The sequence below is a fragment of the Chionomys nivalis genome, chromosome 11 (assembly GCF_950005125.1).
Source record: "Chionomys nivalis chromosome 11, mChiNiv1.1, whole genome shotgun sequence".
NCBI classification, from domain to species: Eukaryota; Metazoa; Chordata; class Mammalia; order Rodentia; family Cricetidae; genus Chionomys; species Chionomys nivalis.
The window spans coordinates 35,072,657-35,133,604 of record NC_080096.1 but is presented as its reverse complement, the minus strand read 5'-3'; the positions used below and the strand labels follow the sequence as shown (position 1 = coordinate 35,133,604).

The following is a 60,948-nucleotide window of genomic DNA, read 5'->3' as shown; positions in this document are numbered from 1 at the left end:
TTGTTTCTACAGGAAGCTCTTGGGGTCATTGCATTTGAAGGCTAAATTTTCTTTATCTCTTTGAATATCATTGCTAAGATACGGATTTTATTAAACCTGAGATGGTAGGTCTTCTGTCTGATCAAGGTGTTTTTTTTTTTTTTTTTTTTTTTTTTTTGCCTCCCCAAGCCATCCCTTCTTTCACTATGCTCCCATGTTTAATAGTGCCTTTGCTGGTAGCAGAGCTGCTTCTTATGATTTCTCCATAGTCAAAATGTCCAGAAATGCAAACGCATGGTAGATGCTTGGTGAGAGAAGGCTGGTTCCAAGGAAGACTTCTTATGATTGGACAGGTCTGTCCAATCCTTGGTCAAGTCCAAATCTTGGTCAGTTTCTCAAATCTTGGATTCTGTCTCTTCATTCACACTTCCAGCCTACCTAAAAGTTCTCTTTACTCTCCCAAATGCCATCAAATTCACACGCACATTCATTCCCCCAAGGCTCACTGCCACCACCCTTGGCAAGCACCATCTTTTTTGTTGTTGTTGTTGTTGTTGTTGTTGTTGTTGTTGTTGGGGAGAGCATGAGTGCAGTCCCTCACTACAATAAATTACGAAGGCTATGTTTTCCCTCATTTGGGATATCTCAGAAGTCAGCACATCTGAAGCACAATGGCTGAGCCTTGCCCTGGGAAAACAACCTTCATGATTATAGTGTCTCTTCCACCAGGTAAGTATGCAGCATCTACTTTAGTCCATGTCTGAGCTTTCTAATTGTGTCCTTTCTTCTGGCTTCTACTTTTACCCTCTCTAATATCACTAATATGTTCATTATCCATGCAACAGATGCAAAACTACCCCCACCTCTTTCTCTCTTGTAGCTCAGGCTGGTCTTGAACGCATGGCTCTCTTGCTGGAGTTTTAAGAATGCATCATTGTGTCCAGAAAAAGCTTCCCTAAAATGCAGCTCACCTTAGGTCCACCTCTGGTTGAAAGCCTTTCAAAGGACCTTAAAACACATCCAAATCTCTGATTAGGTTCAAACAAGTGATGAACTTAGAAATTTTTAAGTAGTCCACATTCAGGCTTCATAAGAGTAGTTAGCTCCAGAAACATACTTAAACTACTTTTGTAATATTCTAAGTTTATATTTTTTTATTCAAGATTCAAAACCAAAAAATCATAAAGAAAAGTGCATATACATTTTATTTATTTATTTATTTGGTTTGTCGAGACAGAGTTTCTCTATGTAACAGCCCTAGCTGTCCTGGAACTTGCTTTGTGGACCAGGCTGGCCTTGGACTCACAGAGATCCACCTGCCTCTGCCTCCCAAGTGCTGGGATTAAAGGTGTGTGCCAACACTGCCTGGTGCCCTTCTCTTCCTTAGGAGCTACTAAAAAAACTATGTGTGTGCATGTTCATTAAATCTTATATCCATCCTATGAAGTTTTACAAGTGGGGAAACTGAGGCACAGACAGCATGCCTCCATCCAGAGACTGGGCCAAAGTGAGACATACAGCTTAAGTGGAGGAACCAGGGTCTGAAGCTAGATGACCTGGCTCTGGAGACTACTGATGTCTGAGAACACACGCAGACATTATATATGGAATATGCAGAAAAGAGTCAGGAAAAATGCACACTAAATTACTCTGCCTTAAGCAAAAGCAGTAGACTTTGTCAGGTCAGGGGGTGCAGCCTAGGTGAGGGGGCATTTTATCTATACTTCCCAGTGCCAAAAAAATTTTGCATTCAGCACACATCCATTCTCCTGTTATTTGTATAATTCTAAAAACTATTAAAAAACAGAAAATATATAGAAGTCACCCAGTGATAGACTTAGTAATAATCATTAGAAAATAATTTGAAAATCTCTCTAAGTCATACATATGCAGGGTCACCTGTGTTTCCTGAAAATGTTTTTGGGTAATGTGCAGCTGTAGAGAGGCCCAAACCCACAGCCCTCTAACTCTCCCATCAGACTTAGATTCTTCTCCATTTGCCTGAGCCATTGGCTATAAATTTAACTTAAAAACAGAAGGAAATTTAGTCATTGTCCCCTTGTGTCTAACAGTCAGGGAGTTTCTTCAGCTGCAAATAGATTCCATGCTTGGGTCTGAGGACAGTGTGGCTAGAAAAGGCAGGAGGCCTGGTGAGGTCTGGAAATACTTGGAAACGGAGCAGAATCAAGGCAATGGCCACCTTTAATTCCAGCATGGCAAACTGCTGCCCGATGCAGTTCCTGCGGGGGGGAGAGAAAGGGGTTAGTTTCTAGAACAGTAAGTCTGGAGTCTACGACAGCTCAGAGGTTTCCTCTGATTGAAACATTTTCTCCATGAGGGAGGGAAAGGACTCAAGAAACTCCAGAGGTGGACAGACTTCACATCTGGACAATCTGTGACTTGGAAATTCATGAGGGCCCCTCTCCAGAGTTACAGAAGCAGTAAACAACTCCTGGGGAGGAGACGGAGCAGCTGTGCTGTCCAGAGACCTCTCAGACCAGTCTGGGAGTCTGCAAGTTGTGCAGAGAGTGCCAGGGTTGCAGCTTTTGTCATGGTCACTTGTACTGGCTTGGACTTTTTGGCGAAGCAGCTTGTGGTGGTTTGAGTAAGAATGTCGCCCCCTCCCAGTAGGCTCACATATGAAGATGATGTCTGCTCCACAGTTGATAGGATGGTGTGGGAAGGACTGGGAGGTGTGTCTTGTTGAAGGATGTGTGTCTCTAGGGGTGGGCTTTGAGGTTTCCAAAGCCCAACCAGCTGGGAGATGGTGGCTCACGCCTTTAATCCCAGCACTCAGGAGGCAGAGGCAGGTGGATATCTGTGAGTTCGAGGACAGCCCAGTCTACAAGAACTCGTTCCAGGACAGGCTCCAAAGCTACAGAGAAACCCAGTCTTGAAAAACAACAAACAAACAAACAACAACAACAACAACACCCCAAAAATCCAGCCATTCCCAGTTAGCTTTCTCTCTCTGCTTGGTGCTTGTGGACCAGATGCAAATTCTCAGCTACTGCTCCTGTGCCATGCCCAGCTGCCTGCCGCCACGCTCCCTCTCATGACAATCATGGATTCACGCTCAAACTCTGTAACCCAGGTAAACTCTTTCTTCTACAAGTTGTCTTGGTCACGGTATCTCTTCACAGCAAGAGAAAAGTAACTGAGACACAGCATCTTTAGAGCCAGCGTGTTCCCATAAACAACCTTTCACTCTTGTTAGTAACCCCAGCAAAGAGCCAGTGATTCACTAAATTAGGCGCTAATACATCACGATCTGTTGGGGAGTCATCTTTCTGGGGTGAGTAGATGTGTTTGTGTTACTTTTTTCCAGAAAAGTTCTCTTACACAACCAGACTAAAGCCGAGTTTTCACACCAAATATCATTGAGACTTTTGGTTTGTTCTTAGGTTGCTCCTTGCAAGAATGTGGAGTTGGAGGGTTCAGTGTGATGCCCTCCCTGAAGAAGGCAGCATCTGGAGTCACCTACAAATTGTTTCTCCTACTAACATTGAGTCTGTGAACGATACTTACAGTGCAGTGTTGTTTCAGATGTATGACTAAGGGGATGTGACTTTAAGTGGTACTGTCCTTTGTGAAGAGATGGGTTCTGGGAGGAATTAATGGAGCAGAGGGGCTAATAGGTATAAATAAGCTTTCTGTGTATACTTTCAACAGCTTAAGTTGGCTTCACCTTGGGCCACTGGAGAATGGTAGGAAGGCACAGGGATGTCTCTGATCAGAATTCTCCTTGGTGAATCTCAAGGGGTCAAAGACCTGAAATGAGAAAATAATGCCATCACTAGCTTGACAAATACACATCTTTTAAGGTGATACTTAGTGCTGATAGAGAAACATATGTCAAAGAAGATATTTAAAATGTTCTACAGGCCATATGTTAAGAAGATAGCATTAATAGATTTTATTAAACAAAATAGTCTATCATGTACTTTTTACAAATAATTAAGGAAATATTTCACTTTTGAGGGGGGTGCTGTATCTTCAAACTCCATGTTGCAATTCCAATTAGCCAAGTTGCTTAGTGGCCACATGGACAGCACCTCTATAGACCTGGGGGCGGGTTAGCTGTCCTTATCCAGACCTGTCTGCTAGCCAGTCTAAGAGTGCACCCACTTAGCACAGATGAGATGTAATGGCCCAGCTTCCTATTCTACAGAGTAGATTTGAAAGCCCTAGTGGTTTACATAGAAGAAAACACTAGTGCTTATGTTTTGGATTTCAAGCATATCAAATCAGCTCAGGCTTTCTACACATCTCCTTGCCTGTCCAGGTCCTCCTTTCTCTCTTTCTGAGGTTATTCTGGGCTCTAGAGAGTTGACCCACATGGTTTGGAACAATACAAGGCATTGATGGGGATCTGAAGGGTGACAACCGAGAGTCTGGGGTGCTGACTATTCATTGGCTGGCTCCTCCCTGCTGGTTGTCCTAGACTGGCAATATCTCTTCCACATGGGCCCGTTTGATGTTTCCTGTCTAGCTCCTACAGGCTGTGTAACTCTCTGCTCTGGGGTCCATCAGGTCTAGAAAAGATTAATGTTTCTAAAAGATACCCACTTTCATTTGCTTCCTCTAAACTTTGCCCGTATCTTCACAAACAGTTCCTTTATGGAACATTTGAACTGAGCAACACAAATGTGCCATTAATATCACCAGGATCCTGATTGCTTCATACAATAAAAGAGACATTGAGCTGCCCACTTTGCTCTATTGACGAGCTGTGGACTTGCAGAAATCTACTAGGTGTTCAGAAGAGCTTGACAGGCGAGTGACTGAAACAGGCAGTGGCAGTTGGGACTAAGGTCTTTAGATGGCAATAAAGATAAAGGATAAGAGGCAAGGACAAGGTCGTTAGCGCGTGAGTCTTACACATTTACTTTCACAGTGCAGCCATTTTCAGGCTTAACTGTCAACATAGCAATCACTCAGCACCACTCTCTAGAGCAGTCCACAGAAGAGAATCTTACCTTCGGGTCTTTCCAGACAGCAGGGTTGTGGTGGAGACCCCAAACACTGAGAACCACAGTCATTCCTGGGACAGGAGGGGAACAGAGAAAACTGCTGGAGTGTGCAGGAAGACGTCCTCCCGCTGAGCTGCGTGCCAACGCTCCACCAGGGAAGGACGCGGGAAGAACGGGCTTGGGTTTAAACTGTAGTTTTCAAACCAATTATTTACCAAATTTTATACTAAGGCACTGTTGGTATCTGGCCAAAGAGCTAAACTGTTCTTGAGGTTTGTGCCTCGCTTAGAATTACTGTTAACATCTAGGCAGCACTCCACAGACACTGTTCTGTTCTGCCTTGAAGATCCAGTGACTAATTTCTCTTGGCACTGTTCATCTGTGAAAGGTGAAACATTTGGGCAAATATTCATATGGTTGGTGGTTAAAACAATAAAAGGCAAAGAAGAGGGAATTTGAGCATCATTTTCTTATCCAAAATAATTCTGGTTTTGTCCACAAAATCAGAGCCACAGGTTGCAGGCTTTGCCCTCAGCTCTCCTGTTGACCTGAGGACACTAAAGCAGACAAGGGAAATGATATCTCATGTGATCCTGCTGCCACCTATGTGCCCTGCGCAGAGACATCTGACTTCACACACAGGGTCACTAGAGGTTCTAACTTTGCTTCACGTCTGTGAACCTTATATACATATTAGGGTTTTCCCAATGGGTTTTTGGAGATATCAAAACTATTCAAAAGTGTTTTGTAAACTATAAAGTACTGAACACATGTCTGTTAAGATCACATTCCAAGGGGGACATGAGACAATGTATTGAAGGTTTTATACAGGCTAAGTATTGTCCGCTTCTGAGTTGATATGGGGATAAGGACTCCTCTTCCTGTCTCCTACACTAACACAATGGTGCTCCTCTCCTGTCCAGACCCACTTGGGTCTCACAAAGATTATCTTAGAGACAATGTCACAAAAGATGAAACCCTTGGCTAGGTTTCTCAAAATGAGGCTGGAACCTCACAGCTCTAACTGGCTATGTGGCTTAGGAAGGTCACTGAAGCTCACAAAGGATGAAGGAATTATCCTCCGAGCTTTTAGTAGCTGCCCAAGCTACTAGATATCCCAAGAAGCCCCAAATCCCACTAGTCGTCATCACTGTCACCTTCAGGATCTCAGGGTTAGGAAAGAATGTGAAGACCTGCTGGCAGTGAGTGTCCATCTGGGAGGGGAAGGGGCTTGCTGAGTTCTCTGGAGATGGATGGGATGGGAGGAATCAGGCGGAGTGTCTCCTGGATGCACATTGTGGTGTACGACATCTCATCCAGCTGGTCCCTGTGAGGACAAAGGAGAGAAGTGACTGAGACACCAGATCCATGTTGTATTGACTGCTTTCTATTTGATTTCTTTTCCTAGCATGTGTCACTGTTGGGGTAAAGTGATTTTGTCTGGGTTTATACAGCATATTGTTAAAATGTGATCTTTTCTGTCACCATGTCAACGGAAGTCCCAAAGGTGGCAGACACACCGATGCCACGTGCCTAACAACAGGATTTCTGACAAGCAGTGCTGCAAACCTTAGCTTTTCATGTAACGGAAGAATGTATAAGGCACAGCTAAAGACTGAATAAGAGGCTAAAGAAGTTGGAGAAAAAAATTATCTAAAGAGAATTGTTGAAATATTGAAGTACCTTGGAAAACAGAGTCGGGTGCTACTCATCCTAAACGGGGAGAATGACTTCAGGCTACATAGAGGGTTTGGTATGTGCTCCCTGGATTTTGGGAAGCACAGAACCAATCACAAGTGACTCAGAGCAGACAGACTGGCAGGGAGAACAGCTGAACGAGGTAAGGATCTGGGTGTATCTGGGGAGTCAGTGAGCTGAGCAGGAGGAGGGAGAGCCCCAGATCAGCTAGAGAAACACTGTTTCCAGAGTTCCCCTGCCCCATGAACCAGCACTAGAGAGTTCCAGAAAGAGTCTCCAAGATACCAACAAATGGAATGACCGAGAGACGAGAAAAGCACAAAGTGTTTGCCAAACCCTGGAAACCATGACAGTTTCCTTTCACATGGGAATCATCTCTGACACACTCAGAGTCTTAGGTTGGGGAGAAGTTGGTCAATGAGACAAACCAACAACAAACTCCTCTTCCTCTACTGGCTTCCAAGTCAAAGGGTCAAGGAGGGGTAGAGGGAGAGGTTCCAGGTGGGTGAGCACGTGAGTGGTGATTCGCAGCTGCCCTGGGCTAGACAGGCGAGCTACTGGCTTGAGAGTGGCTTGTGATTTCAGTAGATGGGACTCCAGGATACTCCTTAAGATTTTTGCCTCTGAGATGAAAAGAACTCTTCCCCCAGAGCAAGTCTGAAGTGAGAACAGGAAAAGGATGAAATGGTTTATCTGTATAACTAGCTGTGAGATCAGGAAAATGACTGCGTGTATTTACTCATTTCTGTCTGATCACATTTCTGTTTCTTTTTCTGATGAATTACTTTAATGAGGGTGTTGGCCATTGAAAAACGTAAAATTTTTAATTCTGTATTCTTTCCCCATCAAGGCCAAGAAAGAAATGGGCAATTGTGTCTACTCTGGCACTTACATAATTAAGAGATACAACTTTACCCATATCAATGTGAACAAAAAGAAAAATTTTGGTTTGTTGTTGTTTTGAGACAGAGTCTCACTATGGAGCCTTCTGTCGTGGAATAATCTCTTTGTATGCTGTGAAGATATGTTGCTCTCACTGATTTAATAAAGAGCTAAAGGGCCAATAACTAGGCAGGAAGCGGTTAGGCGGAACTTGTGAATAGGGAGAGAACTCTGGGATGAGGAAGGGCGGACTCACAGGAGACGTGGAGAGAAGCAAAATGAGCATGCCATGCTGAGGAAAGGTACACAGTCACGTGGTAGAATGTAGTTAAGAAATATGGGTAAATTTATGCCGTAAGAGCTAGTTAGTAATAAGCCTAAACTATCAGCTGAGCATTTATAATTAATAATAAGTCTCTGTGTAGTTATTTGGGAACTCGCTGGTGGGGCAGAAAATTCCAACAACATAGCTTTCAATGGCCTGAGCTCTCTGAATAGACCAGTCTGGCCTTGAACTTATATAAATCTTCCTGAGCAAAGATCATCATCGCATCATTACTGGTTTTTCAAGGCAGGGTTTCTCCCTGGCTGTCCTGGAACTCTCTTTGTAGACCAGGTTGGCCTTGAACTCACAGAGCTCCACCTGGCTCTGCTTCCCCAATGCTGGGATTAAAGGTGTGCACCACCACTGCCTGCAAGCAAAAGATTTTAAACTAACATAGAAATGGACTAACAAGAAGTCAAAGAGAGAAATTGCTTAAAATATTCTGAATGTCACATGTAAATTTCATTAATGAAAATAATAGGTATGTTATAGAGTTTTTTTTTTTTTATGGTTCTGGGGCTGGAGATTGCTCATCAGTTGAGAGTGCTTGTTGCTCTTGCGAAGGATCCGAGTTCAGGTCTCAGCATCCGTGTTGGTGGCTCACAACCACTCCAGCTTCAGAGGATTTGACGCCTTCTTCTGGACTTGCGGCACCTGCACTCGTGTGCCTATACCCCCACAAGACACTCCCATTCACATTCTTAAAAAAATAATCTTTGTGCTGGGTGGTGGTGGTTTATCCCAGCACTCAGGAGGCAGAGGTAGGTGAGTTTGAGGTCAGCCTTGTCTACAGAGTGAGTTTCAAGGCTGTTACACAGAAAAACCCTGTCTCAAAAACAAAACAAAACAAAAAAACAAAATCTTTAAAAATGTGCTCTTTGTAGTATTGTTTTTTCTTTCTTCCATTAAAAGAGAGAATAGTTAACAGATCTTTTGGACTTTAGGCTTTTCACATGGCCGGGACTCAATTACTGTTTTCAAATTTAGATCAATTAAGAATGAGAAAAGCCAACACATGCATTTCCTTCTCTTCTCTTCTCCTCTCCTCTCCTCTTCTCTTTTTCTCTTCTTCCTCCTCCCCCTCCTCCTCCCTTCTTTTCTCCTCCTCCCTCTCTTCTTTTTTTTCTCCTCCTCCTCCTTTTGTTTTGTTTGAGACATGTCTCACTATGTAGCTCTGGCTGTCCTGGAACTCTCTATGTAAACCATGGGGATCTCACACTCACAAAGATCTACCTGCCCTGTGGGATTAAGGGCATGTACCACTGTGCCTAGCCTTATTTTTTTTTTAAGTATCTACAACAGACAAAATGGAGCATTGAATTCATCTTGGAAATAGACATCATAATCTCCCAAGTTTAGTTAATAAAAAGAAATGGGATAGTCAGCAAGGTGATAGGATAGGAGGTTCTCCATTTGGGTCCTCCCAGCAGCAGTGATTACACAGACAAACATATCTTTGTGTGAGACAATGCTTGACCTGGCCATCTACTGTGACTCTGTAGAACAAAAAGCAAAACAAATGCAACATTGTGTTGAAAAAAATAGTGTTGGGCGATTTTTGGATAGTGAACTTCCTTTGCAGAGGATAAGGCTAACGTGGGGCTCTTTTCAGAAAGAAGAGACAAGTGGCCTGCTTACTTGGCTTTGGCATACACATACCTTGGGATCCTGTGGTCATTAAGGCACCAGGGTAAGAAATAAGCACAGCCTCAAAAAGAGTGCTAGGACGACATACTGAGGGCTGCAGATCTTACCAGGTGACGGAAGACCCGTCTCCCAGGATGCTTCTGATCTCTGTCCGACATCTGTCTTGATGCTCAGGGTTCAGAGCCAGGCAGTAGAGAAGCCAGGAGATGCTGGCTGCAGAGGCGTCGTGCCCTGCCCACATGAAGGTGTTCACCTCAGATCGCAGGTCAGTATCTGAGAAGGCTTTCTCATCTTCAGCCTACAACAGGCAGCAGAGATAGCTGAATGAAATGTCATGATTTCCAAACTTCACAGATGTTTGGAGACACCATCCAAATGATAGTTTCATAGAAACACTAGAGTTCCAAATAAAGGTTTCAATTTTTAGTTCAGTTTATCAAACACATATTACAAGTCCTATTCTGCTCAGAGCCAAAAGGAAAGCAGGCTTTGCATAAACACTTGGAAAATTTCTTCACCCTTTCAAATGTATCGAATTTTTCAACATTTTCTTTTGGAAGGGTTTGCTCATCCATGCTTCCATTTTTCCCCATAAGTCTCTAAATCCCTGGTATCTGTATAGCTTCCAAATCATAGCAAACAGATATCCAGTCTTCGCTGATTCCTGGTGAGTTACAGGTTCAGTCTTTCTTCCAGACTGCACCAAGAGCCACGGCTCACAATACTCTATAGTTTGCATTTAGCAGAGAAGGTGTGTTCCTGTCTTTCCATTTCGATTTCATTTGCCTATCCACCCTCCACCCTCCCACATGGCTGGCAAGCTGTGTGAGCAGACCTAGACTTTTGGTGCATTTACCTGGGCAGAAAGGACAATATCCAGAAAATCTTGAGGCTTTTGAGTATCGTCCTTCTTTACTCCATCCTTGAGGAGTTTCTTTCTATCCTGGATTATCTTTTCTGCATAGAATTAAAGGTATTCATCACCGAAGGGACAGCTAAGTCAATTACAACCAAATACGTTCTAAAGCAAGGCAGAGCCTACACAAAGTGTAACGTCTTATCTGCTCTCAGAGGCCAGAGGGGCATATTACATATTATATCTAAATACATTAAACTTGCACGAGTGGTTTGTTTTTCACCAACAGACACTTTTAGCAGAAGTTTCACACAGAAGAGATGAAACTTCGTTTCTATCAGTAGGCAAGCAATGTACTCAAGATAATCACTAAGTGAGATACAAAGGACCATCACCGTTTCCCTCTTCAGTTTCAAATCTTGTTTCCATGGAAAATATCCAATGAAATAGCCATCAGAGAAAACACCCCACATATGTAGCTAAAGGGTCCAAAAGCAAGCAATCAGGCAGAAACAGAACATGGGGCAGATAGAGTATGGACATGAACCTTCTACAGAAATTTGTTTTCTGTCTTAATTGGAATCAATTTTGTATTTGAATTTACCATTTCTTATAAATTTTAATGAATTTTGGATGGAAGTAAGCAGAGTAGTATGTTTTGATTTTTAAAAACATTTTCTGTGCATCAAGAATTTAGCTCCTGGGCTGGAGAGACGGCTCAGAGGTTAAGAGCATTGCCTGCTCTTCCACAGGTCCTGAGTTCAATTCCCAGCAACCACATGGTGGCTCACAACCATCTGTAATGGGGTCTGGTGCCCTCTTCTGGCCTGCAGGCATACACACAGAATATTGTATACTAAATAAATAAATATTAAAAAAAAAGAATTCTTTCCTCATGTCTCATTAAAAAAAAAAGAATTTAGTTCCTCACCCATGCTCATGGAAACAAAACTAATTAAATTCAGCAAGTTGCAAAAAATAAGTCATGGAAGTAGGAGTGAGAGTAGCTGGAAAGAGGGGCTTCAGCAGGAGAGGGAGGCCAGGAGACGGAAATGTGGGGGTGAACATGGTCAAAACTGTGGACATCAGTGAAACTGCCAACAAAGGCACTGTTGGGGCCGGACTAATAGCTCAGTGGTTAAGAGCACTGGCTTCTCTTCCAGAGGACCCAGGCTCGATTCCCAATACTCACATGACAAAATTCCAGGCTGTCCTGGAACTCGTCATGTCGATCAGGCTGGCCTCAGACTCACAGAGGTCACTTGTCTCACTCACCCTCTTGAATGTTGGAATTAAAGGTACACACTACCATGCAAAGCTTTTGGTGTCTTGAATACATACCCACATCTCCCTTTTCCTCTATGCCTGTTCTGTGCCAGCATTTTAGCTTGTGATTATTACTTAATTTACTGCTAAGGAAGTCACATGCCATGTGCATTTTAAAATCTTAAATTTTCCCTTGTTATATATGTACTTGTAATAATTGCATATAACAAAATTGCATAATACATAATGGTGAGGTGCAAACTTACCTTAAAGGTGATTAAAGTTGTAATTCTTTGAGCAGAGTCCATATTAAAGCTCCATTAAGAGCAAGAATTCACTTCCTACTTACTGTGAGATTTATCCTTCTACATATAAGACAGGCATGATGGTGGATGGATTTGGGTGACCCACGCATAAGACTGGTCCATGTTTTTACCTGTGCATTGATGGATCACTTTGCCTAACTCCTGGAAGCAGTGGCCCTTAGGGCTGAATTTGAAAATTATGTCATGATGATGCCAGAAGTTGTACAAGCGAGAAGATATGATTTCGCCAAGTTCAAATGTTGCCTTCATGTAAGGCTCATAGGTGCTAGAAGAAAAAGTTGGAACAATGGGTTAATAATTGACTTAGATCACAGAGAACTCATTTACTGCCCCATCACTGACCCGTTTATCTGGCAGTTGGTCTCCTGGCCAAAAGCACATTTCATGATTGTGTCCAAAGCCATCAAGTTGATGTGTTCAAAAACCTCCACGGTTGTTTCCTGAGTGCTCCAGATCTTCTCCCATTTATCCTGGCAGAGGAGGCCAAGATCAATATCATCACCATCATCAAATGGTCTTTATTTGCCTGCTTTTCCCTAACCCCGCTCTTATCATCTCGAGGACAAAACCCTGACCCTACAGGAACCAAAGACCAGGAGTAAATAACCCATGTGTTTATTTTGGGCACGAGGAAGGGAAAACACACACTAAGTGAGTGAGAAAGAGCGTGATGCACACTTCACATCTGGCAAATGGTCTCTCATGGCTCTGCACCAAACAGCACAGAGTTCCACACACCACCTAATTAAGACTGCAATGCATGGGGTTCCCCCAAGGCTGGCTCCACCTCCAACCCCCAGCTTGTTAGGTACCCCATCACTGCTCCCAACCACCACACCCACACTTTAATAAACTCAGAACATTTTTCCAAAAACACCTTATATACAGTAATCGACAATACCAACAAGCATGCTAACGTGGAAGGGGAAGATCTGGGGCCGCAATCCTAGATGAAGAGCTACAAGCAATTAATGACCGATAAGAGAGGAGAATTAGTCTTCCCCAGGGATGACCCCCCTACATGGTTATTCGATACTAAGTGGTTGGCCTTGAAAGCATATACATACAATCCACACTAAACAGTTGCGTTATATTTGCACATTTATATAGACATGTAACAATAACTATTAAAGAAAAAGAGGTCGTAAATTTAGGAAGGAACAAGGGGGAGTATGAAAAGGTTGATAGGAGGAGAAGAAAGGGAATGAAATAATAATATTTAATTAAAAAATTGCAAATAAGTCAGGCAGTGATGGCACACACCATTAATCCCAGCACTTGGGAGGCAGCAGCAGAAGGATCTCTGAGTCTGAGGACAGCCTGGTCTACAAAGTGAGTCCCAGGACAGCCAGTGCTACTCAGATAAACCCTGTCTTGAAAAACAACAGAAAAAATAATCCAAAGTAAAAGCAATCAAAAAACATTTCATATCCAGACACTGGGGACCGAAAGAGGCCTGGAGGAAGAGTTGCTGCAGGGCACTGTTTGTAATGTCCCCACAGACGGAAGCTCCTTACACAGCCTGAAATGTGTTTTCTGACGGCTAGGTTGCCAAAAAGCTCCCACCCCCAGTTATAAATACATTTATCATAACAAGTACTTTTTGTGGAAAAATGCAAATAAATGGAAATGTTAAAATTTAGTCCATTCTGTTTGTTGAGCATCTACAGGTGTCACCTAGGAGCCGAATGCTGAGTGCCTACAGGTGACAAACTGGGTACCGAATGGTCGGAGACGGAATGAAAAGCGGAATTTGAAAGCCTTTCACCCAAGTGTCTATTATTTGGTTAGATGGCTTATAACTAAATGGTTAGCCCTGTAAAGAGTCAGTTTTTTGATGAATATATATTTGTTGTACTTATTAATAGAATTCAGTGCGATACTTCCACTCAGGCATTTGAGGAGAGCTGATGAGCCTTGTGGTAGGTTTGGAAGAAATGAGGGGAGGGACAGGCGTCTGAGTTTGAGGTGCTCTGGACACGTGAAGCAGGAGGCAGTGTGAGAGGAACGTAGAGAAACACACAGGAACGTGGAGGCTAGAAATGGCTCCTAGATGTGCTAGGGCTAAAACGGTCACTGGTGGAGCTGAATTGTGCCAGACACTGACCGGCGCTGAGGAGGATGCCCTCTCCATCTGACCCCCTTCCTCGAGCCTGAAGTCTCTGCCTTGAGAACTCCCACTCATGTCTCCCACTCCACTCCCACAGAGGTTGGCATGCAGCCACAAGCTGGTAACACCTGTTCCCCATGAACGGAGCAAGTAAGGCTTGCAGGTAAGGAGGAAAACTTGGCTTTGTGGTCTTTGAAGTTTACGATAAAACTGTATTAATTATTTGCCTGCTTTTAAAATAAATACATTAAAAAAGTGAAAATTTCTACACCAATAGAACTTTCAATAAAACTCATTTCTAAAGGAGAAGCCACCCCAACAGGGATGCCCCTCTGCAGCAGTCCCTGACTCTTTGGAAGGTGCTGCTCACCTCAAGATCCCGCACCACCTATGAGAGGTGAACACTCACTCAGTTCTTTATGCCCACAGCCAAGTCCACTTCAGCCTCAACCCTTGTCTCACACCGCTCTGCCTAGGAGTTTCTTGTTCTTACTACTGACATGCGCAGATCAGCTTAGAGGGTATGAATCTGAGTTACCTCTGAAGTCTGAGCCAGTTAGCTGCTCTTGGCTTCCTTACCTGTCTCCACAGCACCTGCCACCCGAGTCTTAGCACCAGAGAATGCGAGACTCTAAGACAGAGAACCAGCTCTTCTTTTTTTAACCACCTGAAGAATTCAGGAAAGGCCACCATAGACATCACTACTCAGTGGGTACTTGTATTCTTATTGATTTCTAGAAATCAGCTTTGATTTTTTTTAACCCACTACAGAAGTGTCTAATCTAATGTTTCACTTACGAGCATCATGTTCACAGAGTGGGCCATCGCGTCCACACAGGTTGTTAGAACGTCGTCATGGAACGCAGGAGTTAGGAGGCAGCGGTGTTGGAACCACCTGGGTCCATCTAGATTCAGGAGTCCTCGTCCTTGGGAAAGAAAATGCACAAAACCTCACGCATTTTACTAAATGAGGAGAGATGCGGGCCGCAGACAGCCTCACGTGACCGACTCACAGGCAGTCATGAAGAGGTAGTGAATGCCAAATGAATGACAGGTGAAGACGGTGTCAGCTCTGATGCCTGTACCTGGGGTGGGTGCATTTATCACTGGAGAACGTGTCCCACAGCCTGAGAAGCTCTGATGCCTGGTGAGGTGTGGTTTCTCAGCAATGGAATGCGGTAACCTGTGCTGCGCAGACTCAATGAGGACACACACATAAGGTACTCAACCTAGTTGTCTTTAGCTCATGATAGAAACGTGATAATTATCTACCTTCTCCTTGCTGCAGACCAATCCATAAACATTACTATGAACACAGATTTATCAGAAGCAAGGCAAGGACGTCCATCTGATCCCAGATAGCCTCCCCTCGAGCTCTGGTTTGTGAAATCATTTATCGAGGCTGGTATTTCACAATCTCCCACTGCCAAATCTGCTGGCATCAAGGTTTGGCTTTCAGGGGCTGGAGAGATGGCTCAGTGGCTGAGATACTTGCTGATCCTGCGGAGGATTGGTGCTCAGTTCCCAGCACCCACACTGGGTGGTTCATAACCATATGCAGCTCCAGATCCGGGAATCTGGCATCCACGGACAACTATACACATGAGCACATACAAACAGACATACAAACTTACATAAAAACACATAAATAAAAATAAAATATATCTTAAAACATTTAGCTTTCCAAGGACTTTAAATTTGAATGACAACCTTTAAAATATTTTTATTAACATTTTCATACAATATGTTTTGATCATATTCTTTCACTTTCCCAAGCTTCTCCTAGACCCTTCCTACCTCCCTGACCACCCGACATTAGATTTTTTTCCTCTCTCTCTCAAAAAAAGAAAAACAACAAAAAATAAAAGTTAAAACAGACAAACAAAATAAATAAGACAAAACTAGATCAAAACAAAGTGTACAATAAACCTTGGATCCCATTTTGTGTTGGTCCACTGCTCCTGGGCATGGGGCCTTCCCTGGAGTGCGGTTGATATACCCAGTGACATGCCATAGGAGAAAACTGATTTTTCCTTTTCTAGCAGGCAATAATTCGGGTGGGACTTTGTGTTCATTTCCCGCTTTCAGTGCTGGGGTTTTATGAATGGCATCCTTTTTGTGCGCTTACAAATTGCCAGGATCTTGATGCCTGGTTTGTTCTCTTAGAATGCTGGTCACTGCATAAACTGCTGGGAATACAGCATTCATCTCAGCAGCGACAACACCGACTCTCATGCTCATTTCAAAGATGAGGAAGTCATAGAGAGATTCTGTCCCTAAGATCGTGTAGTCTAATAAAGTGAACAGTAGTATGCAAATCTAATGGACTTTGGTCCCAAAGCCTCTCTTTTTTCATTTAAGTTCTTCCCAGTCTAAAATAAACATCAACTACACGAGAAAGCAGCCTAATTTATCTGCTCACAGGGTAGAGTCAAACGGCACACCAGGGAAAATTTTTACTGGAAGTCATATAAAAAAATAAGAGAACTCTGAAAAGAAGGAAAATAATGAAAACAAGAGAGGTGAAAAGATTAAATACTTTCCATAGTGAAGCTAAGATGTGGAAGAATTTGCACACATTTTCCCCTTGAAAATGGGACTTTGAGAAAAGAAACGGACAAGGGTGCTGTGTGACGCTCTGCTGGGTTGACCTTTGGGTCCCCTTTGACCCTCTCCTAGGTAGCTCTCCTCATAGATCTATCTTACTCTTTAGAACGTGTGTTCCTGTGTCATCCACTGTCTGCTTTTTTGTTAAACTGAGATAGGAGCTCCCAGTAGGTTGGAACTCACCAAATTGTTAGGCTGACTGGCCAGCCCGGCGCCTGCCTGCTCTGTCTTCCCTCTGTTCCTGCTCTGTTTTCCCTCTGTTCCTGCTCTGTCTTTGTTGGGATTACAAGTGCTCACTGTCATGCCCCCTTTTGAAGGTGAGTTGAATTCAGGTCTCCATGTTCTATTTTTAAATGGTAAAAATGATATTCTTAGGTGAGAATACAAAACATTGGTTTTCCTTATGGCATTTTCATATCTACGTGTCATTATCCCTTGTGTTCCCTCATTTCCTCCTCCCCTGCCCCCACCCTAACCCCTTGTATCGCCTGCCTCCCTCTAGCATGTTCCCTTTCTCCTCCTAGATGGTCCCCCATCTGCATTCATGTCATATGCATTTGATGTCCCTTTCTTGATGCTTTGGAGTTCGAATGCGAGTCTCTTTGGAATGCTCTGCTATGGAAAAGTGCCTTGGAGTGGGAGTGGCTGGCACATACATACCAATGCATGGAGTCGTGAACTGGTGCACAAACTGGCTCTTTGGGTCTGCAGAATCAAGCAGAGGAAAGAAAAGGTAGCATTAGGGAAAGCACTCATGACCAGTTCAAGCCGGGGAAGGCTATCTGCATTTGCCTGTGCTCAGTGCAGACCGTGGACAGCAGGGAACCCCAGGTCACTTTCTACAACTTTGGAGGCTTGGAAAACCCAAGTCTTGGTTCCATTCCAGAGAAGAACAAGTCCCAGAACAAGTCATATCCTCCCCTGGTTTCTATTTCCCTCAACAGTGCAGGCTTGCTTGGGGGTGGACGAGTTTCCAGAATGGGGGTTGGAACATATATGCTTGTTGGAAAACATGAGACAGTGAGACACAAGGGCCTCTAATGTTCTTGTGATTCAAACGTAAATATATTTTTCTGAAGAGGTGAACTCTAGACAGACTGGAGCAGAAGGACAGAGGAATACAGAGCAGCTCAGGGAAAGGTCTGTTTTGCTTAGGTTTTGTTAAGGTCGAGGAATGTGAAACCCAGAAAAGATTAGATGTGAGATCTTCACAAAGGTGGCAGAGCTCAAACTGACCATTTTGGCTTTGTGCTATGCATAATAGGAATCATGTAAACGGATTGGGTGGGTGGGGGAGGAGGGACCTGTGGTTTTCTTCTTTTCTTTTTTTTAAATTTATTTATTATGTATACAATATTCTGTCTGTGTGTCTGCCAGCAGCCAGAAGAGGACATCAGATCTCATTTCAGATGGTGAGCCACCATGTGGTTGCTGGGAATTGAACTCAGGACCTTTGGAAGAACAGGCAATGCTCTTAACCACTGAGCCATCTCTCCAGCCCGACCTGTGGTTTTCAAAGGAACAGAACCTCTTGGACCATAATCAAGAGTTCGGACTGGTAAGGTAGGCTTCTGATTTCCGCTGGAAATCATGAAGAGCATGTGTGAAGCAGGGTTGTTGACTCAAAAGTTCCAAGACCAAAGAGGCAAAGGCAGCCCCTGGCCAGGCTGGTGGTGGCAGCTGGGATTTATGGGGCCCTGGGTCAAGGAACTGGGGGGGGGCATCTGGGAAGTCCCTTAACCCTGGCAGATCTGACCCTTCTCCATACTTGTTCAGGGTCTCTTCCAGGCCCAGGGCAAATCTTTGCTTCAGATCAGGCCTGTGGGCCATGTGCAGCTCACTCCTGGAGGATTAGGACTCTGAGCTTTGTCTCATTTCTTACCTGTTCTGCTCAGAAATATCTTTGCATAGTCTGGGTCGTAGATGTAGAAAAATGCCTGGAAGGGCCCTACCCAGCAGGGGAAGGCGCAAGGGTACTTTTTGACAATCTCATCAAGCTTCTCCATTTTATCATCCTGAAGAAACTACAGTGAGAAAGGACAGGAGATTAGAGTCAGTCAGGCTGATACTGCCTTGACGTGGACACGGGGTGAGTTCAGGACCCACACAGGGCTGTGCAGCAGAGGCATCTGCCTCCTTTATGTACGGAGGTAAATGTTCTTTCTCTATAAGATCTCTAAACTTGGGGATAATGTCCTAAACAAGGCTAGTTTTTTTGTTTGTTTGTTCCACCATCGAACCAAAGCCTTACTGAGTGGTATCGCCTATAAGCTTTTCCCGGCAGAGGATGAGGTGAGGTAAGTCTCACTCTTCCATCTGAGGACATCACTGGCCTAGAGATGGGGTTGGAAGGCTGCAGGTTTTGTTTTCCTATGCTGGAAGCTACTCAAATTTTCCTGCTGGCAAACTGAACATGACCACTGATGAGCTCACCGTTCCGTCTCCCTTTTCAGTTCTCTGACTACTGATCAGTAGTTCTTCCGCATGATTTAACAACAAACACTTCTCTCTACAAACCTGCCAACTCCTTCCACAAAGACAGAGGTTTATTTCTACAGGTTCCTGGAATTAAAAACAAACCTAGAGACAAAACTCTCAGCTTCAGAATTTATTTTCCTTTTGCAGAGATGGAGTCTCATAATGTAGCCCAGGCTGGCCAGCAAATCACACCAATCCTGCTTCAGGCTCCTGAGTGCAGGGATACAGGTGTGAGCTATCATGAACAGTCAGCGTTCAGCATTTATAATGCAAACTACAAAGTACAAACCACAGCCAGAGAGGAACCTTTGCTTCTCTCTGTTTTATTTCCCTTATCTCTCTCTGTGTGTTATATCATGTATGTGTATATGTATATTTAAATCGTGTAGGCACAGCTGTGTATGCAGGTGCTCATAATATGTGTGTATATCCATGTGGAGGCCTGAGAGTGGTGCTGGGACTCATCACCAGTCGCTCTTCCTTTTTATTCTTTAGTCTTTAAAGGTGTATTTGTATGGATCCCTGTTTTGTTTGTCCGTCTGTATGGGTACCACATGCATGCCTGGTGCCTGCAAGAGCCAGAAGAGGGCACTGGGTCCCTGGAACTATAATTACAGATGATCGTGAGCTACCATATGGGCCCTGGAAACCTTGGTCCTCTGCCAGAGTAACAAGTGCTCCAAGCCTCGGAGCCATCTTCCCACCTCCCTTATTCTTACTCTTTGAGGGAGTCGCTAAGCAGAACCCAGAGTTCACTGCCCAGCTGGCGTTTATGTAGGTTCTGAGGATCTCAACTCTCGTCCTCTTGCTTTCAAGGCAAGCACTTTACCCACTGAGCCATCTACCTCCCCAAAACCTTTCACCTTAAGGACAAGATTGTTAGTGGCTTAAGTAGTCCCAATAAATAACTGAAAATAAGATTTCCTTATACCTTCTTACAGTGTATGTGTGTGGTCGGGATGCCTATACACATTTGAGCATGATCATGAGGGCTCCACTTTTGAGGAAGTGTAAGACTGTTGAAATTCTTCCTTGTGTGACTTCACATCACTGATCGTCCTTATCCTCAGAAGAGGTAGAAAACGGCGCTCCAAATCTGTGTGTTATCAGTCAGCCACTCATCCATGAACTGGTCTCTGGATAGTTTAGATCCACTAAAAGGCCAAGATCTAGGTCCTGAAATGGTGCTTGTGTTTGTATCAGCAAGCCACTATGAGGTTTTCTAACAGTGTAAATATATGTTCATTCACAATCAACGAACATTTATGGAGGGCCTGTTGCATACTAGATGATGAATATTCAAAAGCAGCTTGAAGGAGGAATTAATTTTGGCTCACGGTTTCAGGGAACACAGCTCATCACTGTAGGGAAGGCATGACGTCATGCCTCACTGTTTGATGGCAGGAGCTTGTTCACATCATGGCAAACCAGGAAGCAGAGGAGACAACAGGACTAAGAGCAACAAGGCTGGGTTGTAAGTCTCAAAGTTTCTCCAGTGACTCCTGTCTGCTAGCCAGTCTCTCCAAACTGCCTCTGGCTGGGTATTAGGTGTGAACAAATGGAGACCTTTCCGATCCAAACCATAACGTGAAGCTGAGACAGGTGCTGGCTGACTTTGGAGCAGTGATAGTGAAACTTAATGCTCCATTTCACTAAGTGGCTGACATGTTTTCAGGTTCTTCAAACACTAAACAAGTTTATCTCTTGAACAAACCAATAATGTGTTGCATTGCATGTAAATAAACTAAGGGTTTCAGCCACAAGACAAACATTGTTAGAGTGCACAAAAATTATATATGTGTTGACAGAAGACAATTTTTAAAAGGCCCCACGTGGCCAGAAAAAATCTTGCACATTCGTATTAACAGAGAAAGCTGATGTAGCTTCACTAATGTGAGATAAGGAAGACTTTAAGGGAAGGGTTCTGGCTCAGTAAGAAGGGACATTCCATAGTAACACGATTAGTCTACCAGGAAGGCGGAATGGTCAAAATTTGTATGCATGCTATATAATAGCTTGAGAATTGATAAAGCAAAAAGAGATAATAGGATAAAGCCCCCCAAAACTGACAATCAAAGCGCCTCACAAGCTTCACAGGCCAGTCTGCAACAAGGCAGTCACAGAAACTGAGTGGAAGTATCTAGAACATTTACAGCACTTCAGTGTGTTGTTATTTCTTGAAGGTTTTAGCGAGATGCAAAGTTCACAGCAGAGTGGAGAGAAGCTGTTTTGCCACCTTTTTCTTCTCGAGAGTCACCTCTTTAACACTTCCTTCTCAGTAGCTGGCAGAACAGAGGTGCGGGACAATTTTCAGGTTATTCCAACTTTCAGTTGAGAAGTTCTTAATTAAAGTTCTAGAAAGTGTGGCGTTGAAAGTGAACTCTAACAAGAGACAGAATAAATGGAAGTTGAAGGCTGAGAAGGTTAGTAAGAGTGATCTAGGTTAAATGAAAAAGAAAGTCACATGTAGAGCGTTAGCTTGAAGAAGAGTCCGGCTAACGGATGAGCTGATTGGATCTCAGCTCTCTCTCCTCATGCAGCATCCATTTCAGGCCCTGGAGGGACTTAGGGCCAAGAGCTTCCTTTTCCATGCACACTGAACCAGAGAAGCTTTGAGGTTTGAAGAAACTAGGCATTGTGGAAATTAAGAGACAGAGACATTGAACTACAACAGGGGCCTATAGAAAGGCTGTCTAATGAATCGGATGTCCTAACTCCGCTCCTCCTTACTCCCAGGATGCCAAGTCATAGGGCGTCCTCCCACACAGAAGAAAGGAAGCACCTTCTCTACATAACCCTAAAGGGTACACAGATATAATAGATGTGGCAGTTCTGATCCTCCAACGGTGGTTCTCACACACCATTCTTCAGGAGAGTTCTCTACAAGTGCAAGGGCCTCCAAATCTCTGTAGCACAGAAAACTACACCCTCAAGCCACATGCCATTTGAGGACAGCCTCCGTCATGGAAAACATAAAGCTAAATGCATTGTGATAGCCACCAAGATGACCCCTAAGATCCCAACCTCTGTGCTGTCCTCCCCACAATGTTTGCTGATGTGCTCAGTGACACACAGTAGAAGTGATGGCCGAGAAGTTCCAACTTAAAAAGATTGTTGCCTCCTTTGTGACTTTGCCATCTTGGTCTCTCCTCTCTTGCCCTGAGGGAAGCAAAGGGTTCCCAGGATGTGGGGCTTTTGGCGCTAAAACCAAGAAACAACCATACATCCCGGAACCAACGTGCACTTTAGCTGTGAGCAGCCCAAAAAGAGCCATCACTGAGGAGCAAAGGCTGCCAAGGCCTGTCCACGGGAGTGAACTTGGAGGTGGATCCTGTCCAGTAAATCCTATAGAGGATCCCAGCCCTCGCCATCTCCACACAACCTTGTTAGAGACTTTGACTCAGAATCACCCAGTTTTTGGAAGCCATTACTGAGTCCCCAACCCTTATATAAATTTACATAAACTGCATGACATAAAATTTGTTGTTTTAAGCTGCTAAGTTTGTGGGAAATTTGTTAGGGAGCAAAAGACAATAGCAAATAGAAAGGAAACAAAAATATGCAGGGCTTAGAAAAAAATTACAGAAAACTGCAACTAACACATCAAAGGAGATATGACATAGCATTTTATGAAAAATGTTAGAACTCTATAATAAAGGATGTATTTAGTCACTTTGACAACGATCTTAATTTATTAATGTCCCCTGTATTCATGTGCTCTGTGCTCTCCCACCCTGACTCTAGACTTGGTCATATGACTGGCTCTGATAAATCAATGCAGGAGCAGCACACATGGCTGGGAGGTTTAAAGACTACCTGTAAGGTCAGATTTGCCCTCTTGCTTTCTCGAGACCTTGACATCAGGGTAAGCAGGGCCAGGCTTGCCAGTTAAAAGATAAAAGCGGAAAGATAGTAGAGCAGGAAGAGACCAAGGCGTTTAGAATAACTGCCAACCTTTATCTGACCTGCTGTGAACTGTGGTGAACTAGCCAGGCTAGCCAAAGTCAGCCGAACCTCGATTCACCTAGAAAACCTCTATGACCTCACTCAGCTCAAAGTGCCAACCCAAAGAATACTGAGTCTAAGAAATGGCTATTGTCAGTGGGGGGTGGTGGTGCATGCCTTTAATCCCAGAACTTCAGGGGCAGAGGCAGGTGAATCAAGCCCGACCTGGTCTACAGAGTAAGTTCCAGGATGGACAGGGCTACACAGAGACACTCTGTCTCAGGGAAAAAAGAAAGGGAGGAAGGAAGGAAAGAAGGAAGGAAGGAAGGAAGGAAGGAAGGAAGGAAGGAAGGAAGGAAGGAAGGAAGGAAGGAAAGAAGGAAGAGAAATGGTCATTGTCAAGTGTGGTGTTTTTGTGTAATACAAGGTAATTGGTGGAAGAACAAATGGAGCATAAAACAGAACTCATAGAAACTAAAATTGTGACAGCCAGATTAAAAACATTTTTCAGAGGGCTGGGTAGTTAAGAGCACTTGCTGTTAAAGCAGAGGGGCTGGGTTTGGTTCCTAGAACCCGCATGACAGTCCACAACCATCCATAACTCTAGTTCCAGGCCAGGAGATAGGGAACTAGGTCTCTTTTGACCTTTGTGGGTACAGGACACATATATGCTATACATACATCCAAGCAGGCAAAACACTCATACACATACAATGAAATAAGTAAATCTAAAAAAATCCAATGATTCATATTCTGGGTATTTGCAAAATAATTAATTGCTATTTCGCCTGGCTTTTATGCCCACTGCAGCATTATTTATAATGGCCCAGATTCGGAGCCAGCCTAAGAGTATATTGCTGGATAAATGAAAGGAGAATTGTGTGGTCCCTCAGCATGGTGGCTCATGCTATCTCAGCGTGAGGCTTGGGAGGCTGAGGTAGAAGGATCACTACAAGTTTGAAGACAGCCTGGGCTATATAGTGAGTTCCAGGACAGCATGGACTATAGTGATTGACTCTGTCCACCCAAACCCCCAAAGTCAAACTCCCAAACAATCAAAATAAATTAACAAAGAAAAAGAAAGAAAGTGTGGTAAATGCACATCTGGGAGTGTACCTGAAGGACCTCTAGTCAGCACATGGGACTCAGCACACAGCACATGGCAGAAATATAGTTCAGGAAACCGAGGAGCAAAAAGCCAGTGCACCCTTTTCCAGCCCATCCATTCCCAGAGAGGTTTGTGCAGCCCCTTCGCAGCGGTTCCTAGGCGTCACCATCATCCCTCCTTACCCAGGATTTTCAGTTTCTTTGCTGCTCAAGTCTGTGCTTTACTTGGGCCCCTCGAGATCAAAGAACGCATATTCTTTTCGTAGCCCCAGTACTTAGCACACAACTACTACTCCCAGGGGGTTGACAGAATTTAAGAATCTGGGTTGGGAGTGGATTTGGAAAACAGGAGAGACCGATCAAGTGATGATCTCACTGCACTCAACAAATCTTTCTCACCCTGTATCCTCGGAGCAGTGGGGCGGGGCCGCTTCCGGCTTTACAGGAATCTTAGAAAACACAGTTAATTTCTTTCTGGTCAGAATGAATCAAGGGTACGAACTATTGCGTTCGATTTTGCACATTCTCTACAACTAATATGTATAACTTAGACCAATATACTGAGTTTAAGCAATACACGTGGAAGATATGCCCAGGCGACTGGGTGAATTGACACCCAGCGTTCTTATATATTCAGGCTTCCCAAATAACCCCCCTCTCTAGCGATCCTTCTCCAAGGAAATGAGAGAGACTTCAGTATTACAGAGGCATGGAGAGCCACCCCACCCCATCCCACCCAAGGACTGGGAAGTCCAAGAATAACCCGGAGTCACAAGGGGGGGAAGGAAAGAGCGGCTAAGCTAGGGGCTTCCTCTGCAGCATTTTGCGGTGCCCCTCCCTCCGTCTACCTTCTGGTGTCCGAGGAGCCAGTGGGCGGGCGGCCCAGGGAAGGGGCGCAGGTCTCGTAGCAGTCGCTGTCTCCGCAGGTAGAGCTTGATTGCCTGCATCAACCCCAGCGCCAGGCAGAACACCAAAGCCAGGTGCAAGGGCCGCGCCCAGCGCGTCTCCAGCCAGGCCTCCATCACTCTGCTCTCGCGGCCGTGCAGGCAGTGGGTGGGTGGGTGGAGGATATGGTGGTGATGGTGGGAAGCCGGTAGTTTTCCCCAGCCCGTAGCTGGCGAGGATCACCCAGTCCCCTCCCCCAGTGAGCCCTCTGTGTAGCAGAGGTGGGGGAGGGGCAGCTCCTGCCTGGGAAAAAGAGACCTGCCCTCCGGGATTTCCAATCGGTTATCCACACTTTGGGGCACGCCCGGATTCAGGCAGATTTTCTTGTACGTTCCTGGGGTGTCTTATTTTAAGCGTGACACTTTCCAATCTCAGAAGATCTGAATTTAGATTTTGAAATAATGATCGGGCTGAGGTAATTGTTTCTCTTCCTTGTCAAGAACAAAAATAAACTGCGATGCCAAAGGTCCTGCTTTCTCACTCCGGAATTTTATAAGCAGTCACAGGAGCAAGGCTACATGTACGGCCCGAGCTGCCAAACTGTGCTTGCGAATGCTTTGCCCTTGTTCCTTACCCCGATTTCCAGCGTGCACCAAAGTCTACCACCGCCCATTTCAAGTTGTATGAGGACACCAAACCCTGAGTTGGGAAGAGACACACAGTGATATACCAGTAGAGAGTATTTCTACCTTCAGAAACAATCAGGACGGTCACATAATTTACGGATCCCAGTGCAAAATAAAAACGTGGGACCAGCTGGCAAGCAGCTCAACGAGTGAAGATGACCTGAGTTGGATCCCAGAGCCCACATGGAGGAGGGAGAGAACAGACGGAGCCGACTCTTTCCTGACCTTCACATGTGCTGCGGTTTGCACACCTTTCCCAATAAATAAACGTGAAAAACTTAAGAATTAATTAAGTTTAAAATTACAAGGGTGGAATATGAAGCCGTAGTAAAACGAGTATATGCTCTTCCGAGTTCAGAGCCATTTGACTGTCCAGATTCCAGCTCATAAACATCCTTGGATGCAGACAGCTTGAGGAGCAGCCTAATAATAATAAGATGATGGGGAATAAAGTCAGTCCTCCATAGAATGGCGTTTGTTATGGTTCTTAAAGAAACAGTCGAATAAATACTTTAAAATGTTTTAACCAGCCACCAGCGTATCTGTCCTTATCTACTCAGGTTTGAGAGAGGTATCTTGTGTTCTTACATGCTTTGAAACAGTTTATCACATGACCATTTATTTGACAAGGACTGGCTACCTAAGGATGATTGAATCAGTGTTTTCAAAGCCAGAGAAAAAGCCGTGAACAAAATGCTGTCTCTGCCGTCACAGTGTTCAGACTCTTTTCTGTCCTGAGTCCTAAGCTATGGACACAGACTTAGTCACAGTCCAGTTATAGCTGTAACTTCTGAAGCTAACTCCCGAAAGCCAGAATCTGCCGAGGAAGCACATATTAGGTAAGATATGTCAACCCTCCATGGCTCCAGAATATTTGTAAATATTTGTACCTGCACTGAATATATTACAGTATATATTCTTCATGTTATTATTCTCTAAAGAATGCAGCAACACACATAGCATTTATCCTGTGCTAGGCAGTACAAGCAGGCTATATGCAAATACTATGCCACCTCATATAAGGGCCATGGATATCTATAGACTTTTTAAAAATTTACTTTTAGCTTTATCTTATTTTATAAGTATTTTGCTTACATGCATGTCTGTATATTATGTGTGTGCCTGGTCCCTGAGGAGGTCAGAAAAGGGCAAAGAATCCATGAGCTGCCATATGGGTGCTAGGAACTGAACCTGGGCCCTCAGTGAGAACAAGTGTTCTTAACTACTGAGCCATCTCTCCAGCCCATCTATAGATGTTAGGATACCCTTAGGACCAGTGCCCCATGGATACTGAAAGCATTATATTTAAGATGGATGTGGTGATAAATATCTGGAATTTTTATGTTGGTGAAGTGAGCCAGGAAGATCCCTGGACCAGTCATTTTAGTCAAATGGATGAACTCCAGGTTCAGAGAGAAATCTTACCTTACATGATTAAGGTGGAGAGCAATTGAAGAAGATGCACAGTGTTGACCTCTGGCTTTCACATACACATGTGGCTATGCATACCCAAACATATGCACACTTAGACACAAATGAACATGTGTGTATAGACACACACATGCACACCCACACCCATGAGAGAGAGGAGAGAGAGAGAGAGAGAGAGAGAGAGAGAGAGAGAGAGAGAGAGAGAGAGGAATTTTAACATTTAATGGACAGGATCTAAGAGTCCAGGCTTCCCAGGTGTCTGTCTCCTTTATGGTATTGCCCATCACTCATTTGCTCATTTATTTATGCTAAGACAGACATTTGATTGTGTTGGAGTTATAGCCCTGAGAAACAGACCCAATCTTGGTTCCAAACTCCATGTTTTCCTCCTTACTACCATCCCACTCCTGACTTTTCCATCCCCCATCCCAGCCTATGAAGCCAGATTTCATTTGGCAGGTAAACAGTCACCACAGGCTCCAGGGGGACGTGGCTTCATCTGGACCATGTGTTGATCTTTTTTATACTTTCTGTTGTGTCATATCAGGAAGAGTTTCAGTTGCATCCTGTCTTTGCCTGTTTTCATCCCTCGACTGGCTCGGAATCTTCTGTTGACCAGTCTGCTGGCACCACTAGCACCTTAGCTTTTCAGGTTCTTTCTGTGCCCTGCTCCCTCCCCGAGTCATGACAGATATATTGTGTCACACATGGTGATGGGGCTGGAAACCATGGAGCTCCTTGCTCTATCCTCAGGGCCCTGACTGCCCTCAGCTTCATGTCTTGCCTGCTCAGGTCTCTGGTCCCCTTGTGCTGACCGATAAATAGCAGCGTGTGACAACTAGTGAATTTCCAGTTATTTCTTTCTGGAGGGCCAGAGGCTGGGGACTCACCAGCTGATCTAGACAGACCCAGGCTTCTGCTGGTGGTACAAACACCTGAACAGTCCATGTGATTACCCCTATGCTCCAGTACCTACACAGATGATTCTACACAGCATCATTCTATATCCTTTTGTGAGTAGGGACATTTTGCACAGTACCAGGGAGCCTGAGAGAGGCTCAAAGATATTGGTTCAGACCTCTCTGCTTCATTCTCCTATCATTCTGACTACTCCTCCAAGGGATGTAAACCCCAAATATCTCATGCTCCTCACCACCTTCAAACTCTTTGCTATAGTTTGGATCTTGAATGTCTCCCCAAAGCCAGTGTGCTATAGGGCTGGAGCCCTGCAGGCAGGCTTCAATAGAGCACTTTGTAGCAGAGCTGTGGGAGTGAAACCAGAGCTACAACAGGACCCAAGACAGCTAGAGGTGCTAGCAACATGTAGCATTCACCAGGGAAGATGACAAGCAGTGTGCAAAGCCATCCTGGGATGGTGGCCGTGTTGTCTGTAATTGATGAGACTGTAGGGTTGCCCAGCTGCTTGAAAGCCCAGCTCCTGTCACCCAGCATGTGTACAAGGCATAGACATTTAGAATTTCATGTTAACCCTGCTGGATTTTGGTCTTGCTTTGGGCGGATCTCTCCTGTTTTCCCATTCTTTGGAAATGCTTATCCTGCACCTGTACCATCTTTAGGTATATTACCCCTTTCTTTTTGATTTTGTTGGGCATTCAAAGTTGAGTTTGCTTTGAGTCCTGCTAGAGACATTGAACTTGAAGTTTTGAACAATGCTGGGGGGGGGGTCTGTTGGGATGGAATAAATGAATTTTGTATGTATAAAAGTATGACTAAGCACAGTGTAGTTGATAGTACTGATTAAAAGAGGCCAAATGATTTATTTCTTTTGCATGTGAAGCTTTGGTGGACCTTGGCTCTTGGGGTTGGTGAAAAATGTGGATTGGATGTCAGTGACCTCCAAAGATTCACATGTTACAGACTTGGCCCCCAGGGGAGCAATTTTGGGACTTTTAGAAAGTAGGACCTAGTGGGAGATCTTTAGGTCACAGGAAAGTGTGCTCTCAAGGGAAGTATGGGACTCAGTATCATCCTCTTTTCCTTGCTCCTTGGCCCAAGAGATAAGTGGTTTGTTCTACACCTTCCTACCATGGTGTCCATCATCTTCAGAGTTGCAAAGAATTGGGACTGCCAGATCTAGGGACTGGAAACCTTAGAAGAATTGTAACCGAACAAATACTTTATCTTTTAAAAAAGTTCTTACTAGCATGCATTAATTATACATAATAATAGATTTAATTACCACTGAAATTTAATAAATGTATATATGGTGGTTTGAATGTCCCCATAATCTCAGAATGCTTGGTCCCGGGTTGGTGGTGCTCTTTGGGGAGGCTTAGGAGGTGTGACCTTGCAGGAGGAAGTGTGTCATTGGAGGTAACTTAGACTTAAAGACTTGTGCCATTTATAGTTCACACTTTGCTTCTTGCTTGCAGTTCAAAATATGAGTCCTCAGGTCCCTGTTTCTGCCACCTTGCCTTTGCCCTGTCTGCCTCCATGGACTAACCTAACCATTCATCTAACCCTCTGGAATCATGAGCCCAAATTAACTCTTTTTTCTGGAAATTGCCTCATGTTGTTTTGTCATAGTAGAAGAAAAGCAGCTGATACAGCGTGCAATATTTTGATCATATTCACACTGATTAGCCTCTTTTGTCCCCTCACCCTCCTGATTATCTTCCTCTTCCCAATCAGTTATATTCCTTCAATCCCTCCATGTGTCCCAATGAATTTAATCAGGTTGCTTATAGAATAATAGGTTAAAAATGGTTAAAATATTTTTGATTCTTACCAGAAATGTGTGAGGATTTCAATTTCCCCACATCCTTGTCAACATTTATTTTCCATCTTGTAGGAGGAGGGCCCACTAGTTTGTCCCAGTCATCCAGAACCGAAATAACCATACAGAAACTGTATTAATTAAATCACTGCTTGGCCTATTAGCTCTAACTTCTTATTGGCTAACTCTTACATCTTAATTTAACCTGTTTCTATTAATCTGTTTATTGCCACATGGCAGTGGTTTACTGGGTAAAATTCCCAGCGTCTGTCTCCAGTGGCTCCATGGACTCTTCCCTTCTTTCTCCCAGCATTCAGTTCTGTCTTCCCTGCCTACTTAAGTTCTGCCCTATCAACAGGCCAAGGCAGTTTCTTTATTCATTAATGGTAATGACAGCACACAGAGGGGACTCCCACATCACCATCTAACAGCCAATAAACTGATCTGAGTTAGTTTGTAATGTTTTCTTATATTGTCAAAGACATTTAGAAAGCACTGTTTGAAAATCATTTTCTACTATTTGATTTTGCCACAATTTATTGAAATATTCATCTTTTTGTTGAACATGAGATTTTGAAGTACTTATCTTTTTGTTGAGCTTTTAGTTTATGTTCAGAATTTCAGTATGAATGCTGCTGCATTAATTATCCAATTTTGCCTTTCTTTTTGCTCTTTTGAGATAGAGCTTTATGTACCAGAGTCTGGCCTTGAGTTACACGCTCCACATTCTAGGGACTACAGGCCTGTTGTGTGTCACTATCCTCGGCTTTAAATATTCTTTTTATTTATTCACTTTTACATTTTTTCCTGTTATGGTATTTTATGGTTTTTATACAATTTTTATTATACAGAAGCTATTAGTAACTGTAAGAGTGTTCTTTTTTAAATTAAATGATAATACATCCCAACCACAGTTTCCCCTCCCTCCACTCCTTTTAACACCCCACCCACATCTCTCTTCTCCCACAGATCCATTTCCCCTCAGTTTCTTTTTCAGAAAAGAGCAGGCCTCCAAGAGACAACAATCAAACAGGACAAAACAAGATACGATAAGACAAAGTAAAAGCCCTCATATTAAGGCTCAATAAGGTAACCCAATAGGAGGAAAAGAGTCAAAAAAGAAAACAGAAGAGTGAGAGACACCCCACCCCCACTGTTAGGGCTCTCACTGAACCACCAAGCTAACAGCTATAACATGCAAAGGACCTGGCGCAGACCCATGTAGGCCCTGGGCTTGCTGTCTCAGTCTCTGTGAGTCCACGTGAGCTCTGCTTGTTTGATTTGGTGGGCCATGATCTCTTGGTGTTCCCTATTCCCTCTGACTCCTACAGTCTCATTTCTCTCTTCTACAGGGTTCCCATATCTTCAAAGGATGGACCTGATGGTGACCTCCAAAGTAGATCTCCCCTCTGTATAATGTCTGGTCTTTGTACCTGCTCCCATCTGCTGCTGGAGGACGCCTCTCTGACAAGACAAGGTACTGATCTATAGTATAGCAGGTTGGGCTATCCAGTCTCTGTTTCCTGGCCATCCAGGCAGAATAGGGAGAGCACGGGCTCCCTCTTGTGGCCTGGACCTCAAGTTAAACCACACATTGGTTGTTCACTCTCACAAGTCTGGGCCACCATTGCCCCAGCACATCTTGCAGGCAGCACAAGATTGGAGGTGGAAGGTTTTGTGACTGGATTGGTATCCAGGTTTCTCTTCTTGTGCCAAAGAGACTAGAATGAGTGGTGAATGAAGCCTCCAAGCTCACACCAACTCGACCTGTCTACGTTCGATGAACTGTGTGGAAGTTGTCCTTGGCAATGAGGCCCCACTGTCAGTTTTCAGAAGAGACTTTTTGTCCTAACATCAGCCTGGGTTGTTCAGGGATCTCAGTGGAACCTTGATTAACAATTCAACTGAATGTAACCCAGTCCCACTACTAAAAGCCTTGCCTGGCTACAAAAGATGGCCAGTTCAGACTCTATCTTCTGTCGCTACAAGTCCTCACTAGAGTCACCCTCTTAGATTCCAGGAAGTTTCCACTGCATTAGGTTTCCACCCAGCTTCCCAAATACCCCCAGTTCCAGCTGTCTCTCCCTGTACTCTCTCACTCTATCCTTCCCCATCCCAACATCTGATCCCTCCCATTCCTGTCCCCACCTGTCTCCAGTCCACCCATTAAATCTACTCATTTCCCCTTCCCAAGGAGATCTACACTTCCCTCTTATCTAACCTCTTTATCTAACCTCTCTGGGTCTGTGGATTGTAGCTTGATTATCATTTATTTAATAGCTACTACCCACTTATGAGTGAATACACACCACATTTGTCTTTCTGGATCTGTGTTACCTCACTCAGGGTGATATTTTTCTAGTTCTGTCCATTTGTCTGCAAATTTTGTGATGTCATTTTTTAGTAGCTAATATTCCATTGTGTAAATGGCTCATAATTTTTTTTTATCCAGTCCTCAGTTAAGGAACATCTAGGTTCTTTTCAATTTCTGGCTTTTATTCATGAAGCCACAATGAAAATAGCTGAGCAAGTGTCCTTGTAATAGGATGGAGCATCCTTTGGGTATATGGCCAAGAGTGGTATAGCTGGATCTTGAGGTGTATTGATTACCAATTTTCTGAGGAACTGCCATATTGTTTTCCATAATGGTTGTACAAGTTTGCACTTCCATCAACAATGAAGGAGTGTTCCCCCTTTTCTACATCCTTGCTCATAGGAGTTGTCACTTGTATTATTGATCTTAGCCATTCTGAAGGTGTAAGATGGAATCTCAAAGTAGTTTTGATTTGCATTCCCCTGATGGTTAAAGATGTTCTCAGTCATTTGAGATTCCTCTAGTCTTAGTTAGGGTTTCTATTGCTGTGAAAGACACCACAACCATGAAAACTCTTATAAGGAAAATACTTAATTGGGGTGGCTTGCTTACAGTTTCAGCATTCAGTCCATTATTATCATGGCAGGGAGCATGGTGGCATGCAGGCAGATGTTGTGTTGACTGCATCTTGGCTTTCAGGGAACAGAAAGGCAACTGAGTCACTGGCAGTATTCCAAACATAGGAAACAGTTTCCTCCACAGTGGCATAGTTCCTCCAAGCAACGAGGAGCAGGAAGTTACTGGAGAGCCACTGCAAAGTCTCTTGAGTGACTACTACTCACACGTCTCTAATGCCTTCTACTAGTCTCAGAGGGTAAAAACTATTTCCCTAGGTGCCCAGAACTAACCTTTACAGAGGCACTTGGATTCATTATTCAGAGAAGGCACCAGAATGTTAGAGATGATGAGTGACATGTCTGTATCCATACAGTCAGCACATGGCAAGGCAGGGACCAGGTCCAACAGTAGGTGAAGGATCTCATCCTAGGAAGGGGCTCAGTTCTGGTCATAAGCTGGTCTCTAACATCAGCCAAAAGATACCTCAGAGCAAAACACCTTTGATTTATGGCACAGAACTTCCTGATCATTTCAGTTGCCATGTCTTCAGAAAGGAACCACATGTCTATAGCATCTGTCTAGACATTCTGTCTGTCCTCCACTCTCAGGGAATCCAAAAAGACTTCTTATTTTCTTTTGTCTACACGCATTGAGATTTGGGGCTCAACTTAGGCAAGGAATGCCCACCAGGAAAGGTGACAGGAGCACTCTCAGGAAAAGTGACGGGAACACCCATCAGGAAAGGTGACAGGAACACCCATCAGGAGAGGTGACAGGAACACCCTTCAGGACAGGTGGCAGGAACACCCTTCAGGACAGGTGACAGGAATACCCATCAGAAAAGGTGACAGGAACACCCATAAGGACAGGTGGCAGGAACACCCATCAGGAAAGGTGACAGGAGTGTCAACCTCTCTGCCCACAGCCTGGCAGGTGGGTAGATTCTCAGGGCTTTCCTGATGCACATGATGGTGTAGGATATCTGGTCCAAATGGTCTCTGGAATGAAGATCAGCCTGAAGAACAAGCTGAGCCTGAGAGAACCAGAGAGTCTATCCAAAGTCAGGATTCTCTTCTTTTTGGGCTCTCTCTCACAATGTGATGGGGTTCCACACTCAGGAAGATGCTGGAACTTCTTCTCCTTGTGTCTCATAGTGGTCAGGATGTGTGGCTAAAGCATTGAAGACCCAGGAGATGCTGACTCTGGTGTCACTACCCCTGAAATGAAACTGTTCATCTCACCACACAATTTTTCATGAGATGAGCAGTCTGTGTCCCCACTTTACTCCTATGCAGAGTCTTGGGCCTCAGCTCCGCCCACTCACTCCAGAAATAGAAGGATGTTCAGAAAACCCAAGCACCTCTTTCCTCCAAGTTTCTCCAGTAATCCTTTATCCTGCAGCTGAACCTTCCTCGCCTTGATCACTCTGTGTACAGCTTGAAAATGATTAGGAGATAAGGATAGAAGTCACTGTAACCCCCAAAACACCCCCTAACCTTCTAACCTCAAACTAGATGCTCTATTTAGTTCAGGAAGCACGTGGGCATATAGTGGTTCAGGATTGATGTCTAGCACTTGTCTCCCCTCTGACCTATTGCCAATGTAGACTTTGCTTGAGATGTTGAAATGTGTTCCAAACAAAACTGTTTGATTTATGCCAGAGGTAACCAACCTCAGGCTTTCTGACATCCTAGTACCACCCCTACCACCAATACTTGTTCTAGGAAAATATTCAGAATGAGTATATCCTAAATCTCTCAGGAAAGCAAGAGAGACTGGTTCTACATGAAGAGTCTTGTCTATTTCGTCTGGGCTGATTTTGTTAAAGGAGATGGGACAGAAGAAGGAGAAAAACATTAGTGTATTTATGAACAGTCTGGCAGGCACAGTTGGTCTGCAGTCATTGAAGGTCAGCTTTATAGAAGGAGTTTTGCTGAAAGAGTTTCATCATACTGGAACTCTTTACATTGCTCAGGTCATTAATAGCCTTAGGCAAGACTGAAAATTCTTTGGGTGGATGAGGAGAATACACAACAGATCAATGATTGGGAGATCAGAATGAGAGAGATTAACTCAAAAATTCCCCGCTTGATGGGATAAGCAATGCTGAAGCTCTCATTCATTCTGTTACAATCCTGTGAACCTCAGGCCCTTTGAATGTGGCACATTCAGTCAAGATTCTTCTCTCATACAATACATCCTAATCACAATTTCTCCTTCCTCTACTCTCTCTAGCTCCTTACCTCATCTTTCCTCTCCCGCAGGCCCAGTCATCTCCATTTCCTCTTCAGAAAAGAACAGGCCTCTGTTGATGGAGGCCACTTGTTCTTTTCCCGTCTGCCCAGACTTAAAATAATCACACTGAAACTATATTAATTGCAATACTGTTTGGCCAATAGCTTAAGCGTATTTCTGGCTAACTTTTATACCTTAAATTAACTAATTTTTGTTAATCTGTGTATTGCCACGAGGCTGTGAATCTGTGTCCTGCAGGCAGCTACATGATGTCTCCCTGACTCTGCCTTCTTTCCTCCTCTATCTGCTTGGAATTCACACCTTGTCCTATTCTGCTAAGCCACTGACCAAAACAGCTTTATTCATTAAATAGTAAAAGCAACACATAGACAGAAGGACTTCTCACACCATTTCCACTTTTCTGTTCAAATAACTAGACAACAATGCCCAAATTCCCTAAACGATTGTTTATAAATGTTTCTTTACATTTAAAGGGGGATATGCTATTGCTATAGAGATTTGCATTGGTATGGATCTTGTCTATTGATACAAATTTGAGGTCAATTTTGTTATATGTATATTTCTGCTCTTGATTAAGGTATTGTGTTTGTGCAGCTCATTTCAAAATGCAATGTATAATTAAGAAATACAGGTTAATAGATAGTCATCTATAGTAGTCAAGTTTGTAGACATGTTAGTTAGATTTTCTAGATGTAGAGAGATGCATTTCATATGGATAGGCATTCTTCATATCTTTCAAACAGAATATGGCATTTAAAATGTTTTAAGAACTTAGACTTTTCATGAAAATAAGACATATCTGCTCCTGGCAGCACCAATTACTTCAAGAGGAAGATGGGCATCGAAGATGCTCCTTATAGAGTTGGTTAGCCATTTGGGCAAGAAACTGCTGTTGCCTGAACTATTTGACTGGACTTGCAGGACCCGCAGAAAAATGACTGCTGAAGCTGCCTAAAGAAGGTGAGACCATCTTTCAGGTTCCTGCTTCATGAAAGAGTCTGCTAGACATTCTGCAGGACACAGAATAAAGTGACCGATGAACTGTTAATATAGGTGGAACCGTCTTTGAAATTTCCTGCTTCATGGAAAAATCTGCTGGATACCATGAGCCTGCAGACTGAAAATGTGTGCCCCAACATTACAGAAGAACTTTGGGTGACTGTCCAGGCATGGAGATGTCTCTGCCAATTCCCGAGTTTTAGAAGTTACTTACAGTGCACTTCCTGTTAACTTAGGTAATATTATACCCTTCCGGGGTCTTTGATAAAGTTGAAGAATAGATAGTTATAATTATGGCTTTCCTTAGTTATGATAAAAGATAAAGTAGATATAAATGTTGTAACTGTAATTCTTGCTTGATACCTGTTTTGTTATATGTAATCTTGCTATGTTAAAGTTAAAACCTTCTTTTTTATGTAAACAGAAAAGGGGAGGTGATGTGGGAGGTGATGTATGCTGTGAATATGTTTTATTGCCATTGGTTAATAAAGAAGCTGTTTTTGGCCACAGAATATATCCAGGCTGCTGGAATGAATATATTCCAGAGAGAGAGAGAGAGAGAGAGAGAGAGAGAGAGAGAGAGAGAGAGAGAGAGAGAAGGCAGAGTCAAAGAAAAGCCATGTAGCCATGTATCTGCCACTGGAGACAGATGCTTCTGTTGGAGCCTGCTGAAACTTTGCCAGCAGGCCATGACCTTGTGGTGATGCACAGATTAATGGAGATGTGTTAGTTTAGGATATAAGAGCTAGCTAGAAATACACTTAAGGTATTGGCCAAACAGTATTGAAAATAATATAGTTTCTGTGTGATTATTTTGGTTCTGGGCAGCCGGGAACGAATAAGTGACATCCCCCAACAAATTGGCACCAACGTGGTCAGATAAGTTTTAATTTAATACAGTTTTGTGTAATTATTTCAGGTTTGAGCATCTGGGAATGAATGAGCAACTCCATCTATAGGCCTCCAAGAGACAACAGTCAAAGGAGAGCAAAACAAGAAACAATAAGACAAGGGGAAAGCCCAATAGGAAGAAAAGAGTATCAAGAACAGGCAAAAAGTGAGAGATAGTGGGGAGAGAGATAACTCCCCACTGTTAGGAGCCTCACAGAAACACCAAACTGACAGTCATCGCCTATAGGCAAAGGACCGGGTGTGGACCCATGCCGGCCCATGCTTGCCATTTCAGTCTCTGAGGCCTGCTTAGTTGATTTGGTGGGCCCTGTTCTTCTGATGTCCTCCATCCCTTCTTTAATCCCCCCTCTTTCCATGGGGTTCTCCATCTCTGAGATGAGGGGCCTGATGGAGATCTCCAATTTAGATTCTCTCCCTGCATAATGTCTGGCTGTGGGTCTCTGCAGCAGTTCCCGTCTGCTACCAGAAGAAGCCTCTCTGATGACGACTGGGCATGGCATTGGTCTATGAGTATAACAGAATATCATTCGGAATCATTTCATTGTGGGTTGTTTTTGTTTGTTTCTTTTTTTTTATTTTTGCCAGTCATATTTGATTCTACCCTAGGTCTCTGGGCTGTCCAGCCTCCAGTTCCTGGCCATCCAAGCAGTGTCAGGCATGGGCTCCCTCTTGTGACATGGGCCTCAAGTTAAACCAAACATTGTTTGGCCACTGCCACATGTATGTTCTGCACCACCCTTGCCCTAGCACATCTTGCAGACAGGACAGGGTGTAGGTGGAGGGTTTTGTGGCTGGGTTTGGTGTCTGTAGCCTGCAGAGTACCTCTTATACCACAGAGACCAGAACATAGGGCTGAAGGCTCTACATTCAATGAACTGTGTGGATGTTGTCTTTGACAATGAGGTCCTGCTACCAGTTTTCAGAGAGCATCTTTATGCTAACTTCGGACTGGGTTGTTTAGGAATCTCCACAGGACCCCTCAGCTAACAACTCAACCAAATCTAACTCAGTCCCACCGCTGGAAGCCTTGCCTGGCTACAAAAGATGGCCAGTTCAGGATTCATGTACTCTGTTACTAGAAGGCCACCTTCATAGGTTCCAGGAAGTTTCCACTGCACTAGGATTCCATGGCCCTCCACAATGTTCCCCAGTTCCAGCTGTTTCTTCAACATATTCTGTCCCTCCATCCCTTTCGTCACCTCCTGATTTTTCATGCTCTCATTTCCACCCGCTCCCAGTCCATCCATATAAGATATTCTATTTTCCCTTCCCAAGAAAGTCCATTCAGCCCACCCCCAGAGCCCTCCTCTTTACCTAACCTTTCTGGGTCTGTGGATTGCAGCTTGACTATCAGTTACTTAATTGCTAGTATCAAATTATAAGAGATTACATACTATGTTTGTCTTTCTGGGTCTGGGTTACCTCACTCAGGATGAGTTTTTTCTAGTTGCATCCATTTGCCTGTAAATTTTATGAAGTCATTTTTTAACAGCTGAGTAACACTCCATTGTGTAGAGTATTGTGATTCTAGGTCTATCCCACAGATTTCCAATCCTCATTCTGCTTGTGAGGAACTGTGTTGTGGTCTAGTTTCTTGTTGTTCCCCTAGGACATAGCTTAAAGGCCAGAGTATGCCTCACTGTTGCACAATCTAGGGGGTTCTCATTCAGAACTGTCCTGATTAATTTGCTTGATTAGTGTCCAGAGCTGGCCTGCACATCCAATGAAACCTTTTTCAAACAGAGTTGCCTGCCGTTGGAGTCCTGGGTTAATCTTGTTCTGATCAAATACACGAAGAATGAGGAATCCAATATTAAATCATTCCTCATATAATTGCCTTAAATCCAAACCTACTGGTTCCCTGGAGTCCTGCTCTGTTACCAGAGGTCCTGGGTATCCTTTACTCTGTGGGAAAACTTAGCTTCAAAACCCAGTATCTCTGTGTATCAAAGGTACAGCATGGTCCACAGTAATCCTGCTTTAATTATGAAAACAAGTAAGTCAAAGAGGGAACTGGTATCCCTAGAGAGTGAATGAGTGAATGTTTACTAAAATTGTGGTGAGAGAGGTAACCCTATATTAAAGAAATAAAAGGGCGAAAAAAGAAGGAGTTCTAGAGAAATCTTGTAAAATAAGACAGGACAGAAGGCAGCTAGGGTGGGGTGGGGATGGAATGGAAGCCATGGTCTCCTAGACTGTTGGATCTTATCAGCTCACTTACTCATCCATCAAGTATACACTGGGGCCTACATGTGGAGCAGATGCAGTTTTAGAATTCAGTGACGCAGAGGTGAATAGCAGAAATGCTCCTCTTCCTCAGGCAGCCCAGACTCACATGACGGCCAGAACATTGCTTGTTGCAAAGCTTCACTGTGCTTCTTAGGTCAGGACTGTGTAGTGTGCAAAATGAAACTTGTCCGAGTCTGATTATGGCAGGCTAGTCTCCGTGTCTTCCTGGTCCATTTGAGTGCGGTGGGGATTGCAGAGGGGATTGTGCGGGGGATGGGAGCCAGACAGGGAAGAGGACTGAGCTTGGCAGAGATACAGAGATACACAAAATGCTCCTCTTCAGTCGGGATGATGGATTCACTAGTAACTCCCGAGCACTTTCTTTGTGTCAGCTTCCTTTGAGGAACTAGGACCAAGTCAGTGAGCAAATGGAACTTGAGCTTGTCTTCTAGTGAGGTTATGAAGGAGAAAAAGGAAACAGCTTTAATAATAATTAGATACGATTAACAAGCTCTCTTCAGAAATATTAGGTTACCTATCAATAAGAAAACAGAATAAGCCAGACAGTGGTGGTACATGCTTTTAATCCCAGCACGTAGGAGGCAGAAATAGGGGTATCTCTGTGAGTTAAAGGCCAGTTTGGTCTACAGAGTGAGTTCCAGGGCAGTCAGGAATGTTACACAATCAGAACTGAGTACGTGACCCTGGTGCTCAGAGGAAGGAGGTAGGATGCCCTGATACCATGAGGATTGCCCAAGGCTCCTGTCGGAGATGGTGATTGGACCAAGGGAACTTGGTGGCTCTCTTTCAGGCCAGGCCTAAGAAGTTAGCTAGAGAGCAGTCTGGTTCTGATGTCCCCATGCTGTAAAGGACATGGGGGGGGAGTCAATAACTCAGTGTCTCTTTTGATGGCACCTTGGACATGGTAAAAGTGGCTTATGAGGGCTCATGCAGTCCTGGGCCCAGTGATCCTCCTGACCATGTTTGAAGCAGGGACCTAGAGGTTGTCTGGCATTGGGAGGTGATGGAGCCTGAGCAGCTGCCATGGCCAACTGAAAAGACTTGGTCAACATCAGTTATTTTTGTTCTCAGGCTTTTTCATCTCTGCCATGGTACACCTTAAAAGTCCAGCACTAAAACTTCAGCCTGTGGAGTCAGGGGTCCCCTCTCTAGGTATTTAAGTGTGGCCCTAGTGTCAGGGAAATTCTTGGAGAAACAGTAGGCCATGAAGAGTTGTTTTCCACCAGGGGCCTTGTGATTGATTGGTATACTATAAGAGGCCTTGAGATAGATTGGTATACTGTAAAAGTCTTATAGATAGATTGGTATATTCTAAGAGGCCTTGAGATAGACCAGTATACTATAAGAGTCCTAGAGATAGATTAGTTTACTATAAAAGTCCTAGATAGATTGGTATACTGTAAGAGTCTTAGAGATAGAATGGTGTGCTGTAAGAGGCCTTGAGATAGACTGGTATACTATAAGAGTCCTAGAGATAGATTTGTATATTGTAAGAGGCCTTGAGATAGATTGGTATACTGTAAGAGGCCTTGAGATAGATTGATTTACTGTAAGAGACCTTTAGAAGGTGGCCCAGGAATTGAGATGGGTTTTCATGAGTGTACTGAATTACCTCTTGAACTTTTCCCCCCACAATTTACTGCTTTAAGGGTAGTTTTACGGAGACTGACCATGAGGTAAGCTGTCTATTGATCCCTAGCTAGAATGACCCCTGAGATATTGTATTTATATTTGGGGTCCTGGTCAGGGACCTTAGACCTGACTGGGTGGATAGTGTTAGTCTGGTGCCAGGTAGAGAGATTGGAGGTTTTCTTAGAGGCATCCCAAGGGGGAATGAGAGGGTAATGGATGTAACAATTCCCATGGATAGGACAAGTTGTTGTATAGCCTGTAGTTGAGGAACTTAAGGTGTACTGAACAAAGAGCAAGCTTTTTAGTGGGTTGTCACCTCACCCAATGGGGGTCAAGGCTAATTACCCAAGAAGATTTGACTTCTGGTACTAGGGTTTTCAAGTAGGCCAAAGGCTTGCCATAAGGCAACAAAAAACAGAGATCAGGAACAAGGGTTCATCCACAGGAAAGAGACAGGGAGTGGGGTCATATAGTATTACCAAAGCCAGGGGGCATAGAGAAGCTGTGGTATTACAGACAGCTTTGAGGAGGTGTGGTGCCTGGCAGTTGTCTATATTCTGTCAATTATGTTTTAAATAAACACTGATTGGTCAGTAGCCAGGCAGAAAGTATAGGCGGGACAACCAGACAGGAAGTAGAGGCAGGTCAATGAGAACAGGAGAATTCTGGGAAGGAGGAAGCCCATTCCTCTGCAGTCCTGCCCAGACACAGAAGAAGAAAGATGTGACTGCCTTACTGAAAAAGCTGCCAAGCCATGTGGCTAACATAGATAAGAACAATGGGTTAATATAAGTTATAAGAGTTAATAAGAAGCCTGAGCTAATGGGCCAATCAGTTTATGATTAACGTAGACCTCTGTGTGATTTCTTTGGGACATAGAAATTGTGGGAACCAGGCAGGACAGAAAACCCTGACCACAGGGTGAGTCAGAAAAGGGGGAAGGGGTATCCCAAGGAAGGGCTACAATATCTCAATTGGGCCTAAAGAAGCTGCAGGGTTGCAATTTTGAGGGTGGGGGTAATGGCATAAAAACCATGGCTGGGTCACTTCCATCTCCAAGTGTACCAAAAAAGGCTCAGACTCAGGGAAGTTTTTACACTGACTGAAGGGCAGATGGGATGCTGAGCAATTGGTGAGCAGGAAGAAGAGTCTGTTTCTGGTAGAAATGAAGGATATGGTCCCAATGTGACTCAGACCTCAAGAGGGAGCTTAGGCACCAGGAGAGTCTATCTAAGTCATGGAATCAATGAAAGAGCTATTCCTTATGAATTTCACATCATATACCCCAATCCCACTCTTTGCTCTGTCCCTCCATATCTGCCCTCTGCTCTTGCAACCTCCCCCACAAAACAAAACGAACAAAAACAAAGAGACAGAAAGAAAGAAAGAAAGAAAGAAAGAAAGAAAGAAAGAAAGAAAGAAAGAAAGAAAGAAAGAAAGAAAAGAAGGAAGGAAGAAAGAAAAAAGAAAGGAAGGAAGAAAAATAGGAAGAGAGGGAGGGAGGGAGAAAATTCTAGTCTTGGAAGCTGTGGTATGTCACGGTGTTTGCTCAAGCATCTTTACTTGAAATGAGTTCATTGCAATGTTTATTGCAATGAGTCATTGGTCTAGTTCAAGGCCTCTTCCTTCTGCTGCACTCTCACAACTGAATTGTTGCCCTGTGTCATGGAGGTCCTGCAGCTTTGGTTCTGCAGGACCAGTCCCTTCACCCACTCCAGCTCATCATGGATGAGGTAGATGTTGGGGGTGGGCCAACTCAAAGCCCTGGAACTTGACCTAGGTGGTAGCTGAGTTGGTCAGTACTCTCTCCTGCACTGACACCACCAGGGCCAGGTTTTCTGTTTTTCCCAGGTGAGGGGTGGAACCAGCTCTCCTGACTGTGGCAATTGTCAAGGGATGGAACCAGCTCTTCCATGCTCATGTCATTGGGACCAGCTCTCCTTCACTCGTGCCACCAAGGCCAGCTAGCTCACTGAGCATGTTCCAGAAAACCTATATAAACCCTCTCCTCTTACCAACCCTCAGTTCTCTCCCTTCCCATTCAGAGGCAGCCAACATTCTGGTCTTTTCCCCAATAAATCTCTTGTGTGAGGTTTGTTGTGTGGTGTGACTTTGTGGTATTCCTTGGTTTCTAATGCCAAGACACTTTTGTGCAAGGGTGGTTGGATAAAGTAGTTAACTTCTGAAGAGCCTTTACAGTTGTTTCATTGGGAAGTGGATTATGGGGAGTAAGTGTAATATCTTCCATCAAGCATGATACAAACATCTCCCTTTCTGCTAGCTAGCATTCTACCAGGGACATTTCTGTCTTCTCAAGTCGCCTGGTTGGTGGCATCCAGATAGCTAAGTATTGCTTTAAAGGCATCCCCAGTATAGTTAATAAGTATTTCTTGATTATTTTACATTTTTTCTACTGTTAACCATACTCTATTTGAATCTCATAACTATTTGGCTTTTAGTCTTAAATTCATTTGGAACTGAAGAAGGACGTTGAAAAGAAATCCCACACTAGTTCAGAATTGAGAATAATAGAGGGTTATTTATTTAGGGGCAGACTCACAAGTCACAATCGTCTCCTAGAATGGAGAACAGCAACTGAATTCCACAGCCAGAAAGGAGGCCGAACACGCTCTTTATAACAGCATAAATAGTATAGGAGGCCACGCTCAAGTGGGTGGGTAACTTAAAGGAATTCCTACAGCATGGAACTTTCCAGAGTACTCCTTATAGAATCAACCCACAGGACCTAGGTACTGACTTCTTAGCCCTGAGACTAGCTTTACTAAGAGAAGAACTGGAGACCAGGATAAAGGGTTGGGCCAACAGTTCCCATATCAGTTAGGTGGCTACCTTGGGCAAAGAATTTCTTTATTCACATAACCATCAAATGTCAAGTAAAGGGGACACTGTGTGTGGACTCACTTACTCCTCCATTGCTTCTGTTACCTTGTTGCACATAGGCTCCACCATCCCCCACTAGGCAGGAGCACGCCCCCCCCCCCCCCATCATGCAAGGCAAGAAAAATTCATCTTCCCTATTGATAAGGAGGAAGGTCTGATGGGTCTTCCTGTATAGACAAGAATGAGAGCATATGTTATGACCACAGGTATCTGTATCCTATGATAAATCCAATAGGCATTTTAATCTGGTAGAATCAGTATCTCATCCAAGGGAAAAGGGTCCTGTTTGAGCCTGAGGTTGTCCTGCCATGCAGGCATAACAATCACTCTTACTGAGTGCACATATTGTAAGTCATTTTACCCAAGTATTCAATTATCCACATCCAGTTTCTCTCAGCATACTTAGGAAAAAAATAAAAGTAAAGTAAATTCTATCAACATTTTGACCTTTAGGCAATGAGGTATTGTCAGGTTCCTTTTTAGAATTAATTTTAAAGACTACTTAGGGGATTCACAGGGGTGGGGGTGAGAGTTTTTGTTTAGTTTCCACGGGGTAAGACAAGATTGGCACCAAACTGAACAGTGAGCAGAAAGACTGCTTTAGTTAATTGATTACCAAGCTTCTCAGTATTCCTTTTTATAACACACAGATACAAAACAATTTGTTCTTAGTCTTAATTTCAAAAGGTTTCCTTGTAGCTTGGGTGTCTATGTTCCCCAGCTTCAGTTGCATTCCTATTATATGATTAGTGATGCAATGATTGAATTCATCTCCTTTCCCCATTTGAACTACGGTTTCATTGATTGACAGCACCAGGAAGGGCCCCTTGGGTCAGTTTTCTTGTCATTTTTATTAGTGATTAGTCCCTGAGCTCAAAAAGATGGCCTTGAAATTCAAGTGAGGGAGACTCAACAACAACAACAACAACAAAAAGTCCTGTAACCTAAGAGAGCAAAGCCGAGAAGAGAAACATGACATCGTTTTTGAGAAACAGATTCTTAGATTCTACGGTGGAAAGGCCTTTGAATGTGCTAAAATATAGGAGGCTGTGCAACATTTTGTATGCAGACAGGCCCACATCCTCTTTCAGATCCATTCTAACCCTAGGTAAAGTTCGACAGAGACATTTAATTATGACTTAACATAATCTCTTTTTGATTGTGAGCCCTTTGGAGTCTCTGGTTTGTCTCCAGCCCTCTTTTGAGAAAACCTTAATTGCATTACCAACAGTAGCAGCCAGAAGTGGAGAGGCCTCTAGCTTTCAAAAGGTATGCTCTGCTACCAGCAGTATGCATTTTTAACTTAAAGATACTATATCCTCCTCTTTCCTATGGCAAGTTATATACCCCTCTCCCACTTGTTTAGCCGTGGCAAAGACCCCCCCCCCCAACAGTTATAACTTTTGTATGATAAGGAGGGGAGGGGAAAGGGCTCAACTTTCAGTTGTCTGTTACAGGCTCCTCAGATCTTAGGACCCTCATAGTCCTACTCTGAGACCACGCGAGGATCACCAGAAAAGCCCAGTTTAGGAATCAGCACTTGCATCATCGGCCTCTCTGTGAACTCTCTCGCCTTCCATCTCATGCATCAGACCTCATTTCTAGCCTGTTGCCAGTGCCTTGGGTCACTGTAGAAATTCAGATTGGTCTCAGGCTTCATCCATGCAAGTCCCGAGGCTGCAGTAGGCTCCCCTCTGCTCTTAGGAGCAGGTCCACACAAACGAATCATCGTGGAACTGGGTTCTTACTAGTCTGATGACTGGTGCTTCCTGAACTGGTTTCTGGACCCCACCAGGTTCTGGAGTGCTTTAGGAGTCCTTGCCCTAGGAATCTATCACCCTGACAACAAGGGACATATAGCTACCATCTCCATATCTCTCCACAGGGTCCCCAAGAAATGCTGTGGAGTTCTGATCACAGAGATGGGATACCATTACGTCTTGGTGAAACCTGTTTCAAAGTCCTGGTCACCAGGGCTCAAAAGAATACATTTGTATCACTCAAAACCAGTGAGTTTATGGTAATTTGCTTTTGCTAGAACTACGAAGCTTATGCTGAGTCATGCAGACAAAGAAGAAAAGTCCTGGGGAGGAGGAAGAAGGCTGAGGAAGAGTTGGGTGGATAGTCAGAGATGAAGGCAAGAAGGAGACAGGTAGACAGAGTCATGAGGGAGATGGATAAGGAAGAGGGTTAACGAATAGGAAACGGCAGACTCCATGACAGCTAGGCAGATAAAATGCAGGTGTGGGCACAGTCAGGGAATGGGAGCAGGCTGCAGGAAGACAGAATGGCAGATAGCAGACGCAGTGAGCCTCTCTATCAAGGGTATAGGAGTCTTGTGAGACACAGGTGGATACCATTATTGAATCAAAAAAAAAATAGTCGTACCATAAGAATAGGGATCCTGGCGGGATCTGGCAGTAGCTCAAGGTGAGCAGGGTCAGGGCAATGGCTCCCTCAGCTCACTCGTGGCAAATTATTTCCCTGTAGGTCAAATAAAGGCAGGAAAAGAAGTAAGCTCAAACCCTGTATTAGTCAGGGTAACAATTTATAGAATAAATCTCTCTCTCTTCCCCCTCCCTCCCTCCCTCCCTCCCTCCCTCCCTCCCTCCCTCCCTCCCTCCCTCCCTCCCTCCCTCCCTCTCTCCCTCCCTTCCCTTCTCTATATGGTTTATTGGAATGATTTAAGGCTGCGATTCAGCTAAGCTAGCAGTGGCTGCCTATAAATGGAAGGTTTAAGAGTCCAGTAGTTGCTCAATCCATGAGGCTGGATGTCTCAGCTGCTCTGCAGTATACACTGGGTGCCCAAAGATGTAGGCTCTTCATTACAGTGAAGGAATGGACTTGCTAGCAAGGTGAGAACAAGCCGTCAAGAACAAGCTTCCTTCTTCCTTGTCCTTATAAAGGCTTCTAGCAGGTGTGGCCCAGGTTAGAGGTGGGAATTCCCAGCTCAAATGATCCAGATTAAAGGCATGTCTTTTCTCAGATCAAAAAATCTGGATTAAAGGCATGTCTTCCTACCTCAAAGACCCAGATCAGAAGTGGATCTTCCTACTTAGAATTAAGCAGAAATCCCTCACAGGTGTGACCCCAATTCCAGCTGTAGTCAAGTTGACAACCAAGAAGAACCATCACAAACCCTGTTTGAATCAGGAAAGAATTAGCTCCTGACCCCTAGTCCTGAGTTGGGCACACCAGGAGCCAACCTTTTAACCAGTCCTTGGACCATACTTTCCTGACCCACCCTCATTCCCACTACACAGATCTTACATCCTTACAAGCATGAATAATCTCTAATTCAGGGTCAGGGCTCTGAAAGACATAGCTTGACTGCATGAATCATTCACAAGCTTGTACCTGTATGTCAACTTCATGTCTCATACAGATCGCTTTCTTCTTCATGGTCCACTCCCTTCACACGGACCTTCCTCTCTTCTCTATCAGCATCTGGATGTCTCAGTTTCACTCAGATTCTGTTAATGGCTGCTGCTTCCCACTTCTTACCTTCCCAGGAAGCTTTCTATCTCAACTTACATTTTTGAAGTGATTGAGGTAGTTGACAATGCCTTCCCCTCCCCATCTGCCTACATGTCCTCAAATCTCAGGCCAAGGATCAGCTGGCCTTCCCCACGCCTCTCTCAAGTCCAAGGCGCCATCAGTGTTATATTCAAGGGCTAAGACAAATGTCAGGAAAGTGGTATATTTCACAAACTACCCGATGAGCGAACGAGAGACCAAAAAGAATGAAGAATATCTTTCTTCGCCTGTGTCTGTTTCTGTAAAGCATCCTTCTGGTTTTGTCACTGAGCACTGGGCAGAGCCCTGCACTTCTGTGTCACCACGTCAGCACAGAACTTGGCACAGTTTTTAAATACCTTAATTATGCAATGACAGTTAAACTTTAAAATGTACTGATATGAAATTCAGTATAATCAATGAATGTCAAATATTTCTAGCTAGAAATCGAACTATTCTAAAACTCCATCATAATGTGTAGCTGTTATCTAAGAGTGCTCAACCACAGGTTTATGATGAAAACTGGCTTCCTGGAAATTCTGTTCTGTTAGTTAAGCATTATAGAATTTAAACAATTATTCATTCGGAAAAATATTTCTTTTAACTACCTGCATGTTTATTAAAATTTATTAACCATGAATCACTCGGGTCTTGTAAATTTTTGCAGCAAACCTTTGAACTATACTTATTTGACTCATGCTGTTTTTTTCATTGTGCATGCCAAGGAACAGGTTAGTGAAAATCCTTGACCCTCAGTAACTGAGAAAGCAACAATCATAAATATTGTTTTGCCACAAAAAGTTGTGGTGTGAGAACCAAAACAAAAAAAGTGAGAGTTGACACTCATTGGTGTCTAGCTTCCTACAATGGACTGTGAACTTTCACACCTAGAGTTTCAACAGTAAGGAGTCAGTAAAGTAGTAGTAGTTCAAGGTGTATGCAAATATGTCTGTAGTTCGTTAGAGTGGCCTACTTGTAATTAAGTAGGAAAGATGGTGGCCACACATGAAAGAATAGAATTAGACCCATATCTATCACTCTTCACAAAAATCAACTGTAAATTGATCAAAGACCTCAAGTGAAATCTGAAATGCTAAAATTGCTAGAAGAAAACATAGGAAATACCCTACAAGATGTAGGTATAGAAAAGGACTTTTTAAAAAACAGGAATTAGGACCAGCAATTAACAAATGGGCCCCCATAAAACTAAAAAGCTTGTGTAAAACTAGGGAAATAATCAGTCAAGTCCAGGGGAAGCCCAGAGACTAGGAGAGAATCTTTGCTAGCTGTACATCTGACAGAGGAACAATATCCAGAATATACAAAAAACTGAAGATAGAAGAGTCAATGAAAGAAACAACCCAGTTTAAAATGCAGTATGAATCTGAACACAGAGTTCCTAAAAGAAGAAATAAAAACAGCTAATGCATATCTGAAAAAAAATGTTCGCCATCCTTAGCAATTCAGGAAATTAAAATGAAGACTATATTGAGATTTCATGTTACCTTAGTCAAAATGGCTAAGAGTAAGAAAACAATGGACAACAAACATATACGTATGTATACGGTTGTGTGTGTGTGTGTGTGTGTGTAAGAAACACTCAATGGACACAGTGGGTTGTATTTATATATTTATTCACATGCATATATAACAAATAATGTAAGAAAAAGTGGGTGGGGCATAAGAGGTGCTAGAGGGAGGAGAGGGAGGTGATGTAATTACATTTTAATCAAATGGCTAAAAGAAAATGACTTGATAATGAGGGAAGTGAAAGCTTTTCTTTAAAATACTTGATAATCAAGAAAAATAAACACATGGCTAATTTACATTACAAAATCTAATCCTCAAAATCCATACTCAAAAAAGAAAGGAAAACCAAAGACTACACCAAATGTGTAAAACTCCTGATATGAAGGACACAGAAGGCTAATTTAAGTATCTCTCATCTAGTCAAGTTGACAATAAAGATTAACTATCACAGAGTGTATATGACCAGAGATGTATCTTTTGCTTCAAATCTATTATGGTGACTTAGCCTCTGCAGTAGAAAATTTACCCTTCAGACCAGAATAGGAAGAACATCCTTTTTTTGAGTATACTGCAATGATGGAGGAGGGTCATATGTCTATTGGTTAATAAAGAAACTGCCTTGGCCCTTTTGATAGGACAGCAGCTTAGATAGGCAAAATAGACAGACAAAATGCTGGGAGAAAGAAGTCAAGTCAGGCAGTCGCCATGATTCTCCCACCCGATTCAGACGCAGGTTAAGATCTTACCGGTAGCCGGGCGGTGGTGGCACACGCCTTTAATCCCAGCACTTGGGAGGCAGAGACAGGCGGATCTCTGTGAGTTAGAGGCCAGCCTGGTCTACAAGAGCTAGTTCCAGGGCAGGAACCAAAAGCTACAGAGAATAAGCTACCACCTCGTGGTGGTACACAGATCATTAGAAATGGGTTAATCTAGATGTGAGAGCTAGCCAGTAAGAGGCTAGAGCTAATGGGCCAAGCAGTGTTTAAAAGAATACAGTTTCCGTGTAATTATTTCAGGTAAAGCTAGCCGGTGGCTGGGAAGCGGCCCGCAGCTCCTACTACACTGCAAAGGGGGAGCAGGCTAGGCAGTCACTGGAGGACTAGTTACAGTGTTGAACAGTAAGTTAGGGGGTAGCAAACTCCATTTTGGAAGTCTTTTTCAATTAAGATGAGTCTCAGCTTTTGAAGGTTCCTGACATGTAATTGATACCATGCAAAAGAGCATAGTTCATGTTAGCTGGTATGCAGTTTTTGGGAGATCACTGTGAGCCAATGTGCACAAAATTTCCAGTTGTGTAATCTTTACCATGTAAATAACAGCCCTTCTAGATGATCATAGTTCAGTCCTGATCAAAGGTCAAGTCATGGGCTTCAGCTCAGTGGTGTATCAAGTTAAAGATTTCTATGGATTTTCTTTCAGATTTCTGCACCATGTCTGTGAAATTCCCTAAAGGAGACAGTCCATTTTCTGGTCTCTTATTAACAGTGTTTTCTTTATACCATTGACCTCCTTAAAGGCCAGGAAAACATGGCTGTGCCAGGTAAAATTCAGTGTAAATTTGGAGAAGGACGAAATGCCTGCAGAGAGACTACCAGAGTCAAATGGATGGAAATTAAACCACTGAAATTATAAGAGGACAAAATACCTGGAGTTGAGAACAGAAGGCAATGCTAAGGCTGAGCAATATTTCCTTTTACTTTTCCAGGGTTCTCATAACTCTGGGATTAGCCATAATTTCCAGTTATGACTGAAGAGATGGCTCAATGGTTAAGTGCACTGGCTGCTTTTCCAGAGGACCTTGGTTTAATTCGCAGCACCCACATGACCACTCACAACCATCTGTAACTCCTGTTCTAGGGGATACCTTCTTCTGGCTTCCAAAAGTCCTGCGTCCAACTGGTACATAGACATATATGCCAGCAAAACACTCATGCTAATAAAATAGTTTAAAAGTTAAAAAAAAGGAAGACAACAGAGTTCTTGGCTTTCACTGTTCTGTCTGCGTTGTCAAGTTTTCAATGTACAGGTAGATCTTTCACCTCTTTGTCTAGGTTTATTCCTAGGTGTTTAAAAAAAGACATGAGTGACAGTTTCCTGATTTATATCACATTAAGTACTTATTTGATAATAAAGAAAGCTACAGATATTTTGTTCTTCTCTCATGTAATACATACCAACCACAGTTTCCCCGTCCATCTACTACAATACTTGTAAGAAAGTTTGAAGTAAGGGAGCAATTCGTTTATCATCACAAAGCATCTGTGACTTTACAGACCGGTGGTGTGTGTGTGTGTGTGTGTGTGTGAGAGAGAGAGAGAGAGAGAGAGAGAGAGAGAGAGAGAGAATAAACTCCTCATAAAGAACAAAGGGCACCAGTATAATTTTGAGATGGAAGCTTTCTAGCCACAAGGCCCACAATGCATTTGAAGTTTTAGACTGCCTTGCAGGTGAACTTGGGAATACTGTGGTGGCAGACACCTTTAATCTCGCACTTGGGAGGCAGAGGCAGGCAGATCTCTGTGAGTTCAAGGGAAGACTGGTCTACAGAGTGAGTTCTAGGACAGCCAAAGAGACACAGAGAAACCCTATCTCAAAAACCCAAAAATTAAAAATAAAAATCAAAGAAATAGAGTAAAAAAAAAAGTAAAGCCATGTAAAGATGGAAAATACACAGATTATCTGGATACTGTATGTCATTGTTTTGTATTTGAATTGTTTGAGTGCTGAGGAAGCAACAACAGCTACTAAAGGACATTTGATTATAAATGCTGCTGGATTAATCCAACATATATATTTTGAAAATGCCTTGACTTCAAAATTTAAGTCAAAAGATATGTTGCTTTGGAGAAGAGTTTTGTTTTTGTTTCCACAGGAAATGAGATGCTGTGGATTCATTCTGGGCTAAGAAAAATGATGTGGGATTTCCCTCTGTACGCGGTGATTACCATTGGTTAATAAAGGAACTGCTTTGTGCCTATAGCAGAGCTATAGGGGAACAGAGCTAGGTGGGGAAATCTAAGTTGAATGATGGGGAAAAAAATGGAGGTGGAGTTAGGGAGAAGTCATGTAGCCCTGCCAGAGACAGATGCCAGAACTTTAACTGGTAAGCCACAGCCAGGTGGTGATACACAGATTAATAGAAATGGGTTAAATTAATAACTAAGAGGTAGCCAGCCAATAAGAAGCTAGAGGTAATGGGCTAAGCAGTGATTTAAATTATATAGTTTCTGTGTGATTTTTTTTTTTTTTTTGGTTCTGGGTAGCTGGGGTGAACAAGCAGCCTTACACTCACAAAAAATAATGTTTGATCAAGGAAGACCCCCTGAAAAATCTCTAGTGGGAACAGTTAACCCAGATGATCCAACATTTATGAGCATCTCTGTTGCAATTTCCTCTGAGTTATATATCTAGAACAGCCTTAAGACTGCTGGCTGAGACGACCCAGGTTAACAGAATATTCCAGTCAGGACTTGACCATAATCCTAAATTTTCTTTGGGTTCCCATAAGATTACCAGCACCCCAATCAGCAGGAAGTAGCCTAGAATGCCCGCATTCCCAAAAAATGGATTATGAATGTTTATCTTTGTTTAGAGTATTGGTTACAAGTTATTATGGATAATGGTCAGGAGAAACTAAACAAAGGAGATTAGATTCAGAGTTTTTGTTTTGAAAAGAAAAACAGGGGAAGTGACGTGAGATAATGCTATTGTACCCTGTAAAGATTTGTCACTTTCAATAAATTGCTGATTGACCAGTAGCCAAGAAGGAAGTATAGGTGGGGCAACTAGACTAGGAGAATTCTGGGAAGAGGAAAGCTTCAGTCTGCAGCAGTCACCCAGATGTAGAGGAAACAAGATGAAAATGCTATGCTGTACTGAACAATAATGGGGACAGAAGAAGGAAAAGAAGTTAAACTCAAAAACAGAAAATATATCCAACAAAACCATAGAAGAAAACTTTCCCAACCTAAAGAAAGGTATGCATACAAGGATACAAAAAACTTACAGAACACCAAATAGACTGGATCAAAAAGAAGTCCCCTCACCACATGATAATCAAAACACTAAACATATAGAATATAGAAAGAATATTAAGAGCTGCAAAGGAAAAAGACCAAGTAACATATAAAGGCAGACCTATCAGAATTACACTTGACTTCTCATGGAAACAATGAAAGCCAGAAAGTCATGGTCAAGTGTTATGCAGTCATTAAGAGACCAGGGATGCTACTATACCCAGGAAAACTTTCAAATAGATGGACAAAACAAGATATTCCATGACAGAACCAGATTTAAACACTACCTAGTCATAAACCCAGCCCTACACAGAGTACTAGATGGAAAACTCCAACCCAAGGAAGTTAGCCACCCACAAAAACACAGACAATAGATAATCTCACAGGAGCAAATGTGGTAACTGAGCTGGTTGGTCCAGGCCATTGGGATCACTCCCTCAGATCAGGGTCAGAGCCAGATCTCCTAGGGCTATGCTATTTCTTCATATCTATTTTTGTCTCTATCGTACCTTTCATTGAATGTATATGTCTGTATATGTTTATATAAATAATGTTTAAGCTTTCCACAATGAACAATGAATTTTTCTGCAGTAATCTTTGAAGTTTCCAGGATGAAGATGGGGCCCCACAACAACTCCACCTGGTTGATATAATGTCATGACCTGTTTTGGGTGTAAGCTGCTCAAGATGATTCCAACTTGGTTAGCTAAAAGTGGTGCACTTTTTTTTTTTTTACAATGTTCTGGTCAGACCCCCAAATAGGAAGCTCAGAAAAACCCTACCAAATACTCAGAGACTATTTGCAATTATACCAGACATTAATATTGGAACTTAACCATCATTTTACTTTCACAGGATCCCATAGAAAGAACATTGCCTCCATGACAGCTGGATAATTCTAGAAGATGATGTCCCCTCTCCCAACAAAGTTTGTCCTCAGGGTTAGGGATATAATTTAGGGGTTGATTATCATTGGTATAGGGTTGGGGGTTGGAGGAAATTTTATAGGCTCAGGGATCACTTTGAAAACAAGGGGAGGGAAATTGGATGGGATAATAGATTAGTATGAGCTTACTCACACTAATAATAATAGCGAGTAATAGAATGAATACTTGTGAGTCATTATTTATAGGCAATTACATTTGTATAGATTTTTGTATATTTATACAAAGTTAAATTACATTGAATATTGTATTCATGCATGCTTCTACCTCTGCTTAAAACATTTTTATATATTGATATATATTTATCATATTGTAATGTACATTTCTACCTCTGATCAAGATACTTATACATTGTTTATATTTTGAGGTCATTGTCCTCATTTGTTGCACAATTGTTTATTGTATAATATTTTAATATGAAGTCTTAGTCTTTAAGTTATATAGATATTAAGGATTATAGGTCAATAGTCATCTATGTTGTCATACTTATAGTTAGACTAAACAGGTTCTTTAGATACATAGAGATTATATTCTCATAGATAGGTAATCTTCAACCACTTCAAAGAGCTGTAGAATATGGCATTTAAATAAGTTAGGGTTCTGTTGAAGTGAGACACAATTGCTCCTGGCAGCACCTATCTATGCTTGAGAGAATGTTGAGCACTGAAGACACTCCACTTGGAGTTTGTTTTCTTCTTGGCAAAACTGGCCTTTGTGCAAAGAAACGCCCATGCCTCAACCACTGACAAGATATATGATATCCAGAAATGGATAAACAGGACTGTCAAATCTTGCCAAGACAGGATAAGATGGTTTTGAAAAATTTTCTGCCTCTGAAAATGGTATATCAGTTATTCTAGGCCTTAGCCAAAGTTGGTTGCTTCAACATTGCTAATGAGTCTTTGGGTGATTGCCCAGGTAGCCAGTTGTCTCTGTCATTTGTTGAACATTTTTGGAAGCTGCTTGATTGCACTTCCTGCTTACTGAAGTCATATTATTTCCCTTCTTGGATCTTCAATGGGATTGAAGACTAGATAGTTGTACTTACTTTCCTCTCATGGTCAAGTTATTTATTATACAAGACAAACTAGGATAATTATTGAATATATTTATACTTATTGTATATAATTTTGTATTAGGCTTAGAACTCTCTTATTTAAACAAAAGGAGGAGGTGCTATAGGAATTCTTACAGCTAGAGGTTACCTGTCCCCTGGGGCATGGCCTCTTATACTATATATGCCAATGTAAGGCATGTGTCCAGCCTCTTTTCCAGTCTCTCTGTTCTAGTTGTAGGATTTGTTTTCTGATCTCTATTCAAACAGAGGTTTCAGATTTGTGAGTCTACCCTTAAATAAATAACCATATATTTCTCAGCTCTGAGCTAGTGTGGAATTTCTTTTAAGTGTCCATCCACAGACCCTGACTGCTGTTGGGCCATGGACCCAGACATGGTCCATGGACCTAAACATGTTCCAGCAGTAGCCCAGACTTGGCCCCATATGACTGGTAGGCCCTATGGATTGGCATAGCCCCTGTGGCAGCAAGGTCCTCTAACACTAACAAGGCCACAGGTAGTGGCTTAGACCCCTGGCATTGGCATTGCCTTCAATTATATAAGGAGCCATGGACATCAACACAGACCTTGGCTACCATAGGGACACATACCCAGACATGGCTCTCAACAACAGCCTTGGCCCAGACAACACCATGGCTCCAATGGCAGCACAGCCTTCGGATAACAACATGACTACAGGATATGGCCTAGATCCCAGGCATCTGTGTGGCCTTTGGTGGTACCACAAGCCACAAACATCACAGATCCCAACTTTCAGACATAGTTCCAGGTAGCTGCCCAGGCTTGGATGTCACCATGGCCCCAAGTGGCAGCACAGGCCACCCAGATTGGCACAATACACACAGCAGAGTGGCCTCAGACACCAACATGGTCCCAAGTGGTGGCCCAGAGCTCTGGCATTGGCATGTCCTTCGATGACAACAGAAGCCATAGACATTAGCTCAAACCCTGGCTATGGTAGGATCACAGACATTTACCTTGGCAGCAGCCCTGGCTCTAAAAATACCATGACCCCAGGTGGCAGCACAAGCTGCTCAGATTGGTGTGGCCCTGGTGGCAGCATTTTTAGGCACTAACATGGTCCAGTCTGGAATGAAACAAGCCTTACCACTAGCTTCTGTTACTAGGGATGGAACCACCATGTCCCTAAGGCCATGATGGACTAATGCCCTAAACCATAAGCAAAGATAAAACCTTCCTCCTTTTTACCTATCATTCTGTTGCTATGACAAGTATCATGATGAAAAGCAATTTAGGGAGAACAAGTTTATTTCCCTTCACAAACTAAAGTCTGTCATTGAGAAAATTCAGGGCAGGAACCCAAGATGAGCCTGCTCGCTCTTTCACAGAGTGTTATTGTTGTGGAGTTGGAGAATGTAGTGATGAGGCGAGCAGGCCTGCTTTCTGTCCTGCCTGGCTCCTGCACAGCTAGCTTTACACCCGAAATAACAACACACAAATTGTATTCATTTAAACATTGCTTGGCCCATTATATCTAGCCTCTTCTTGGCTAATTCTCACATCTTGACTAACCCATTTCTAATAATCTGTGTAGCACCACAAGGTGGTGACTTACCGGGAAAGATTCTAGCCTACATCCATCTCGGGTCGAAGAATCATGGTGTCTGCCTCACTGCCTTCTTCCTCCCAGCATTCTGTTCTGTCTACTCCATCTACCTAATTTTTTGCCCTATCAAAAGGCCAAGGCAGTCTCTTTATTAACCAATGAAAGTAACACATAGAGAGAAGACCCACCTACATCAGGAGAATACTGGAAGACAGCATAAACTTTATCCAGTTTTAATTAGTAAAATCTTATTTAAGCTGTAACTGACTGCAACCTCCTTGGTCTAATTGGAGTCTGCTGCCCTGACTGAAGCTTGGAAAGTTCTTTCGTTTTGTTTTGTTTTTTGATTTTTAAAAAATTTTTATTTATTCTTTCTGTCTTTCACATCATATCTCCACATCATGTCTCATTATCTCACCCATCAACCTTCCCCCACTCCCACAAAATAAAGCAAAATAAAATTTAAGAGAAGAAAGGGAGAAGTCTTGTGATGGAAGCTGCATTGCAATACATTGAGTTATGCAGTCAACCCTTTTATTCATACACTTTTACATGCAGGCATTCATCCCAAAGAATCACTGGTCTGGTTCAAGGCACTGGTCTCTGCTACACCATCGATGCTGGGCCCTCAATGGGACTCTTCCTGGACATCCCTTTGCTGTCCTGTGTCATAGAGAGCCTGCAGCCCTGGATCTGCAGGACTGATAACCCTCGCCCCTTCTTGTATTCCAGGAGATCACAGATGGGGTGGATGTTGGGGTGGGCTAACACATAACCCTGTTCTGGGCTTGGATAGTGGCTGGATTGGTCAGTCTACCAGCTCTCCCCTGTTTTTGCCACCAGGGTGACCTCTCCAGCATTGACCTGGCTAGTTCACTCCTTGCAGTGATGAGCAAGGGGTAGCATCATTTCTGGGAGAAGGTTTTTTAAAACCAAAAGCCACAGTCACACAACTACTTCATTTCTACAAACATGCACTTTTGCAGGTGTGAGAAAACATCCCAGGTCTTTGGCCAGAGGCAATTAATTGAGTTTACAGAAACTAAATAAGCAGTTAGTTTATCATCTCACAACAGTTATGCATTGTGAGGAAGGAGTAATGGGATTTGTTAATGGTCAACATTCCTGGTTGAACATTAGTTTAATAGACTCAAATTGCTGACAGGGCTGGCCTCAGGCCTCTAAGATGGTTGCTTTGGTCAAAAATGGAGTCACTTTAGCTGCTACATTCCCTGCTGGCTCTGGCTCTTATAAACCAAATAATTGATTCACATACATGTTGGGTAAAGGTTGATATTGAGCTGGTAGGGTTTGTAAAGTTAATATCTTAACTATGTTCATTCATATATATATATATATATATATATATATATATATATATATATAGCCAATTTATGATACAAGGGCCTATGGTAATACTCAGAAGCAAAGGAAGGAGGGGTCCTGTTATTGCAGTTAAGAGGATGGTGATTCCTGGGGACCAAGGTAAAGAGATTGATACTGGTTAGAGGCCTCAGTCCATTCTTTTCCTTTCTGGAATGTGAAGAGAGCAGTAGCCACCGCCATGGTTGAGAGGCGACAGCTTTAGTGGAGCGGCAGCCTTGAAGCTGCATAAACGGTGGAACTGGGGAGCAGCCAGCAGTGATAGTGGCAGAGCCTTGGGAGAGGCAGCGGAGAAGTAGTGGTGACAGCGTCAGCATGAGCCAGTAGTGAAGTAGCAGCAGAGACAGTAGAGGAAGTGTCCGTGACATTGGCAATGACAGTGACTTAAAGGAACAAAAGTTTTGGGACTCTAAGCTGAAACCATGGAACTAACCGATGGCAGTGGCTGAAGAACTCCACACCTGCGGACCTAGACAAGAGCTACAACACGCATCACTCTAGAGCTAAGGGTTCTAATACCCAAGGCCCAGACATGCACTCTATCAGCAGAATGCCACCTGCTGCTCAAACTGTTCCCAAGACTTGCTGACATCAGAAGTTGAGGGTTAAAAGTTGCCAAGGATCTAGTACTGGCAGTTTCTCTTCACGGCCCTGCGGTTTCTATTCAAGCAGAGCCAATGAACCCAGCCCAGCGGTAAGTGGGAACCTATTGAGAGTCCTCTCCGTTCACATGGAGGTACTGGCGAAGTATGCAAGCTGCACCCACATTCCTCACAGGGTATGTTAAAGGAATGTTGACTGTGTACCCTGGGAGGTTTACCCTCTAAAGCAATTTTACAGATGCCTCTGGGCAAGTAGCACTCGTCATAGCTCAGGTAATCCCTTTTTAACAACTGTGTGGACTGTGAGGGCATACTTGCTGCAGAGGCAGGCCTTGCATCACGGTCATTGTGGGCTACAGCCAGCTCTTCTTTCTGAACCATCTTCAGTAGTATGTTGGCCACAGATACATTTAGTCCAGAGGACTCTAGTTCATACACATGGGGGAATGGCAAAAGCACATGCTGTAGCATATCACAGGACTGCCTTGCGATGGAAGAAAACAAGCAAACCGAGTTCTGTGTTGAAAGGTATGGGGACATCAAAACATTTGTCAGCCTCTGTCAGCACTTTCTGACTTGACTCTCGTGAAATCATGTGAGACTGGTCTTGCCCATCATCACAGAGAGGTAGAAGCACCAGCCAATAATTTCTAGTCTCCTGTTCACAGTCTGTGATTCTGAAGCTCAGGGTGTCATGTTGGACTCTTCTCTGTTTCCTATGACTGCCTCCTGTCCTGTTGATGTAACGGGAAACTGGTTTGGGACTGCTTCATGTCTTCTCATTCCCAGAATTGTTTGGTTCCTAACACTAAAACCCTTCTTCAGGTAGCTTCTGTTAGAGTGCTCTGAAAGTTTTATAAGTTTTATAACAATGCCATGTATTTCTTACCTAAAGCTGGTTTGCAAGGCAGGAATCAGAAATTCCTGGAAAATCAAAGTCATTCTGTCAATAAACTGCTTTCTTTTTGATGATATTTGGTAAAAACTGGAGTGACTGTGGAGCAAAAGGCTTCTAAAAACCTGTAATACATTGTTAAATTGCAATTCTGTTATTCTCAATTTTTAAAATTATCCAAAATCTTCAGATTAGTCTGCATCCTAGACTTTTTTCCTCTGATATATGGCCACGATGGTTCAACTAAAATGGGAACCGATTTTTTTCTAAGTCCTGTAAGCTAGACAATTTGATACCAATTTCCTGGGTCAAATTTCATGCCTGGTATGAGAGCCTCATAGAAAATTAACAAAATTGTTATATGCTGAAGCCAGAGACATTTAAATTTCAGCAGGAGAACTGATATCAAAACAAGAGTCCATGTTTACCGTATCAGGTATGCATTTCTTCCTGTGGAACAGGCCTTAATTCTGATAAGAACCAATAAAATTAGTGCCACTATAGTACCCAAGGGCATATTTTGCCACACCAGTCATTACTGCAGTTCACAGGGTTCGCAGCTGGGCAAGATTATTGGTGACGTCCCCCTTTTCCCAGCAGCTTGAACAGCACCTTCCAGTACAAAGAAAACTAGCCAGCAGGAAGCAACTTCCTGAGCAGTACCTACTTGATTTCTCCATGTGCTATGATTAATGTGTGTGGTGTCTTCAGTAATAGGGTCTTTCCATCAAGTTGGGCAATGAAGAGCAATGGCAATATCCTGTATCATTTGGGGGGGGGGTGTTTCTAGAACACCTCTGACCGACAACTTGAAGGGAAGTATCATACTTCTGGCAGTGAAGTTTTTATTTAGCAATATATGACATCTGGGGTGATCATAAGTATCTATGTAGGGTAGCTCCCACTGAACACACACACACACACACACACACACTATCATATAATAGGAATTTTCCACATGGCTTTCCCAAACATCGCTAGAGTTAATTATTTCTCCCCCCAGATCCCTCCTTGGTTCTACTCTCCATCCTTCTGTCCCCTTGGACCTCCTTTTCATCACTACTCATCCACCTCCATATAACCTTCATTCTATCCCTCCTCCCTTAGGATCTTTCTTTCCCCTCTCTATCGATGGTCCTGTTCTACTTTTCTAGATTCTATAAGTGCTTCAAATTGAACACAAGAATCTGAAGACCCAATGCTGTCTTCACATGTAGCATTTGTTCTACTGTGTTTGAACTGCTTCATTTTTATAACATTTCCCAGCTCTATACACTTACATGCAAATTTCACCTTTTTTAACAGCTGAATAAAATTCCATTTTATATAGGTACTATACTTTAATTATCCATTTATCAATTAATAGGCATTTAGGCTTCTTCCATGTTCTAGCCATTGTGAACAGAACAACTATAGCACATCATGGTGATGTGTCCATGAGGAAGAGCTGAAATGACCTGACCACCAAGAGCACATCAGTTTCACCAGAGTGGGGAGTGTTTATATTGATTTGTATATATGTAACCAGCTTCTAGAGGCTTCAATGAATGCCTGCAAGACTTGAATTCTGTGAGCCAGGCTATACAGTAGGCTCTAAA

At 43.2% G+C, this 60,948-nt stretch overlaps 1 protein-coding gene and 1 non-coding gene across 2 annotated transcripts; both read right to left on the bottom strand.

The window, feature by feature from the left end:
• Positions 1–551: 551 nt before the first annotated feature.
• Positions 552–716, bottom strand: LOC130884540 (U1 spliceosomal RNA). Its single transcript, XR_009058064.1, has one exon. It is a non-coding gene; the product is annotated as a U1 spliceosomal RNA (small nuclear RNA).
• Positions 717–1,196: 480 nt separating this feature from the next.
• Positions 1,197–25,629, bottom strand: LOC130884174 (cytochrome P450 4X1). Its single transcript, XM_057785175.1, has 12 exons — positions 25,048–25,629; positions 18,552–18,693; positions 17,330–17,374; positions 14,861–14,988; positions 12,295–12,422; positions 12,063–12,217; positions 10,361–10,461; positions 9,612–9,802; positions 6,146–6,279; positions 4,959–5,023; positions 3,668–3,750; positions 1,197–2,219 (listed from the first exon to the last, which is right to left on the bottom strand). The coding sequence occupies exons 1-12, from the start codon at positions 25,219–25,221 to the stop codon at positions 2,045–2,047; spliced, it is 1,521 nt and encodes a 506-aa protein (XP_057641158.1). The 5' UTR covers positions 25,222–25,629; the 3' UTR covers positions 1,197–2,044.
• Between the last annotated feature and the right edge of the window lie 35,319 nt (positions 25,630–60,948).

Excerpts from the sequence above, each read along its gene's own strand:
- LOC130884174 (XM_057785175.1), bottom strand. The coding sequence starts at position 25,221 with ATGGAGGCCTGGCTGGAGACGCGCTGGGCGCGGCCCTTGCACCTGGCT. Across the intron at positions 17,375-18,551 it reads GATATTTCTGAGCAGAACAG|ACCCAAAGAGCCAGTTTGTG; the intron begins GTAAGAAATGAG and ends TTGATTCTGCAG. Across the intron at positions 6,280-9,611 it reads GACGGGTCTTCCGTCACCTG|GGACCAGCTGGATGAGATGT; the intron begins GTAAGATCTGCA and ends TTGTCCTCACAG.